The sequence below is a fragment of the Nycticebus coucang genome, chromosome X, assembly GCF_027406575.1.
Source record: "Nycticebus coucang isolate mNycCou1 chromosome X, mNycCou1.pri, whole genome shotgun sequence".
In the NCBI taxonomy this organism is placed as follows: domain Eukaryota; kingdom Metazoa; phylum Chordata; class Mammalia; order Primates; family Lorisidae; genus Nycticebus; species Nycticebus coucang.
Window position 1 is genome coordinate 149,815,913 of NC_069804.1, and position 72,089 is coordinate 149,888,001.

The 72,089-nt window shown below is 37.9% G+C and overlaps 3 protein-coding genes across 3 annotated transcripts in view; 2 read left to right on the plus strand and 1 right to left on the minus strand.

Annotated features, from left to right (window-relative positions):
* The window catches only part of LOC128577040 (testis-expressed protein 13D), a 2,148-nt gene extending 1,199 nt beyond the window's left edge, over positions 1-949 (plus strand). The window contains exon 1 of the mRNA XM_053579089.1: positions 1-949. This exon is cut by the window's left edge and continues 1,199 nt beyond it. Within this exon, the coding sequence (XP_053435064.1) occupies positions 1-949 (949 nt within the window).
* A 13,835-nt stretch (positions 950-14,784) lies between these two features.
* On the plus strand, positions 14,785-42,840 carry SH2D1A (SH2 domain containing 1A). The gene is made up of 4 exons (XM_053580320.1): positions 14,785-15,022; positions 35,110-35,173; positions 40,016-40,151; positions 41,184-42,840. The coding sequence occupies exons 1-4, from the start codon at positions 14,886-14,888 to the stop codon at positions 41,222-41,224; spliced, it is 378 nt and encodes a 125-aa protein (XP_053436295.1). The 5' UTR covers positions 14,785-14,885; the 3' UTR covers positions 41,225-42,840.
* Positions 42,841-48,192: 5,352 nt separating this feature from the next.
* TENM1 (teneurin transmembrane protein 1) overlaps positions 48,193-72,089 on the minus strand; it is a 442,965-nt gene continuing 419,068 nt past the window's right edge. Inside the window, exons 24-28 of the mRNA XM_053580321.1 lie at positions 64,729-65,025; positions 58,725-59,112; positions 56,707-57,927; positions 55,997-56,139; positions 48,193-53,573 (exon numbers count right to left, since the gene is read on the minus strand). Coding sequence (XP_053436296.1) covers positions 52,815-53,573; positions 55,997-56,139; positions 56,707-57,927; positions 58,725-59,112; positions 64,729-65,025 — 2,808 coding nt within the window. The 3' untranslated portion in view covers positions 48,193-52,814. The remainder of the gene's footprint in view (positions 53,574-55,996; positions 56,140-56,706; positions 57,928-58,724; positions 59,113-64,728; positions 65,026-72,089) is intronic.

Here is a 72,089-nt window from a genome sequence, read left to right on the forward strand (position 1 = left end):
CAGAAGCTGCAGCCAGGAGGAAGATCCTCAGGAACTCCAAGAGATGGATCCCATGGGAGACAAAGGGAGCCCAAACCAGGAAGAAGATCTAGAGAGTCCCCAGGAGAGTATTACCTTGGAGGACAGAAGCTCTAACCAGGAAGAAGTTTCAGAGCATCCTCAGGGGACTGTCCCCCTGGGAGACAGCAGAAGTTACATCCAGGAAGACAATTCAGAGAGTGACGAGGAAGGCGGTACAGAGAGTGGCCAGGAAGGCGATACAGAGAGTGGCCAGGAAGGCGATACAGAGAGTGGCCAGGAAGGCGATACAGAGAGTGGCCAGGAAGGCGATGCAGAGAGTGGCCAGGAAGGCGAGGCAGAGAGTGGCCAGGAAGGCGATGCAGAGAGTGGCCAGGAAGGCGAGGCAGAGAGTGGCCAGGAAGGCGATGCAGAGAGTGGCCAGGAAGGCGAGGCAGAGAGTGGCCAGGAAGGTGATGCAGAGAGTGGCCAGGAAGGCGAGGCAGAGAGTGGCCAGGAAGGTGATGCAGAGAGTGGCCAGGAAGGTGATGCAGAGAGTAGCCAGGCAAACGATACAGAGAGTGGTCAGGAAGAGAATCCAGGCCATGCCCAGGAAATGGTCCCCCTTGAGTTTTACAGGAGCTACAACCCAGAAGAAAGATCAGAGAGGCTCCAGGAGACTCCCCTTGGGGATAGCTGGAGTGATGGTGTAAGAGCAAGTCCAAAGAAGCAGAAGCCTCAGGGGCAGAAGGCCAAACAACCAAAAGGAAATAGAGGCTCAGAATCCCAGCAACAGGAGACGCCTGTCCCAGGCTGCAGTCCAGTGAATTGGGACTGTCCCTGGTGTAAAGCCGTGAATTTTTCACGGCACACATCTTGCTATAAATGCAAGAAATTCTGTATGCCAATTAAGAGGGGAGGCAGTGACCTAAGACGCAGTCATTCATTTTAGGAAGGTAAGTAAGAATGGAAACACCCCAAAGAGAAAATTTCCTAAGACCCCCTTCTGATCAAAAAGTAACTTAGTTATTTCACAGAAAATTTGGCCCAAAATTATCATAGAGAAAATTAAGCAATCCATTATCCTATTTCTCAAATTAACAACTTTTTATGATTTAAATATGATATATTTACTGTTTTATTCATTTAATTGAATAAAGAGGGACTACTTTTGAGTATAACAATCACTCTTTAGGGGATTTCTAATTGCTTTTCAGTTTTGCAGATGGTGGATTACGGATGGCTGATGCTGATTGATTGACACCCAGGAGAAGCTGAAGTCATGAAGCCTCTTCCTGACTCCCTTTGGTTTTCTTTTTCTTTTTTTAATTTTAATTTTTTCCATAGAAATTAAAAATTTTATTTTATTTTTTAAATTAAATCATAACTATATACATTAATGTATTTATGGGGTCCAATGTGCTGGTTTTATATACAATTTGGAATGCTTACATCAAATTAGTTGACATAACCTTTACTTCACTTACTTAATTACTGTGTTAAGACATTTATTAACCTTCTTTTCCTAAAAATGCCATGTATTTGGCTGAGACCAGCCATATTATTTTAGAGTTACAAGCTGTGTTAAATTTTAGGAATACATTTTTCATTGAAAATGCTGCTCTTTGGAAACTACTGCAGTATTCATGTTTGCTTTCCGTAAGTTTTCTAGGTAAGGTTTTGTTTTTGTGTCTTGGCCCCACCAAAACTGGCTGGTTGCTGAAGTTGAACTTGTCCCACTAGAAGATCTCCCAAGACCCAAAAGAAATAACACCTTAATTCCAGAGGACCTGCACTCAACAAGACCCCCACCAGCTGAAGCAAAGAAGAACAAGAGGAAGTCAGGGAAGAAAAGATGCTTTGGGACTCCTTAAGGCAGCGGTTCTCAACCTGTGGGTTGCGACCTCTTTGGGGGTCAAATGACCCTTTCACAGGGGTCGCCTAAGACCATCAGAACATACATTATGATTCGTAACAGTAGCAAACTACAGTTATGAAGTAGCAATGAAAATAATTTTATGGTTGGGGGGTCACCACAACATGAGGAACTGTATTAAAGGATTGCAGCATTAGGAAGGTTGAGAACCACTGCCTTAGCGGGAAAGGGCAGGGTAAAATAGTTTTGTTAGGATTGAATTTTTTCATTAAGACAACTTGGAAGAATTGGGGGATTGTAATGTTAAATCCTATAGATGATAGCGACTTTGATAAATTTCATGTAACTCATTAGATAAATAGTCTTGTAATTAGATAAATATTCATGTAATTCATTAGGTAAATATTATATGTGTTACGTTATCTGGTGCACACACAATCCTTTTTTGTGAGTTGTTTTTTTCTTCTTTTTTTGTTTTCATTGAATTTGAAATCTTAAAGGGAGTTGCTAGAGAATATGCTTCCCAAACTTGCATTTTAAAAACACATATAGCTGTAAGAATTGCACTTTTGGTATTAGACACTATTTCATTTCATTGTGAATACCCAAGTATACTGAATTTTATTTATTTTTTTATGTTTTTTATTTTATTTTATTTTTTAAACATTCATATTTATTAATAATTTACATGTATATGTGCATTATTCATATATTACCTTAAAACATATACATGTGCATTTAGCTTAAAACATGTACATATATATACATTTATTTACTAACCTTTTATTTTTATTAAATTATAGTTATATACATGAATGCATTTATGGAGTATAATGTGCGGATTTTATATACAATTTGGAATGCTTATATCAAAGTGGATAACATAGTCTTCACCTCACTTACTTATTATACTCTGTACTTAATAGATTTGACATGTACCCTTGCAATAGATGTGGTCTCACTGGTTACCCTCCCTCCGTCCAACCTCCCCTATTTTTTTATTTTTTATTTTTGGTGAGTTTGGTTAGAAAACAGGAGGAAGCATAATTTGGGATACAGATAAGGTCAGAGGCATCCTCTTTGCCTTGCATGTGTTGTGGCCTTGGGTAATTTAGTTAAGTAACATCCATTTTTACATTTTTTTTTGGTGGGGGCAACATGAGAGACTTTTTTGAAAGGTCTTAGGTAACCAAACTGCTCATCCCATTCATCCTAGGTGAGATAAATGAGCAGTGGCAAAGTTCAGCAAAGCACCCTCATATAATACAGGCAGGGTTGTTCTGATACTCTGCTGATTTCCTCCCTTGAGAGGGACAGCTATTTTCCTGGGTTCCCATCAGCCTGCCTGAAAGACCTCTGCGGTGCCTTGAGAAGAGACAGCGCTTGGAGGAGTGTTAGATAATATGCTCCAGGCCTCAGCCTTGGGTTTCCCCTATCCCATGTCCCTTTCTAGTCAACAGTTGAGGGAACAAAATGGATTCCAAGGATAGACATCTGGCCCACTGAGCTATGAATAATGTTTCTCTTGGGAGGGTTAAATGGGTTAAAAATAGAATTGGATGGAGTTAGAGCTCTCAAGGATGCCTCAGATCCCTTCTTTTCCTCGTGGTATGTTCTCTGCAGGCTCTGCTTCCCCAAAGCAGCTGTTGCAAGGCAAAGAGGGAGCCAGAGTGGAGCCTAGGGGTGGGAAGTTAGATCCACTTCCAGTCTGAGTTAAACTTGTCCTTGAGTTCTCCCAGGAAATCCCACCCAGTTCACCAAGCTCAACCTTTGTCAGGGGCTTTCTGTTCCTTACTTACAATAAAGAGTGTGCACTTTACTGCTGTGTCTTCTGTGTATTGTGTAACTCAGGGCAGGTTTGCTCAGGACGGCAACCTAAATCTGTATCTCCCCCCATCCCACTAAGAGGAAGGAACATTCCATGTCATTCACTGTTGGAGGGTCCCTCCTTGTCTGATGAGTTACCCAAGAATTAGGGGCACCTCTGTGGGGGCCTTCAATCCATGGCGATTGTTGCTTCTACCCTTACTGTGCAAGTGTATGTGGTGGTCCCTTGAAGGTGGGTACATCTTCTGCTCTAGGGCTAGTGGGGCATGAGGGGTGAGGAGGTGGAGGCTAGGAGCCTTAATGCCCGGGGTCCAGCTTCCCTCTGTGTATAAAGAAGCCATTTTGCTGAGACCCTCTGTCCTTGAGGTCCCCTGATGTCCCATGAGCAGAAATTTCCCTCCTGCATTTCTGCCTTCCAAGGCACTGTCCCCTCCCCCGTTATATATAATACTATCAAGGTCCTCAGGGAATCTGGAAAGCAGCCAGGCTCTGGACTGTCTTCTCACAATATAAATGTTCCACAGGGTGGAGGGGAATGGATGCCAGCCACCTGCTTGGTGTAGGGTCAGCAATAAAAGTGACCCTGCCCGCTAGCATTTTCACTGCCCTCAGAGTCATGATTTCTGGGAGAGCCTTGATTACTTAGGAAGGGAGCCCTAGAGAGGAAGGGGTCCATCAGGGATGTCAAACCCAAAGCTAGTTTTCTGGATTAGGGACTGGGTTTGTGATAATGTGTGCTGATAACTCCTTGGAACATTGGGAAGATGGGGCCCAGATGGTACTTCAGAATTTTCCATCATAATCCATTTTCAGATACTGGCAGGTAATTCTAGATCTTACTATTGTTGCTGCTTTTATGGCTGCAAAATGAACGCTGCTGTTCATTGCATGCTTTTATTTTATCTTTTTGAGAGAGTCTCACTTTGTCACCCTTGGTAGAGGGCCATGGCATCATAGCTCACAGCAACCTCAAATTCTTAGGCTCAAGTGATCCTCTTGCCTCAGTCTCCCAAGTAGCTGGGACTACTAACACCGGCCACAACACCTGGCTATTTTTAGAGACGGGGTCCTGTTCTGGCTCAGGCTTGTCTCTGGCTCAGGCTGTCCTCCAACTCCTGATCTCAGGCGATCCACATGCCTTGGCCTCCCAGAGTGCTGAGATTACAGGTGTGAGCCACTGTTCCCAGCCTGTTGGCGTGCTTTTAGGCCTTTATGAAAGCAGACTCACCCTGCACATAGCTTTTACATGCTTTGATATGATTATACAGACTTTTAGAGATAATCTTTTTCAAAGTAACCTGAATCATTGAGGCTGTCAAATCACCACCTTTTACTAGACGGGGTACATGCATGAAAAGTCAGCAGGTTTCTGTGGCATGAATCTGGGCACTGATGCCAGAGAAACTTGTGTTCAGATAATTCCTCTATTACTAGCTGCATGATCTCGAGCAAGTTACTGAACTCTGAACCCCAGCAAATGTTAGTTCCCTTTCCCTCCCCTCAGGTGCTGCTATGGATGTTGTGAGAATGAGTGTAAGGGATTAGTAATGATAGCAAAAGGTACCATTGAGTACTTACTATGTGCCAAGTACTCTAAACACCTTACTTCTTTTTGTGACTTTTAAGGTGTGATAGGTACTCATATTAATAATTCTTTCGAAGTGGGTACTTTTGCTCCCGTTTTACAGATGTGGTAATACCCATATTTGGGAATTGACGAAGTCTAACTTCAAAATGAAATTTTACTGGTTCCAACATTTGTACTCTTTTCATAATATAACAATGCCCTAATCTTTTACTGGTACTAAATAATATAAAAATATAGTATTTGCATGTTAACAGGGTTCATCATTCTTAAGCCTAATGAAGTAAATGACTTGTGATAGACTTTGAGGCATGGTGGCAGTCTGGTGGTCATGGAGCTGCTGCTCTTTTAGAATCATAACTTGCAGAGTTTGTGACCACCTAGGCTACCAATGAGTATGGCCATTTATTATCTTAGTCACCAAAACTGGGGGAAAAAAAAAGCCAATAATTTAGCCAGTGGGACTAACTTGTGTTTGATTCAACAGACTGGCCTTGGGGAAATTTATATCTGGGTTTCATATTAAGGTAAAATATATCTTGGCTGTTTATCTAAAGTCTTTCTGAATTATTCAGTTTTTTGTTTTATGTGGATAAGGTGCTAGCTGTAAAAGTCCAATATATGGTACGTATATATATTTTTCCGTGAGGAAAGAGGGAAAAAGTAGCCTTCAGAAACTTCAGGCTCACATTGCAAAACAGAAAAGAGAATTATGTTTTTTTTCCTTTTTTTTTTTTTTTGCAGTTTTTGGCCAGGGCTGGGTTTGAACCCACCAACTCTGGCCTATGGGGTCGGTGCCCTACTCCTTTGAGCCACAGGTGCTGCCCCAAGAGAATTATGTTTTTAAAATCTTTGTGCTGGGCAGCGCCTGTAGCTCAGTGGGTAGGGCATCGGCCACATACACCAAGGCTGGCAGGTTCGAACCCAGCCTGGGCCAGCTAAAATCAACAATGACAACCTCAATAAAAAAATAGCCAGGCGTTGTGGTGGGAGCCTGTAGTCCCAGCTACTTGGGAGGCTGAGGCAAGACAATCGCTTAAGCCCAAGAGTTTGAGGTTGCTGTGAGCTGTGACGCCACAGTACTCTACCAAGGACAACATAGTGACACCCTGTCTTAAAAAAAAAACCCAAATCTTTATGCTAAATCTATGACAGAGTGGTAAAGAAGTACATAATTTCTTTATGTACTTTATGAAGTCTTCAACGCCCAAAGGTAGTGGCTTCTTATGTGGTATAGGCACTAAATAGCACTCTTGTGTGGTTTCCTAGCTTCTGGCACATGATAGATGTGTATATCCACTGGACTAGGCCTTGTAGATACTTAAAGATACTAAAACAGCCCCACCCTATGACCTTACGAGGTTGCTGTTGAACAGATTTTCTTGTTGACTATACTGTTTATTTTTTGGCATTTAAGCAAAGTGTTCAGAAACACAGTGAAATAGGCATAAGAAGTATTGCTGTACTGGATGTCATTAACCCCAGGAGATCTAGTAGAACGCTTTAATTACAGCCCCCTTTTTGGTTCACTGTTGGAAACACTCTCGTCAATGGACCTAAGAATTACTCTACTCAGTAGGTCATATTCTGGCCCATCTAGCCTAACTTCTTTGGGGCATAAAGAAATTGTGGAGAAGCACCATATCATCCTGAGTGTCAATTTTAGAGATAAGCAATGCTACTAGGAATCTCTTGCTTCTTTTGTTACTTTATAGATAAATAAACAGCATGCATTCAGAATAGAGTTGTTAGTGCTTCTCAGCCTTTTGGCTAAGATCAAGTGCAGAACAGAATTGTGAGTTGAGTGACTTGTCCTACTCTGTGGAAGTGATTGTTATTATCCTCAATGGCCTCCTATACTATTAGAAGAAATAAGGTAAATGTTTACCAAACTGTACTCAGCCTTTTCTCTTGCCTCAGCCTTCCAAGTAGCTGGGACTACAGGTGCCCGCTACAACGCCCGGCTATTTCTTTATTGCAGTTTAGCCAGGGCTGGGTTCGAACCTGCCACCCTCGGTATATGGGGTCGGCACCCTACTCACTGAGCCATAGGTGCTGCCCTGTACTCAGCCTTTTCATTGATTGTTCCATTGTATTTTTGGCCTTTAAATGTCAATTTTTGAAAGATTCTCTCTATATAGCAAACTATATCACTTAATAAATATTTGTTCATTTAAAAGTAAGAAACCTATGTAACTACAGAGTTCCTTCATACTAAGTTGATATAATTCAAATTAAAGGCAATCACTTGCTGTTACCATTAAGGATTTTTGTGAGTATTCAATGAATTCTATTATTATTGCTATTATTATTATTACATGTAGCCCAATCATAGGCAAATGGGCCATTTTATTAGGCTCTTTGTAATACAACCCCTCAGGATCAATCAATACTACCTTCTTAAAATTCTATGAACTTTGGAAATATAATTTAGGAACAAGCTCTGTAGAAAGCTAGTAGTTTTTATACATGTTAAATGCAAGTAAATGCTGAAGGATTTTAGAGATTTCCAAGTTCAGTATGGACCATTTGAGTTTGTAAAGCTCCCATAATATCGACACAGTTTCAAATTGTACCTCCAGTCAATGAAAAAGTTGCTAGGAAAATAAACTTTTTTTTAACTTCAAAACTACATGTAATATTACAGCTTCACGTGAAACATTCTCTAGCTCTTTGTTTTTTATGTCTATATCTACTATTTTAGGTTTTATTCTTTATTCTGTAGTAAATTTACAAAAATAATTGCACACAAGGCAGAAACTTATGATTACTTTTGTGGTAGGCAGAATTAAACCATACCCTAGTGTTTATAAAATGCTGACAAAAAGTTCTCTGAGGATTTTGTCTGTAAGTAAAAGTTTTAGATATAATCTCATTTATTTTTTGCTTGATATATATTTATTTTGATAATTTTGGTGAACCATATTGGTTCTAGGAAAGAAAAAGATGGAGAAAGTATTGAAAATTTCAAACCTTTATCACTATAATTCCTGATAGTGTCTAGACAGTTTTGAAATTTCAGAACATTTATGACCTGCTTTGTAAAAGACTCATACTATTGAACTCCCTGCTGATCAATGATTCTAGCATTTTCATCATGAAATATTTATCACTGAGATGGGAGAGAAAAATAATGCCAAATGTTGTATATGTAACTACTAAATGCATTTAGAAATCTACCATTAGCTGTTTTGTTTGCTGGGTTACAATTTTGTATTTACAGAGTTGCATACGGACATGTTTATAGTACACTTTGTTTTGTACATTTACCAAATTTTGGTGTTTGTGATGTATAGATCAAAGTGGTCATCTATGCTTCAAAACATCTAAAGTTTCTTTTTTTTTCCCCAGAGTCTCACTATATTGCTCCCAGTAGAGTGCTGTGGCATCACAGCTCACAGCAACCTCAAACTCTTGGGTTTACGCAATTCTCCTGCCTCAGCCTCCCAAGTAGCTGGGACTACAGGTGCCCGCCACAACGCCCGGCCATTTTTTTGTTGTTGTTATTGCAGTTGTCATTGTTTTAGCAGGCCCAGGCTGGGTTCGAACCCACCAGCCTCAGTGTATGTGGCTGACACCATAATCACTGTGCTACGGGTGCTGAGCCACATCAGAGGTTTCTTAGAAAATGTTCAGGCAAAAATATATAGACAAAATAACAGTCCCTTGGGCTTTAATCTTTTCAATTAAGCTCCAGTGGTGGAATTTTATTATTGAGCTTTCAACAAATAGAATTTTTTTTGTTCTGATATCATACCCTGAGAGCCCCCCCTTCTAGGGTAAAGGGAGGAAGAAAGAAGATTCAGTCACGATCCAAAGGCAACTGGTTGATGAGGCCAAAAGAGCTACATGATGATTTATTTGTCTGTCAGGTGCCAAGTTGTGGGATGTGAAGTGTTGTTTCTATAAACCAAAGTGAGGCAGACCACAAGGTAGACATTGGTAAATGATGAATGTGAAAGAAGTCAATGTCAGAAATGATATACTCCTTGAGCCAAACTAGAGGCTATGTTCTCTGTGGAGGCTTCCCTCTATAAAAGGAAAAAGAAGAGAAGAAAAGGGGAGCTAATTAGGGGCCAGGTGCTATATTAAGATTTGAGTATAATAAGAAAAATACGATATCATTCCTGTCTTCAGGAGTTCACAGGCTAAGAGGGGAAAAATCTTAAGTATCTGTTAGATTTCAGAAACACTGCACATATGCCATCCTATTTATCCTCATAAGAAAAGGTAAAAACTGATGTGGAATGGCCTCCATTTGGTCTAGAAAAGGGACAAAGGAGAATTGGGCAATAAGACTGTATCTGGGTACCCATGTCTTTTTAGCATAGAAATGCCCAGATCAGGATAGTGCCTGTAGCTCAGTGGGCAGGGCACTGGCCACGTACATCCAGGCTGGCGGGTTCGAACCTGGCCCGGGCCTGCTAAACAACTATGACAACTGCAATGAAAAAAAAATAGCCAGATATTGTGGCGGGTGCCTGTGGTCCCAGCTACTTGGGAGGCTGAGGCAGAAGAATCGCTTAAGCCTAAGAGTTTGAGGTTGTTGTGAGCTGTGACGCCACAGCACTCTACTGAAGGTGATATAGTGAGACTCTGTCTCAAAAAAAAAAAAAAGCCCAGATCACTTTTAAAATGAAACAAAACAAACGAACTCCAAACTACACACTGTTCTGTTACTTTATATGAGTAAGTTGATGATCTAGATTCCAGACCTGCAAGCCTAGGAAACAGATCTTCACTCTGAAGATGCTTCAAAGATATAGTAGGCAAAGATGCCCAGGCTACAACAGTGTATTTGATTTGACAAGGCATATAGCTAGAAATAAACATGCTGTGAGTCAGGGTGTGGGGCCAGTTGACACTTGAAGTATAGGAAGAACATTCTAGAAGTCCAATTACTGTTGCTAGTAGGAGACTGAATTCTGAGCAGTCCAGGGCAGTGACCTTACAATTTTGGGAGGCAGAAGAGGATAGTTGGTGAAATGTACAGGCTCTGCAATCAGCGGCCTCTGTTAAAATCCTGGGCCTGACATTGAACACTTGTGCCACCTTGAGTTGGCTTCTTTGTTGGTAAAATGGGGATAAAAGTATTTGCATCATAGGGCTGTTGATACAAAAAAATGAGATAATATATTCAACGTGCTTAGCAGGATGCGTGGAATGTAGTATACAGTTAACAAGTATTAGCTACTGCTATCATTCCAAGAATAAAATCTCAGAACCAGGCAGAATTTCAACTAGAAGTAGGGGGCTTCCTTTGAGTCATGAAGGAAGTAAAATTAGGACAAGTAAAGCAATTGTACATAGAAGACAGAAAGATAAAGAACTTGCCATGTTGAATAGATTGTGCCAGTTTAGCATATAAGTTGAGTTAGATGTGCCACTATTATGCCCCTAAAGCCCCATCCTTTCCTCTATCTCAGCTCTTATCAAGTAAATTGCAATTGTTTGCTAGTCTGTCTGCTTCACTAGACTATGAGCTTTTTTCTTTCTAAACTAAGAACTATAGTGCCTGGCATACTGTAGATGCTCATAAATGTTGGTTGAAATAATAAATATATTTAAAACAGGCTTAAATAAGCACAATGACTCATTTCACTTACAAAAGGGCATTTAGAAAAATTAGCTACCTAGGTAAATGCAGATATTATCAAAAAGAGGTGCTCCTTTAAAAAAAAAAACAGACATTTTAATTTTTTTCTTTTCTCATTTTTGTAAAGGAAGTGAATTTTAGTAAGTGCTGAGAGAATGTGTAAACTCACCGCAGGTGACAATATTATAACACTGTCACAGGAGAATTCACACCTATAGATGAGCTAGTGGAAGAACAAAGTTTTGAAAGGTTAGAGAAAAAGATTTTGAAATGTCAGATCTGCTCTATAAAACTGACCACCCTTGGCATAATTCTTTTAATCTACCTCGGTTTGAGAATAGCTAGGGAATTTGAAATGAAGACAATTAGCACCTCAGACAGGGTGTCCATATGCAAAATTCTGTTACCTCTCAGAGACCTTAAGAGGTGATAAGTTTATTTTTATATTTTTTAATATATATATTATTTTTCATCATTATGGGTACATCATAGTTGTTTATCTTTATAGGATACATGTGATATTTTGATACAGGCATAGAATGTGAATCAAATCAGGGTGATCCATCACCTCAGACATTTATCATTTCATTGTGTTAGGAACATTCCAATTCTATTCTTCTAGTTATTTTTAGTGTCCCCTAACGTGTTTATAGTCACTTTGTTGTGCTATCAAATATTGCTCGTCCTATCTAATTATCTAACTATATTTTTGCACCCATTAACTATCCTCAATTTATTTCTCCCCACCCCTACAATCTTTCCCAGCCTCTGGTAACCGTCATTTTGCTCTTTGAGGAGGTGACAAGTTTAGATAAGAAGACACTTTCAACCCTGGGTGACAGTTTTTCTGACTTTCAATGGTTTTATATTTGATTTGAATGACATCTATATCCTAACATGTCGAAGTTTTCTTTAAACAGAGAAGTTCTCTTCCTTCATCCTGTGATTTTTACTTCTTGGGTTATTTTAAAACAAGAACAAAAATTTTCCCCCTATTGAGTGCGACGTGAGAAAACTGATCTTGCTTTTTACACATAAATGAGTTCAATCCATTTCCCCTCTGTTTTTTTCTAAAATGCATTTGGCTTTTGTTTTATAGCACAGAAAGTTAAAGCTAGAAGTGACCTCGTGGATCATCTTCTTCAACTTCATTTGACATATGGAAAAAATGAGGTCCAGAGAGAGGAAGTGATTTGGTGGCAAAACATGGTGTATAGTTTGACTCTCATAATTACTGGACTAGTGGTCTTTCCAACTCATCTTGCTACTTCAAAGATGAGCCAGAAGCATGCAAAACCAATACTGTATGTGTGTGTGTGTGTAAAAGACCATTTCAGTATTTTTTCTTTTGTTTTCTTGAAAGCATGAATTTCATTTATTCATTCAAACTCTAAACAAACATATGTAGTGTGTACTGCATGCCATGCACTGAGAATATGATGATACAGTGGTGAAGAAAGGACACAAATCCTGCCATCATAGATCTTACATCCTAGCAGAGGGAGATAATAAACAATCAAATAATTCTCCTAAGTGGATTAAACTTGTACTTGGGGGCCCATTCTCCTTAGCTCTTTCTCTATTGGCGCCTCCATTATCTCCATTACTCTCTTCTTTAGTTTTTTTCTCCTTTCTTCTCTTGTGTTTATGGGAAGAAAGATGAAAAAGAACCATTTCAGTTCTTCTGTTCTGTATGCCTCAAGCTCAGTGTCAAGATTTGAATTTGCTAAAATCAGGTTTAGTACTGGTATGGCACTAGAGTGAAGATGTCAGTATTTTTCATCAACATTGCACTAGTGGGCTGGCTCAGCTGTCAGCTTGCTTGTGAGATGACAATGAGGTACTGGATGTGAGAGTTGTACTATTACCTGATAATTTATCTGTTCCTTTTTTCTAATGTGATTTTAGTTGTACTGAACCCTGTCATACCTGGCTGCTTTGACAGGTGTGCTATTTTAGCAACACAGAACAAAACAGAAATAAAAGAAGAATGCATGGTACGCTTGTGCTGTCAGATCCAGGCTGCTCTGTTCTGAAGCTTGTGGATGATTTGTTCAGAGTTGTTCAGAGACAAAAAAAAAGGTTAGGTTTGGTTTTTACTAATGTGATACTGAATGTTCTCACAGTTTACCTCATTGGCGGGCTGTTGCCCATGTGGACTGATGTAGAGGGATCCCCTTTGCCTCTCTGCTCCTTTCATATTTGAGATTTTGTGATTAATTTCTGTGGGCTAACCATTTGCCTGCTCAAAATACAGAAAGTTCAGGACAGGCTAGGATCCTTCTGAAGGTCTTAATGATGGAGTAGGCATTCATGTATCAGATTAATTTGTTTCTTCATCTAAAGCGTGAAAAGGAGTGGGAGATGGAGTTGATCAAAAATATGCGAGCTAGGAAGATGATGACAGAATCTTGCCTCCCCACCCCCAAATCCATTCCCAAATGTCAACTCGAATATTTAAAAATTTTTTTTTCTAGTGTTGAAAATGATAGGAAGAGGCTTACGTTTACACTTTAGCTGCTAAAGCTGGTCACTCTTCAATAAAGAAAGAGAGGCGCTACCACCTGCCACTGAAATCTTAGAGGCTTGTTATTAACCCTAGTAGATGGAGAACAAATATCTGCCTTTGGCGCAAGGCAGCTCCATGCATCCCATCCATTTGGAGGACATGTGAGAATTTAAATATTGTTCTCCCTGTTGAGCTCTCAGCCTTGCCATATTCTCAGGCATCTAGGCACTGAAGCTGTGGAGAGATACAACAAACAACATAGCTTCAGCTATTAAATTCCAATTTAATTTACATAATCCAAAAGTACATGTATACGATTGCTCAGCTTCAGGCATTAAACAAAGTCTTACTGTAGTGAAAATGAAGGAAGCTTTGGGGGAAATGTTACCTACCTAGCACTTTTTGAAAAAGAAGCAGTGATTTATTTCAGAGAAGGAAATGATGGTTGAAAGGTTTAAAAAAATTAGTGACAGTTTTTTTTTTTAATGGCTGTTTAGCATCAATTGAAGAAAAACATTTGCTAGAAACAGCAGAGAATAAAACTTACAGAACAATTATCAACATTTGCAAAATGATTTAAAATGGGTATCATAGCCAAAATGCCTAAAAGGGGGCCCTGTACACCAAAGGGAGCATAGAAATCCATATAAACACAGAGCACCAATTAAATGATTCATTCTCTCATCAAAGGCCCATTAAATAGATAAATCTGGGACCTCTTTAGACATACATTGTGATTTTTGTACCTCAACCGGCACTTTTATATCTTGGATATGGTGTTAGGGGGGAAAAAACAGTATTTGCTTAGGACCAAGATTGCTTAAGATGATTACATGAGGTAGGAGGAGGAGGGAGAAGAAAAACTTTCTTAAAATTTGTTGTTCACCTAGTATGTCCGACTCTGGAGGAGACTCACGGCCATGTTCTGTGGCAATTGCACAGACAGTATTGATAGTTTCAGTGTTCTCAGAGCTTTTGATCCTTTCATTTTGCCAGTACGTTTCTGCCCCACATGATGGGCCGAAATACTGACAGTCTGCCGTACAACTTGCCTCTATCATCAACCCCTTTGGGGACTAGTAAAGCTAAGTCATCCCTGGTGGCCCCTGAGAAAACTACAAGAACAGAAGCATTAGCAAGCATTCTTGTCTATGTGCAAGGGTCTGTGCTGGCAGTACAGCCCAAATCCTGCGAGGTCCTCCTTCCAACGCTTCTCCCCTCTCCATAATGAACCCTTGTGTTGGGGAACAGGAGATCGAACCCTGTGGCAAGTTCAGTAGAATCAAGCTGCTAAATTGCTGAGCTGGTTTTAATTGAAGTGTGAACAGGAGGTTTTAAGGCAGGTAGACAACATCCTGTTGTTCGGCTGCTTCTTTCTATTTTGCACATCTGCCTGTGTTGCGAGTCAGGTGGCTGTCTGGTGCCGGGCTGCCGCAGCTGCGTTGTTTCCCTGTTGCCACCCTTAGCCTCAGCCCACCCAGGAGTCCATCTGGCCATGGACGCAGTGACTGTGTATCACGGCAAAATCAGCAGGGAGACTGGGGAGAAGCTCCTGCTTGCCACCGGGCTGGATGGCAGCTATCTGCTGAGGGACAGCGAGAGCGTCCCGGGCGTGTACTGCCTGTGTGTGCTGTGAGTACGTTGCGGCCGGTCGCCCAGCTCCGCGCTGAACCTGGGCCTGCTGAGGGTGCAGGCAGTGTGCTCCGGTGGCTTGGGCTGGGGCCAGAGCCAAGATGAGCAGGGCTTGTTGGGGAGGGGGACAGGAGCTCACTGAGGTCTCCTCCATGGGTCACTCCACGGCCACAAGCTTTCCTCAGGCCCAGCCCATGATGGACCACATTTTGGCCTACATCTCTCACTGGGGATTTTATTCCCTGGGCCTCCTGCTTTCCAGAAGGGCTTCGCCAGGGCCTATTTTTGGCAGCTGCAGGGAATGCTGTCTAGGTTGGGGAAACACAAACTAGAATTGACCTCAGTTCCAAGAGAGACCCAAGCTCTGTACTTTTGTTTTGACCCCTACTACAGGCCAGAAAGGTGGAGTCCTGGAATAGTGGATTGGCCAGACTTGACACTGTCAGCTCCTGAGAGAAGGAAAAACCTCTCTTTAAACAGGTTTGCAAGTGTCATCCCAAAGGAAGAACATCAAATTCAGTGAGAGGAGGCAGGTTAAGAAACAAAGTTCATTACTTTAAGAATGCAACACCAGTTAGGTCAGGATGCTGAGCCGTGGATGTGTGTGAGTGAAAACCTCTCTGGATCTGCTTATTTAGCTTGTATTAGAGAAGTAGCATTGAGGGGATGAGTGGCTCAGAAATAGAACTCTTTTTTTTTTTTTTTTTTTGAACTGGGGTCTTGCTCTGTTGCGCAGGCTAGAGAGCAGTGACATCATCATAGCTTACAGCATCCCCAAACTCCTGGACTCAAGCCATCCTACCACCTTTGCTTCCCAAAGTACTAGGTGGGATTACAGGTGTCAGCCACTGTGCCTGGCTGGAGGCTTCTTCATAAAAGCTAGGACTACAGTATTCATAAAGTGCATGGAGGGAAAAGACCTTTGTGATGATTCAGCTTTGCCCTAGGCATGTCTCAGTCTAGGGTTCCATTTTGAATAAGATGCATTTGCATCTTTGCCCCGGAACTCCAGAGTCAGGCAGATCTGCAACCTCATTCTGTGTCAGTCAGATGCTAGGCTTATGACCTTGGCAAGTTAATCTCTCAGGCCCTCAGTTTTCTCATCCATTAAATGAATATCATATTATTGCCTACTTCATGGGATTATAAGATTAAATGCTATAATGCATGTAAAAAATTAGCACTGGACTCGATACGGAGTAAATGTTCAGTAAATTTAAGTCATTGGTATTATTATTATATTCTCTTTTCAGTTGATTTATTTTAGTATTCCTGGGGGTGGTTTTTAGAGAAGGACCTAGCTCAAGCATTGCCATCAACAGAATAAAAACACCTATGAAAATACCAGCCCTGCACATTAAGTTCTAGACAGAAACCAAATGAAAGAAAATGTTTGATAGTAAGTTTAGCACCTGATGATACACTGCAAGATTTTGAAGTAAAGTTGAACTTTCTGGGTCAGTGAAGAAAGATTATACTGTGGCTGGTGTTAGAGGATTTTTCATTGTATATCGGCTTTTAAAAATGGTCAAGCCTTATTTGTGGTGGCTCTCAGGTCATGCTAAATACATTTTTCATAAAGGCTTCAAGGGAAATACATGGAAGCTATTGAATCTGTTGAGCTCAGATCTTTGTATTTTGCTTATATTATTGTTTTTCCCTAGTGGAACCTAGGAAATGACAATGAAAGGCAGCTAGGATTCTTAGGCTCTTTTCTTATCAAAAAAAAAAAAAAAAGTGAGGGAGGGTAGAGGGGGAGTTGTTTCTTTAGGGAAGCTTAAAGGAGCTTAACCTAGCGTAAAATGAAGGTACAAAAGAAGCCTGGCCCAGGAAGGGAGAAAAGAGAACAGTGAGTGGCAAAATATACCTAAGACTTCAGCCTTGTTGGTGTCTGGGCTGTTTCTCAAACTTGCAAAGTATTCTTTCCATTTAGGGTTTTTGCATTTATTGTTCTTTCTGCCAAAAATATATCAATTCACATATTTCTTCAATTGTCTCCTCCTTAAGAGAAGACATCCTTGACCACTACATCTCAAATAAGTGCCCCTTCTCTGTCCCTGTTACATTCTGTCTCTATTTTTCTTCACGGACCTTTAAATTATCTGACATTTGCTTGTTGATTTACTTATTGAGAGCCTGGTATATAATAGGCACTTAACAGGTATTTCTGAATTAATGAATAAACTGTCAAGACAGGTCCTTTTTTTTACTACAGAGAGCTCTGGATTGTTATCAGGAGGCCAGGGTGTGCCTATCGGGAAGTGACTCAAATTCTCTGGGCCTCAGTGTTTGTATTTATAAAAACAAGAATAGTGATTTGTACCTTACCTTCTGCAAAAGACTGCCGTAAATAAAATATAGGAGATGGAAGAACAGCTTTAGCCTTCTGCCCATGCAGGTTAAAACCACATAAAGAATTAACTTAGGTTGGTGGGGAATTCACCGCAAATGAAACTTGAATAAAGGCAGCTTTTGTAACTCTTGATTCTACAAGAAAACTTGTGAAGTAGTAGAAAATACTAGGCAAATTGGGAGTGCCACTACTGTGGAATTTGAATGGTACATTGGGGCCTCAAAGTCTTATGAAACTGCTATGGTGATAGCCTGACTGTGCTGCAGAGGCAAGACCCCAGGGGATATTAACTTTTATTAGAGTTTCTCAGCCTTTTTAAGTCGAGTGTCCCTTTTGATAAACATAAACATTTCATTCCCTCTTTTTGGTACTACAGTGTAATTATAAAATCAAATTTTATTTTGAAATAAACCTTGTACTCATTTTAAAACAAAGCACTTATGCTTAAGATAGGCAGTAGAAAGAACAATCCACGTAAGTGGTGTCATATACACACGAACAACAAGGTATAGCTAACAAACATGCCTTGATTGCAGGGTTGACTCACAATGGTTTCTCATTTTATCTTTTGTTTACTCCTATTAACCAAGAAGATTTGGTTAGGCTTTGGCTTCTGTATTTTATTGTAGAAATAACACATTTCATATGCCTTTCAAACTACACCTGCCCTTTTCCCCAGTTCTAAACCCTCTAATCATAGCTTCCAGATACGGCCTTTTCTTCTGTTCAGTTTTGGAAAATGGAATCTTACAAAGCACTAAAGGATTTTTCCATTTACAGGATTGCTCACTTTCACTAAAAATGAGAATTTTTTTTTTAATTATTTTCTCTGAATAAGTCTAGAGTTTTGTATCATAACTATTAAAATAGCTCCTTGTACTTGTCATTAGAGAGGATTTAAAAATATAATGGAAATAAGGGGATAATCATCTATAGTTTCAAACCTAAACACAACTATTGTTGAAAATTAAGTAAATTTTTTTCTATATTTTAACGAGATGAATTACTTTGTGAACACACATACTCTCTTACAATATTGTATTCTACTGCATTTCCCACTTGATATGCAAAACCCCACTCATGTATAATGTTCTTACAAACAACTTTAAGGCATCATTTTTAATGGCTGCATGATAGTCCAGCTACCTAACAAACATACTATATTTTTCTTAATGAGTCACGTGCTTTTAGGCATTTGAATCATTCCATTTTTATTATAAATTCTATCAGGATTCACCTTTTAATACATTAAGATTTCCTTGTATTTATGATTGTTTCCTTATAATGGATTTCCAAATGTGGAATTTCTAGGTCAGAAAATACAAACATCTTAGGATTCTTGATAGATACATGACCATCAATTTTTTTTCTAAATGATTATTCCAGTTTATATTCTCATCAGTAATGCATGACACTATCCGTTTCACTATACCCTCCCTACAAAAGGGAATTCTTGTTATTTGTCTTTATTTTATATTTACATTCTGTCTCTTTACTTTTCACTTTTTATGTTTCATTGGTTAGTGACTTTTTTATGTTATTGTTAGCTGTTTTGTTTTTTATGAGTTGGCTATCAGTGTATTGTTCTCATTTAACCATTTGGATCTTTCTTAACACATTGCAAGTTTGTGTATATATTCTAATCTTTGATCTGTTGCAGGTACCTTTTGTCAGTTTGGTGTTTGCCATTACTTTTTTGACACACACAAAAATTAATGGTTTTAGTAGCCCAAACTATCGTTCATTTTCTTTGAGTTTTGTTTCTTCCTTTGCCAGAAAGTCCTATCTCCTGCCAGAGGTGTCATAAAACTTCACTTTGGCTTTTGTTTTAAATTTACGGTTTTGTTAGTTTACATGTAACTCCTTAATTTCATTTGGAATTTTCTTTAGAAGTAGATAAAGGATATAATTTGATTTTGTTTCCTGATACCTACCCCAATCCAATATAATTTATAAATAGAATTTCCGTTCTTCATCGATTTGTTCACCTACTTTACCATATATTAAATTCTTACCTACAACAGTTACTGTTTCTGGACTGTTTGGCTCAACTGATCTATTTGTTCTTATACCAATAACACATAACAATAATTTTTTTATTTGTTTTTTCTTTTTTGTTTTTTTTTAGACAGAGTTTCACTTTGTTGCCCTCAGTAGAGTGCTATGGCCTCATAGCTCACAGCAACTTCAAACTCTTGGGCTTAAGCAATCCTCTTGCCTCAGCCTCCCAAGTAGCTTGGGACTACAGGTACCCACCACAGTGCTTGGCTTATTTTTACAGGTGGGGTCTTACTCTTGCTCAGGCTGGTCTCGAACTCCTGGACTCAGGTAATCCACCTGCCCTGGTCTCCCAGAGTGCTAGGATTACAGGTGTGAGCCACTGCGCCTGGCCTTTACAATAATGCTTTAATATAGTTTAAATTTTTTTGGACATTCTTCCCTATTGGTTCTTTGAGATGAAACATAGAATCATTTTGTTAAGTTAAAAGAATCCTATGGGAGTGAGAACATATTATATTTGACTTTCTGTGCATGGCTTATTTCACTGAACATAATGACCTCTGGTGCTATCTATGTCCCTGCAGATGAGAGGATTTTGTTCTTTTTTGTAGCTGGATAGTATTCCATGTGTATACAACACCACATTTTTTTCTTTATCCATTCTTCTGTTGATGAATGCTTAGCTTGATTACATATCTTGGCTATTGTGAATAGTAGTGCCATAAACATGGGGATGCAGGTATCCTTTTGATATACTGATTTCCTTTTCTTTAGATATATGCCCAGTAGTGCGATTCCTGGGTTGTGTGGAGGGAAGGGAGTAGAATGATAGTTACTGGAAGGCTGGGAAGGATGAAGGGGATGAAGATAGGTTAATTAATGGTTACAAATATACTCTTAGGTAGAAGGAATAAGTTCTGATGTTCAATAGCACATTAGAGTGACTAAAGTTAACAATCATTTATTGTGTATTTCAAAATAGCCAGAAGAGATTTGAAATGTTTCCAACACATGCAAATGACCAGTGTTTCAGATAATGGATAGCTTACATAACCTGATTTGATCATTACACATTGTATGCGTGTATCAAAATATCATATGTACCCTATAAATATGTACAACTGTTATATATCAATACAAACTTTTAAAAATTCCCATTGGGATTACATTCAATTTATTAATGTAGGAAGAATTGTCATCTCTAAAGAATTTAGTTTTTCCTTTCAAAACTGTGGTCTGTTTCTCCATTTACAACTTTTTCTTTTATACCTAGCAATCAATTATGTAGATTTTTGTAGGTCTTGCACATTTTTAAAGTTAGTTTTTAGTTGTGTGTGAATATATGTATTAATTTTTTTGTTTTTGTCACAAATGGAATCCGTTTTCATTATATTTTCAGGTTTATAGGTGAGCTATTGATTTTATGTACTTGTCTTATATTCATCCAGTGTACTAAATGCTCTTATTAATAAAAACAGTTTTTTCTTTGTTACTTTATTCTCTTTGGTTCTGGTACCTTAACTTTCTTTTTACTGAAGTATATATGTGCTCTCACATTTCTTCCCTTCTCACCCTCAATGTAGCTAGTTCTGATTGCCCACTAGGATTGATTGATGTTAAAAAGAGAAAAATGAAAATATTTTCAAATAATTAGTTTGTAAAAATAGTTGATTTCCATAGTTGCCATCCTTCCGTACATATCTGATGTTGTTTGCTACTTACCTGATAGAAGATTTGGAAGGAGAAACACTTATATTTTGTTAGCCCCCAAGGACACATAATAAATTCATTTGACATATATGTCTTTAGATAAAGGACTTTTTTGTCCTTTAAGATTTAAAGGAATGACTGAAAATAAGGCTCCTATCAAACGATTTAACTGTGGAAATAGGAGAGGAGCAGTGATGAAATAAAATCCCAATTTATCAGTTGTAATAGAGGGAAACAGGGTGTCAAAGGACTTGAAATTGTCCCTTAAATTCATTTAGTGAAACATTACAAGTTAACTCACATTTATAATTTGAATTCAATTAGATATGTGCATTGGTGATATATTTATCATCATGATAACTTAGATCACCAAAATTATTTTGGATTTTCTAAATACAATCCATTCATGGCAGAATGAGCTTAGAGGCCAATTTAGGATTTAATTGGCCACACATAAATCACCAAATGGATAATTCACAGGCAAACAAACCAAGTGTTGACTCTGGTTGACAAAGTAAAATTAAAGTTGCAAGCTCTGTCTGAAGATGTCTTTTAGGTTAAGTGAAGAGAGAGCCTGGGTTAATCTCTTCTGGCCTCTTCCCTACAGCTTCCTCCTCTCTAATGTTATGTTCAAGCATACTCCATCTCTTTTTTGAGATCTGTATTTTTGAAATTGTCTTAAGGGGCAATATTTCCATTCATTCCTTCTTTTTTTTTTTTTTTTTTGGTCACCCTTGGTAGAGTGCTGTGGCATCACAGCTCACATCAACTTCAAACTCTTGAGCTTAAGTGATTCTGTTGCCTCAGCCTCCCAAGTAGCTGGGACTACAGGCACATGCCACAATGCCTGGCTATTTTTTTGTTGCAGTTGTCATTGTTGTTTAGCTGGTGTGGGCCGGGCTTGAACCTGCCAGGCTTGGTGTATGTGACTGGCGCTGTAACCACTGTGCTACGGGCACCGAGCCATTCCTTCTAATATAAGAGAGGGGCAGCATAAAATGGTGGTTAAGAGCCTAGATCTTCCAGCCAAACCCATAACTAGGTATTATTTTACTTTGGGTGTTTTCCTTACATTTAAGTGTGCCTCAAATTTCTTATCTGTAAAAAGGGCACTGGTGTTGATGATAGTACTTACTTCCTAGGGTTGTTATGAGGATTATTACATGATTAATGTTTATAAAGATAACATGTAATATGTGTTTGTTAATATGAATCAAAGATCTATAAATAATTGCATACAAAGTTAGATTATCATAGGATGCATAAATAAAACTTGATGTGGTAGTGCAGGGGAAGAAGAGATTATATTTATTGTTATGACTCACCGAAACTGGAATTACATAGTTTTACCAACAGACTTGAAGTTGAATGAATTATGACTGCTCTGAAAATTAAAATTCACTCTGAGAGAATGACGTTTGGGCCACAGGAAATTCGGAAACCTCTTGAATCAGAGTATCGATGGCTTTGTATAGGATACTATTTCTGTGGATTATAAGGTTATGAAATATTTGTTTAAAAAGTTAATCACATTGTAACCATGTCTTGAATTTTGCACATAGCATTGCTTTGTATAGACATAGAGGGCCTGAGCCCCAAGGTGCTTTATTTGCAGCGTCATGAAGAAATTAGCTATAACTAAACCTTTTCTTTTATACAGTCCTTGAAGTTGTATAAAGAAGGACTTGATGTGGTTTTTTCAGTTCAGAACCATGATCTGTCTCTAACACTGACCTGTTTGAAAAAATAATAAGTCAGATTGCTTTCTTCTTGTCCATTTATAACCCGAATACATGTTTAGTGGTTACAGCTAGCTTTTGATAAAATAAAGACAAATTTCATTATCAGCAGACTAGATTAACACATGCTTTGTAGTTATTAAAATGCAAAATATTACTTACAAAAATAAATGGATAACAACAATAAGAAACTTCCACTCTTTTTACCAATTATTCAATTTCTGTATATTTTGGTGATAAACCTTAAATTCTAAGTCCTCAAAAAGTTTTACTGAAGGAAGTAAGTTCAAATTACATGGCTTTCTTGGTTTGCTGTATTAGTGGAGAGAGTCAGGGGATATATAAGCTGAAAGGGAATGTAACAATTTTCTTTTTTTTTTTCTTTGAGACAGAGTTTCACTATGTCGCCCTTGGTAGAGTGCCGTGGCATCACAGCGCATAGCAACCTCATATTCTTGGGCTTAAGTGATTCTCTTGCCTCAGTCTCCCGAATAGCTGGGACTACAGGCACCTGCCACAACACCTGGCAATTTTTTGTTGCAGTTGTCATTGTTGTCTTGCAGGCCTGGGCTGGTTCGAACCTGCCAGCCTCCGTGTATGTGGCTGCTGTAACAACTGTGCTGCGGCTGCTGAGCTGGGAATCTAACAATTTTTAAAAATAAATTATATTTTTAAAATTTATAATTTGCTTAGGCTAGGTTCATAAAGCTACAAATTGTAATTCTGCTTCTTTTCTTTTAAAAAATGTTATTATTCACTATGGGAGAAATTAATATGTGAGAATGCATTTATATTAAAATTTACTTGTTTAGGTACGTACAGGGACAGTTTTAAACAGTTGTAATCAGAGTGGCATTTCCTGTGTCTACTTTTTACAGATACTATCATTTTATATCAGCATAGTCCATGTAAATTTTTTTGGAAAACAAGGGACTCTAATACCTTTGAATTTTGGTATAATTTTGGACTGTTGTTTTTTTCTGTGATTCCCTTGTATTTGTCTAGTTTATTTATTTTTTAAATTAACAAATAAAAATTATATATTTTGGAACAAAAGGGAGGCTTTATAAAAACTGCATATATTTGTCATGTACAGCATGATGTTTTGAAATATATATACATTACATAAGGGCTGAAATTGAGCTAATTAACACATATGTATTTTCTCACATACTTATCGTTTTTTGTGGTAAGAACACTTAAAATCTACTTTCAGCAATTTTCAAGAATATAATACATTGTTATTAACTGTATTTACCACCTTATGTAATAGATCTCTTGAATTTATTTCTCCTAACTGAAAATGAATACCCTTTGACCAATAGCTCCCAATCCTCATTCTGTTCTCCCACTATAGCCCTGTTAACCTACCATACTACTTCCTGCTTCAATGAATTCAGCTTTTTTATAGATCCCACATGTAAGTGAGACTATGTGGTATTTGTCTTTGTGTGCCCGGTTTATTGCACTTAACATAATGTCCTTCATCCAAGTTGTTGCCAATGGCAGGATTTCCTTCTTGTTTAAGGCTAAATAGCATTCCACTGTATGTATATGACATATCAACCATTGATGGACACAAGTTGATTGTATATCTTGGCTAGTGTGAATAATGCTACAGTGAACCCAGGAGTGAAAATTTCTTTTTGGCATACTGATTTCGTTTCCTTTGGCTGTATGCCTAAGAGCGGAGTTGCTGCATCTATGGTAGTTCCATATTTAAATTTTTGAGGAACCTCCACACTGTTTTCTATAATGGCTATACTAATTTACTTTCTCACCATGAGTGTGCAAGGGTTCCCTTCTCTCAACATCCTTGCCAACATTTGTTGTTTTTCATCTTTTTGATAATAGCCATTCTAACAAGTGTGAAGTGATATTTCATTCTGGTTTTAATTTATATTTCCCTGACAATTAGTGATACTGAGTATTTTCTCACATACCTTTTTGCCATTTGTATGTCTTCTTTTGAGAAATGTCTATTCAGGTTCTTTGATTTTTTTTTTTTTTTTTTTTTGAGACAAGGTCTCCCTTTATTGCCCAGGCTGGAATGCAGTGGCATCATCATAGCTCACTGCAACCTCAAACTCATGGGCTCAAATGATCCTCCTGCCCCAAGAGTAGCTAAGACCTTAGACATGTGCCACCACACCCACCTTTGCCCATTTTTTAATTTGGATTATTTGTTTTCATACCATTGAGTAGTTTGAGTTCTTTATATATTTCCAATATCAATTCCTTATTGGATATTTGCTTTGTAATATTTTCTCCCATTCTGTAGATTGTCACTTCACTCTGCTGACTGTATCCTTGGCTGTGCAGAAGCTTTTTAGTTTGATGTAATCCCATCTATCTATTTTTGCTCTTATTGTCTGTGCTTTTGGTGTCATATCCAGAATTCTTTATTTAGAGGTGCTTAGATTAGTTCCATTTTTCCTCTGCTCTCTTCTCTTCTCTTTTCTTCTTTTTCTCCTCTCCTCTCCTCCCCTCCCCACCCCTTCTCACCCCTCCTCTGTTCCTTTTTTCTTTTCTTTTCTGACAGACTCTAGCTCTGTTGCTTCAGTTAGAGTGCAGTAGTATCATCATAGCTCATTTGCAACTACAAACTCCTGGGCTCAAAGCAATCTTCCTGCCTCAGCCTTCCCAGTAGCTCATATTATAACAGGCCTGCACTACAAACCTGGTTAGTTTTTCTATTCTTGGTAGAGATGGAGTCTCATTATTGCTCAGGGCTTAGGCTGATCTTAAACTTCTGAGCTCAAGAGAACCTTCCATCTTGACCTCCCTGAGTGCTAGGATTACAGGCGTGAGCAACTCCACCTGGCCTCACATATTTTCACTCTTAAAAGTGCACTACTATGGAAATCTTTGTAAAAGTGCTTTTTCTTTTTGACTTGTTTCCTTGGGGTATATGAAGATAAGCAATGTTATTTGGTCAAAAATATGCATGGTTTTATAGCTCTTGTTTTAAATTTTCAGTTTGTTTCCGAGAACAGTGATTTTCCATGGACAGGGAGAGATGGCATGTGTAGTTTGAAAAAGTATATTTAATATTTTAGTTTAATTTTGAAATCACTATTTATATTATAAATTATACAAAATAAAGCTATGAAATCTTATTGGGGAAGAAGGGGCAAAATGGTTCAGAAACACTGTCCTATGAGGACTGAAATGATTGATGAAACTTCAGCTTATATTAAAATAAAATTGCATTTTTAAAGCATAGACTGAGTGACTATGGCACATGTGGCACAGAAGTGTGCTGGATGGATGGGAAAAGCCAGTTTGACAACAGGGAGGTTGCCTACAAAAGTCCCAATGAGGGGTAGGCAGTCTCTTTGCATTACAATCAGTTCTTCCATAACTTTAAAGTTCATACAAATCATCTGGGTATCTTTTTTAAAAAATATTTTATTATTTTATTTTTATTTATTCATTTAATTTTTGCAGTTTTTGGACAGGTCCGGGTTTGAACCCACCATCCCTGGTATATGGGGCCAGGGCCCTACTCCTTGAGCCACAAGCACCGCCCTGGGCATCTTTTTAAACCACAGGTTCTGATTCAGTAGGTCTCGGGTGGGGCTTGAGAGTCTATATTTCTAACAAGCTCCCTGGGAATACAATTTGAGTTTCATCTATGACATATTATAACGAGAGTTGACTACAGGGGATCCTTGGTCAGTTACTTCAGCAACTTGAAAGTGGAAGACATGAACTGCTGCCTTATTTGAGGGATAAAACAATTTTGCTCATTCAGAAATTTAAGGGTCTTGGGGAAAAAAGGAAATTGTTAATATTAGATGAGTTAATCATGAGATATATATGCCATTGACAGCAGGTTGTTCAGAGACTGAAGGAGGTAAGAACTTTTGAAGTGGTACTCAGGTTCCTGCTGCTTAACTGAAAGTGAGATAAGATCAGATTCGTTAGGAAACAATTCTCAAAACAGACTCATTTATTTTGACTAAATGAGACTGAATGATAGTAGGGAGATAGGTTCATTGTATATTTTTTTTTTTTTTAGAGACTCACTGAGAAAGTAGAAAACTGGTTGCTTACCATTTTGCTTGCAGTTTTGCTGAGACTTTTAATAATGTATTTCCACCTCAACCTTAATGATACTGAATTGCCATTAATTGCTTACCATGGGGAAAATGGAACTAAAGACCTATGATGTTTCCCTGCTTCCATCTCCATTTTGCTATGTGGCTTTAAGAAAATCACTTAAAGGCTTATGTTTCGAGTTCCCATGGTGAAAAATGGAAATCAAAGCTCTTACCTTGTTCCCCGTAGAGTACTTACTGAAATCAGGGGGCTTTGAGTTAGATTTCAATTGCTTAAAAAGACAAAAGCTTTTAACACTGTAATATTTTGTATTTATTCAGCATATTGTGTAAAGGCATATATCAAGTTGTTTTATAAGTATAAGCTCTAAATAATCTAGCAATTCTTCATAACAAAAATGAAACATTTCGTGTGATCACACCAACAGTTAAATTGACCATTTTTGAGTGTCACAAACCTGATAAAAGTGTTTTAGATCTGTTTGGTCTCTTAGGTAATCAGTACTTACGGATACTGATTAAAGATATATCAATTTAATCCACATATTTAAAGACTTTAAATTCCAAAGGGGGTTAATGGTAAATGTAGTCAATGACTTGAGTATGACCCTCTGTAAACAGATTGATTTTAACTAATGTTTAGGGTGTGTCTTAACCAAAGATCGCTATTGACCCAAATGTGTACTCAAGAATAGCAATCAGAAATGCATTAAATACAGTTCTTAGTAACAAAAATAAAGCTGGGGGCATCAGCATACCAGATTTTAGTCTGTACTACAAAGCCATAGTGCTCAAGACAGCATGGTACTGGCACAAAAACAGAGACATAGACACTTGGAATCGAATTGAACACCAAAAAATGAAACTAACATCTTACAACCACCTAATCTTCGATAAACCAAACAAGAACTTACCTTGGGGGAAAGACTCCCTATTCAATAAATGGTGTTGGGAGAACTGGATGTCTACATGTAAAAGACTGAAACTGGACCCACACCTTTCCCCACTCACAAAAATTGATTCAAGATGGATAAAGGACTTAAATTTAAGGCATGAAACTATAAAAATCCTCAAAGAAAGCATAGGAAAAACACTGGAAGATATTGGCCTGGGGGAAGACTTCATGAAGAAGACTGCCATGGCAATTGCAACAACAACAAAAATAAACAAATGGGACTTCATTAAACTGAAAAGCTTCTGTACAGCTAAGGAGACAATAACCAAAGCAAAGAGACAACCCACACAATGGGAAAGGATATTTGCATATTTTCAATCAGACAAAAACTTGATAACCATGATCTATAGAGAACTCAAATTAATCCACATGAAAAAAGCCAACAATCCCATATATCAATGGGCAAGAGACATGAATAGAACTTTCTCTAAAGACGACAGACGAATGGCTAACAAACACATGAAAAAATGTTCATCATCTCTATATATTAGAGAAATGCAAATCAAAACATCCCTGAGATATCATCTAACCCCAGTGAGAATGGCCCACATCACAAAATCTCAAAACTGCAGATGCTGGCGTGGATGTGGAGAGAAGGGAACACTTTTACACTGCTGGTGGGACTGCAAACTAGTACAACCTTTCTGGAAGGAAGTATGGAGAAACCTCAAAGCACTCAACCTAGACCTCCCATTCGATCCTGCAATCCCATTACTGGGCATCTACCCAGAAGGAAAAAAATCCTTTTATCATAAGGACACTTGTACTAGACTGTTTATTGCAGCTCAATTTACAATCGCCAAAATGTGGAAACAGCCCAAATGCCCACCAACCCAGGAATGGATTAACAAGCTGTGGTATATGTATACCATGGAATACTATTCAGCCATTAAAAAAAATGGAGACTTTACATCCTTCGTATTAACCTGGATGGAAGTGGAAGACATTATTCTTAGTAAAGCATCACAAGAATGGAGAAGCATGAATCCTATGTACTCAATCTTGATATGAGGACAATTAATGACAATTAAGGTTATGGGGGGGAGCAGAAAGAGGGATGGAGGGAGGGGGGTGGGGCCTTAGTGTGTGTCACACTTTATGGGGGCAAGACATGATTGCAAGAGGGACTTTACCTAACAATTGCAATCAGTGTAACTGGCTTATTGTACCTTCAATGAATCCCCAACAATAAAAAAAAAAAAAAGAAAAAAAAAAAAAGAAACGCATTAAATAAAACCACGTGATTTGGATTTAAAATATGAAATAACTTATTGTAAAGTTTACCTGTTCTATAAAGTAAAGGTTTATTAGGCAAGTTAAATAACATTACCACATATACTAAAATGTAATAAATAATCAGTATCCATTACAGTGTGGTGATAAGAGCTAGAGCGTTAGAGTCAAATGGGCCTGATTCAAATCCTATCTTGGCTGCTTCATCTCTAGTCTGGCTTTAATTACTTCTCAAAGTCTCAGCTTCCTTATCTATAAAGTGAATTTCATAATATAAAATTCATAGCATTTTTGTGGGGTCCAATGGAGATGACGCATGTGCTATGGACTAGATTTTTTTTTTTTGTGCAGTTTTTGGATGGGGCTGGGTTGAACCCACCACCTCTAGCGTATAGGGCCGACGCCCTACTACTTTGAGCCACAGGCACTACCCAGGACTAGATTTTATTCTACCAAAATTCAGTGTTTAAATCCTTGCCCCCAATGTTTCTGTATTTGGAGATAGGACCTCTAGGAGGTAGCTAAAGTCAAATGAGCTCAGAAGGATGGGACCCTAATTTAATAGGATTGGTGACCTTATGAGAAGAAGAAGAATGCATGCATAAAGAAGAGGTCATGTGAGCACACAGCAAGAAGGTGGCTGCCTACAAGCCAAAAAAAGATGCCTCAGAATGAAACCTACTTTGTTGGCACCTTGATCTTGGACTTCCCAGCCTCCACAAATGTGACAAATAAATTTCTATTATTTAAGCCACCTAATCTATGGTATTTTGTTATGGCAGCTCAAGCACACTAATATAGATTTTGGTACTGACATAACAAATTCCCCCAAAAAGTGAAAGTGGCTTTGGAACTAGGTGAGGGAGGAGTTTTGAGCTACATGCTCAAAAATACTTAGATTACAGTGAATAGACTGATGGTAGAACTATGGAGGTTAAAGTTCATTCTGGTAAGGTCTTAGATGGATATAAGGAATGATTGGAAACTGAAACAAAGGTAATCCTTGTTGCAAAGTGACAAAGAACTTGGAAGAATTATGTTCTAGTATTTTGTGGAAGGTAGAATTTGAGAACAATGAAATTAGATATTTAGCTGAGGAAATTTCTTTTTTTATTGATGCATAATGTATATAGTTTTAGTTTGCATGTAATAATTTAATAATTCATGTAATTTGTAAAGATCAGATCATGTACTTAGGATACTCATCACCTTAAATTTTTATGTTTTCTCAATGGTAGAACAATTCACATTATTCTCTTTTTGCTATTTTGAAATATACAATGGAGTATTATAGACTGTTGTCACTCTACTGATCTAACACTGTCTTATTTCTTCTATGACACCATAAATTTGTACCCATTAATCAACTTCAGCAGAGGAAATTTCTAAGCAAAGTGTTTAAGGAATGGTTTGATTCGTCCTGATTGCTTAGAGTAAAATGCAAAAGAAGAGAGATGAATTGAAGGAATTATTAAGCAAAATGGAACCAGAACTTAAAGATTTAAAAAATTCCTAGTCTATCTATATTGCAAACAAATGGGGAGGGGTTTATGGGAGGGGAAGGAGGGAAGGTGATTGGTGGGATCTCACCTAATGTGCATAATGTGAGGGTGTTCAGCACGCTCCCTGGGTGAAGGGCTCAACTACAACTTGAACTTTACCTTGGAAATGAAAATAATGTAACCTAAACATTTGTACCCTCATATTAATCTGAAATTAAAAAATGAGCTTGTTCTAGAGAGAATACCAAGAGATTGTCTGGACTATCACTTAGAGAAACTACCCATGATGTTAACCAGCCATCTTAGCAGAAGCCAGGAGTACAATTTGGATCAAAGGGAATAAAACAATATGGTGGTGCAACTTGGCTACAAACATGCTTTATATTCAAGAAAAGGAAAGAATGACCCTGAAGGTGACTCAGAGATGGCCAGGGCATCCACTCCCACTACAGGTCTACAGTGCACAGACCTAGAGGGCAAGCCTGCCTCTACCTTGGTTTCAAAGGATGGGAGTGACACCCAACAGAAATGTATGGGTTGGGCTGGTAGCTCCCCCCAGTCAAAGAGTGAAGCTACCCCATGGAACTGTGGGGTTGCTGCTGCTCTCCCAGGTGGGCCTGAAGGGCAGAGTATTGAATCAAAGATGATTATTTATGAGCCTAAGATCTAATGGAATTTGCTTTGCTAGATTTTGGACTTGCTTAGGACTTGTCACCCCTTTATTCCTTCCAACTTCTCCAAACTGCCTGTACCATCATTGTGTTTTAGAAGCACATAACTTGTCTAGGTTCATAGGTTCACAAGAATTTTGCTTCAAGATAAATAATGGCCGGAGCTTCACCCACATATTTAAATGATATTTAAACGAGACTTTGGACTTTAGACTTTATAGTTGAGTTTAACTCTGCAATGAGTTAATTTCATTTGAGACTGTTAGGATGGAATGAATATATCTGGCATGTGAGAAGGGCAAGGATTTCAAGGGTCTGGAATGGAATGATATGGATGGAATTGTGTCCCCTCAAAATATGTTTAAGTCCTTATGCCCAAAGTGATAGTATTTGGAGGTAGGATCTCTGAGAGTAATTAAGGTTAAATGAGGTTATAAGCATAGAGCCCTAATATAGGGTTAGTAGTGTCCTTATTAGAAGAGAAGGGGTGGTGTGAGCACACAGCAAGAAGTCAGTCACTCACAAACCAAAAGAGGAGGCCTCAGATTGAAACCCACCTTGTTGGCACCTTGATCTTGAACATTCCACCCTCACGAACTGTGTGAAAATAAATTTCTTTTGTTTGAGCATTCAGTCTACGGTATTTTGTTATGGTAGCTAAGCGGACTAATACAGCATATAAAACTCTTGGCATGAAATAAGTTATACAGATATATAATATGCATACAAACTGAGTTATGGGAGAAAATGTTTACCACATCTAAAAGGACAGGTTGCTTTAGCAGCACAAGTACTTTAGCAGCACTAATTTTTAATTCAAATTACTGTTACCTCCCTATTATACAGAATAATATAGTAATACAATCATGTGTGATATAATGATGTTTCAGCTATCAATGAACTACATATAGAATGGTTGTCCCATAAAATTATAATGGAGCTGAAAAATTCCTACCACCCAGTGATGTCATGGCCATCATAATTTCATAGCCCAATGCATTATTTATGTGTTTGTGATGATTCTGGTATAAACATACCCACTGTGTTGCCAGTTGTATAAAAGTATAGCATATATGGCTGGGTGTGGTGGCTCACGTCTATAATCCTAGCACTCTGGGAGGCCCAGGCAAGGGAATTCCTCTAGCTCAGGAGTTTGAGACCAGCCTGAGCAAGAGTAAGACCCTCTGCAAGGAATCGAAAAATTACCTGGTGTGCTGTGGGCCCCTGTAGTCCCAGCTACTCAGGAGGCTGAGGCAGAGGATCACTTCAACCCAGGGGTTTGAGGTTGCAATGAGCTAGGCTAATGGCACAGCACTCTAGCCTGGGCAACAGAGTAAGACTCTGTCTCAAAAAAATGAAAGTATAGAACATACAATTACATATAGCACATGATACTTGATAATGATATTAAATGACAGTGTTACTAGCTTATATATTTACTGTACTATACTTTTTATCATTATTTTATTTTATTATTTTTTTAAAAAATTTTATGTTTTGGACAAGATCTCACTCTGTCACCCAAGCTGGAGCATAGTGGTGTCATCATAGTTCACTGCAACCTCAAACTTCAGGGCTTAAGCAATCCTCTTGCCTCAGCTTCCCAAGTAGCTGGTAGCTGGGACTACAGGTGTGCATCAGCAGGCCTGGTTAATTTTTAAAAGTTTTTTTTTGTGTGTGTGTGGAGATGTGAAAGGATTTGGGGTCACCAGATAAGGAGGTCTTGCGAGGAATGAAGAGGCTTGAAAAAAAAGACTGAGGAACTCTGGGAGGAGCCCTTCTGAGTAAACCTCAGGTTCTATTTATTATCACAAAGCAGGAAAAAGTAGTTGAAATTTACTACAGACATCAGCATTAAAAAAGGGGGAATATGGAAAGTGTCAGACAGAATGTCTCCAATTTGTTTTGCGAAATCTCAGACCTTAAGCAAGATTTCTGCCTTTAGCGTCAAGAGACCTTCGGAATCTACAGAATCTTTACCATAACCATTAGGTCTGGTACTGCCAGACCTCACATAGACATTCTCCCTTGGAGGCCAGTTTTCTCATCTCCTGCATGCACACAGCTCACATGTCATTCTCATGATTCTCCAGGTGTCTCAAGCAGGAAGTGAGTCTTAGGCTAAAGATCAGGGCTGAGTTTCCTCTACAGAGATGGGATCTTGCTATGTTGCTCAGGCTGCTCTTGAACTCTCAGCCTCAAGTGATTCTTCCACCTTAGCTTCCCAATGTGCTAAGATTACAGATGTCAGCCACCATGCCAGGCTTTTTATCATTGTTTTAGAGTGCACTCCTACTTATCAAAAAAAAAAAAAAAGTTAACTGTGAAACAGCCTCAGGCAGGTCTTTCAAGAGGTATTGCAGAAAAAAAGCATTGTTGTCATAGGAAATGTGTGTCCTTACCTCTGAAGAACTTACTTTGGCACAAGATGTGGAAATGGAATACAGTGACATTGTTGATCCTGACCCTGTGTAGGCTAATGTGTGTGTTTGTATCAAAGTCTTTTAAAACCAGAAAAAGCTTATAGAATAAGGATATAAAGAAAGGAAATATTTTTGTATAGCTGTACAAGGTGTTTGTGTTTTAAGCTAAGTGTTATTATAAAATAGTCAAAATGTTTTATAAAATTAAGTTTACAAAGTAAAAAGGTCACAGTAAGCTAAGGTTAAATTTATTATGCAAGAAAGCAAAAAAGCTTTTAAAATAAATTTAATGTCACCTAAGTGTATGGTGTTTATGAAATCCATAGTAGTATGCAGTAGTGTCCTGGGCCTTCACATTCACTCACCACTCACTCACTGACTCACCCAGAGCAACTTCCAGGCCTGCAAGCTCTGTTCTTGGTAAGTGCCTTCAGCAGGTGTATCGTTCTTTATCTTTTATACCATATTTTTACTGTGCCCCTTCTATATGTTGATATGTTTAGATGCACAAATACTTACCATCGTGTTACAGGTGCCTGCAATATTCAGTACACTAGCATGCTAAGCATATAAGTTTATACACTAAGAGCCATAGGCTACACCATATAGCCTAGGTTTATAATAGGCTGTACCATCTGGGTTTGTATAGGTGTGTCCAACCTGTGGTCTGCAGGCTGCATGCAGATTATTTGAGGACTGATTTTGCTTATCTGTTGTGTCGCATATTGTGAAAAGTATGCACAGATTTTTTTCTTTTGCAGACAACTCTTATTCTTCCAATGTTCAGCAGAAAAGAAAAATGGGTGGACACCCCTGCATGATGTTTCCATGATGAAATCACCTAACAACACATTTCTCAGAAGCTATCTCTGGCATTAAGTGACATGTCACTATAGTAATATTATATTGCTATACATTAATAATATAATAGTAATAGAAGGATATAGTTATTATAGTCTTATAGTATTATATACTTATAATATTACTATTATATTATTTTATAATTAATATTATGTTACTAATTATCTCAATGTGTCTGATTGTGTCTTGTCCCAGTGAGGTATTTTTACCTTAAGGTTTTATATGTACTTAAAAATAACGAGTTTACAGTTTGTTCAAACTATTTAATAATTCATGGCTTTTACCAATTACAACAGATCCCTAGTTTCTATCCTAGCAGATTCTCCACTAGATAAATCCCTAGGAGTGTGAGCTCCCACATTAAAAAGATAAAGAGGTCTCACTGGAAACTGTGATTGGACAAATGTAATAAAGCTAACAAGTTAAATTTGCTGGTCTTTGTTTCCTATGAATGCAATGGTACTGTATACATGTGTTCCAGTCTATGCAACAGTTATATGTAATAGTAGACTGAAATTTAGTACATTCATTCTTCTTTTGGAATCTTTCAGTAATGGAAGTTTATTCTTTCACAGGTATCAAGGTTACATTTATACATACCGAGTGTCCCAGACAGAAACAGGTTCTTGGAGTGCTGAGGTACATAGCTCTTTTATTTATTTTTATTTCTGTTGGTTTCAAGGAGTTGTTCAAAATTTTAGGCTGGTTTTATAAAAGAGCAATCAGATCATACATTACTAAAATGGTCATCAAATTTAAATCACTAAAGCTCTAATCCAAAATTGTTCGTAGATCATTAAGAAGCTTTTAGATATTTTGGTTCTAGTACTGTCCAGCCACCATTGTGGAAAGTGGTATTGCTTAGGGGACAGATAAGAAAGTTGGAAGATTGTGTCAAACTTTTAGTGCTTATATGAAATCTTAGAAAGAATGTAAAAAAAAAATAGGTGAAATAATTAAATCAGCAATTATTTACCAAATGATGATGATATGAATGCTGGTGCTATGGAGGATTAAAAAACATGATGCCTGTTTTCTGAGAGATGGTAAGATCCTTGGGGAGATGGAATGTGAAATTAAACAGCAGTGGAAGAACCTGGGCTTTGTTCCGGTCTTGTCCCACCTCCTCCCTGATAGGTCTACAATCATGGGAAGGTTACTTAACTTTCTATCAACCAGTTTCATCTGTAAACTTAACCTACAAATAATCCCTCAGTCACAGGGCTTATTTGGAGGCATAAAAGAGATAATACATGTACAGAAGCTCTTAGCCACAGTGCCTGGCACATAGTGAGCACTCAAAAATATGAACTCTTGAAACGTGCTCAACAATGTGATTGTATATAGTGAAGTGCTAAGTTATCTCGCCCAGGGGTTCAAAGAAGGGAGGGCTTCCCAAGCATGATGGTGATCAATGTTGCTCTATGTGAGGAGGCAGGAGTCTCATCTGAGCCCTGTGGGAAGGTCATGGGTAGGTGGAATGGAGAAGAGGAAGTGTAACAGTGTTTTTAAAGCTGTGATCTGCAGATTCTGAGGGTTCTTCTACCTGGGGACCTTGGAGTTGCCTGGGGGTTGCAGAGGAAGAGGAGAAGCAAGTGGATATATTTCTGGGTACCTACCTTAAATCTGAGCAGAGTTTCCTTTATTTTACTTATAAACTGGGACTCAATACGATTTTATTAGGAAAAAAGGGTTCTATGGCTTTGAAAACTTTTTTTTTTTTGAGACAGTCTCGTTATGTTACCCTTGGTAGAGTGCCATGGCGTCATAGCTCACAGCAACCTCCAACTCTTGGGCTTAAGCGATTCTCTTGCCTCAGCCGCCCAAGTAGCTGGGACTACAGGTGCCCGCCACAAGGCCTGGCTTTTTTTTTTCTTTGGTTGTAGTTGTCATTGTTGTTTCACAGGCTGGGTTCGAATCCACCAGCTCTGGTATATGTGGCTGGCACTCTAGCTGCTGAGCTACAGGTGCCGAGCCTGGCTTTGAAAACTTTTGAAAGCCACTGTACCACTGCAAGAAATGCCTGTAGAATGAATCTGTACCAGGATAATATTATCATGTCTTATCAATTGTAGAGGTCTCTATGACTGAAACTTTTAACCTCAAATGCTCTTTCTGGTCTTTGACTCTTTCAAACAGTCTCTCTTTATAATGAAAATATTTCATTATGGGCTTTTGAAAACATAAATATTAATATTAGCTTCTATTAACAATTAATCTATGCATTTAAGAAACTCTAAAGTTGGGCAGCACCTGTGGCTCAAAGGAGTAGGGTGCCGGCCCCATATACTGAAGGTGGCGGGTTCAAACCTGGCCCCAGCCAAAAACTGCAAAAAAAAAGAAACTCTAAAGTCTAGACTAAAAAAATGAAAATAGTTCTAAACTTTACTGATTCAGCAGTAAATTGGAAAGTACAAATTACAGACTACAAACATTGTGAAGTACTAAGATGAAGTAGAGCAAATTTTCAAATTCATTGTTACTTTATTATCAGGATAATTAAAACTGTAGAATTAACTAAAGAAAACACAGTGCCTTTCTAATCAAACTATTTAAAATTTTTTTCTTTATCACTGCAAATACGATTGAATAAGAAATTAAACTTATCATGAGGAATAGTTGTGTTTTATACACACACACACCTGTATATAATTTCACCAGAAATAGTCCTTCTCCCTAGAGAAATATCCTTCAGTTGCTGAAGAGTATTCATTATGGAAAGAATATAAAATTCTTAGGGTTTAGCAACCTTGGTTTTCAACTTGCTTTTCTCTGTTTCAAGTATAACATCATATGCAGATTGTTATTTGTGGTCATGTTCAGGAGGGGAAGGCTTATTGAACATAGATGTCCCCTCATCCTGTTGTCTGATATGACCCTGTTTATGTAACAATATTGTAATTATTTGCACCAAGAGAGCAGAAGAATAGAAAACAGTTCAAAAATTCTTTAATTTTTAAAATGCATATCGCATTTTTTCTATCTACCTACTTAAGCTTTGCTAAAGTGAATATTAAACTAGTCTGTATCTCAGAGTTTATGTCACCTCACTGGAAGAAATTTCTCTAGAGCATTTGAAGACCAGCTGTGATCTAAAACCTTTCCATGAATAACTAAGAGATAATAGTAGGGGAAATGTGCAAATTTGAACAATAGCTAAGTTCAGCAATAGGATGGGAGTTGTGATGTTCAGTGATACCATTTTTGTGGTAAATGTGTTTTCAAAATTGGGTAAATGAAGGTGTTTATACTGCCTTTTGGAACAACATTTTAGTTTGCCAGGCTGCAGGAAAAATCAGGGTGGTAGCACAGCACACCATCCTCTGTGCAAAGACTGTGCTAGAAATTTATGTAAGTCTGAGATTTGTTTTAAAAACTGGAATGAAATTGAACCTGGACCCACAGGAATTATGAAAGAAAAATATCATGGGTACTTGTAGTTTCGGATAGACTTTTAGATTAGATCATAGTGTATTAACTTAATTTGTGTGGCTCAGGTTAAAATTTTGCTAAATCATTAATTCAGAGAATTCTCCATATGTTCAGCTATCATTTATGATATGTGTATTGCTGGCAGTGCATTAAAGACATGTACTGACCTCCCCTGCTGACTTTAGTGCCTTGGGGCTTTTCTGGGTATTTGATCATCAGCAGATCAGCAGATGTTAAATAATTTTATGTATTAACCTAAGCAAAATCATTTGCTAATGAAACATGGCATCCTAAATTCAAATTGTTTCTATACATCCAGTGTTATTTTTCCTCTCTGTTAGCTTGGATAGTCAAGTGTTAACTGCATCAGTCTCCATAAAAATGATGCTTCTGCTGATGAATGGTTTCACAAGCCACGGAAACAACTAAAAAGATGTGTGGTCTGAAAACCTTCTGCACTGGGGGAATGTATAATTTCTCTTTTGGTTGGTCACACTAGCTTCACTAGAGCCTGTTTGCTTCCGTCATCATCTGAAAGGCAATGAACACTGGGTCTTGGAATCCAAAGCCAATTCTGCCTCTGGTTGTCTGTGTGACCTTGGGCAAGCTGATGGATGTTTTCTTTTCGTTTACATACTCTTATCTGTCAAATAGAAAAACTAAAGCAGCCAGTAATTGCTAATATGTGAGGAAATAGTGGGGGCAAGAGAGGGGAAAGGGCTTTGAAAATGAAAAAGTACTTGAAGGAAGGTATGAGGAGATAATTTGTGCATATTGTCTGCCTTTGCAATGTGGAAATTCTATCCTGGAGCCAAAGAACTGTTTGGACCTCTAAAAGAATGTTACTTTGAATGAGGTATCAACAGAGCTTTAGGAAGGTGTTTTAGCCATAGGGGAGGAGCTGTGTGGGGGCATGTTCTATATAGATAATTTAGATTTAAAAAGAACGTTTGCAGTATTTTCAATGAAAAATTACTCAACCCAGCAAAGGAAAGACTGAGAGTAACTATGGACAGTATGTTAGCTCCAGCACACTGTCTAGTTGACAGAAGTTGGCATGACAGTCTTCACGTTTTCTCTTAAATGCTAAAAAACAAACAGCTCCCACCTCAGAAATCTTCCAAATGGAATAGGTGAAAAACAACTTTCTGAAAAATACTTGTCGTTGTTCAGTTGCTGATAGCATTACTATTATATTTTATGTAAAATGACAGTTTGGGGCTGATGCCTTAACCTTGGCTCATAGCTTTTGCAGGAAATTGTTGTTGATTTCAGGCAATGTCTTTGTAAGATAACTGATGTTAGGAAAGGAGCGCATTTTAATAATCACCTGCAAATAACGATCTCTATTAAAAACACACACATAAGTAAATAAAGGTGACCTTATATAGTCTTTCATTTTCATATCACAGAGGAAATCTTGTCACAGTGAAGGACTGATGGAGTGATTTGGGGGAGAATAGGGAAGTTTCCCAAGAAGGAAAACATTTAATGTGAAGGATGAGACAGGAAATGATTGTGAGATGAAAAAGCACGAAGACTAACTAGCCATGCACTGTGTGTATCATAACAGCCAATTAACAGCCCATTTTTAATTTCCTGCATAGCATTTTGTATTGGGGAATGATGACAGGAAGGATTTTTTTTTTTTTGGTTCCTCAGGCTTTGTATTAATGACCTGTAGGATCTGTGTTGTTCCTGTGTTTAACTGCATCCCGTCTGTTGGTGAATTCATTGTGGGTAATGGCCTGTATACCCTCCGAGGTTTGGGATGTCTGATGCGTAGCAGGAAGGAAGGGCAGGGCGATGAGCAAGAGCTTGTACAAATGAATACCACCCTTGGGAGAACTGAAATGACAGCTTATTAGCTCCTCTTGCTGGGAAATTCAGCCAACCAAAATAAGCTCTTCTGGAATGTTGTTTTTCCTTCTTCCTTATGTTTTCAAATATTTGAACAAGTTACACAAATGTTACCTCTCTAAGCATCCCTTGCCCTTTTTGTACCATTATGAGATAGGCAAATAATTTACTTGAACTTTTATTTTCCAGACAGCACCTGGGGTACATAAAAGGTTTTTCCGGAAAATAAAAAATCTCATTTCAGCATTTCAAAAGCCAGATCAAGGCATTGTAATACCTCTGCAGTATCCTGTTGAGAAGAAGTCCTCAGCTAGAAGTACACAAGGTACTATAGGACGATTTATTCTTAATTTTTCAAAGGTTTTGAAACCTCAGAGTTAGGAATCAACCTATTCATGACCATATAATCAAATGGAAGTTGTGTAAGAAAAATGCAGTGAGAAAGTAGATGTAGCCAGCAAATCAAGTGAGAGGTGACTACATGCTATCATTTCAATCTGCTATACTATAAACTTTAAATAAAACTATGCAAACATATCAAACATCCTATAAAGCCGTAACACTTTTTAATCCTTTTGTCTGGATCAGCTTGTCCTCTCTGGTCCCATTTATAGACAGCTAAATACCATTTCACTTCACTAATTCGGACTCAAATAATTTGAAGGATGGTACAATTCAGAGAACATATAGGCTATCTTTTTACCTCTGCTTAGTAAACTTTTTTTTCCTTCGGGGATGCAAAGGTTAACAGTAACCTGGCCCATGTGATTCTAATTTCCAAACCAGTGGCGTTTAAATTAATGAAAAAATTTGCTGTAACAAAGGAAATTAAATTCAGACTTTATTATTCACTGGCACAAATTGTTAACATCTCCTGAGCAAAGCTATTTTAGTGTATGTGTCTTGTTAAAGGCTGAATAGCAACCAGTGTCTACAGCTATCTGATATGTGACAGTTTACTCCTCTATTGAAAGGGGTTTATCGTTTGTTTGGAGTAAGAGGATAGGACTTGATTGAAACAATAGACATTTATGATAAAAGAAAATGCATTGTTATATATTTTTTGACAAGGACCCAGACTCAGGCATAAACTGACAATTAGACTCAAGTGGTGAATGAATGAATAGTTAGCCTTTATAATAGAAATATAAATACAGCTCTTATTTACAAGTTGGCTAATTGTTCTTTTCTGCCCAGTAGTCCACTCTCAGTTTTAAATAATAGTTACTTGAGGTCTATCATTGTGTTGTATCATTGGGAGTTTTATGCAGTTGGAAATGTTATGCTTGAGTTCATCTGTCATTTTAACAGTTTGTAAGTTTATCTGTTCTTGGTTTTTGTTATTATTTTCCTTTAGGGACAAGAGAAGATCATGATGCCCACCTGAAAGCACCATGAAGAAAAGGAATACACCTTGTATTTTATTTTCAATAATTTAAATATATGCTAAGTTTTGTATAGTATAGATAATACAGTCAGTGAACCATAAATGCATTTCTAAAACCATTGTAGTCCTGTAATGGAAGCATCTAGCGTGATGTCAGAGTGGAAATGGACTTTGTAGATCATGAGGAACTTTGAAATGAGGATGAGGAAAAAATCATTCCATAGGTTACTTTTGGTTATTATATTTACACATGGTAAACAATTTAAAGCATAATGAATACTTTATAAAAGATTAATGTGAAGTCTTGCCAAACGTGAATAAAAATAATACTCATTTTTTTGTCAAAAGCTGTATTTTTACTGCAATATTATTTGGTGGTTACTGATTTTCAAATGGCTTGCTTGATTGTATGGTGGCAAGTTGGTTGGTGTCCCTCGTCTTTGTCACATGCAGTTCTCCACTAGTTAAGGTTCTTAGGGGATTTAGGAAACTGTGCATTGTGTGCTAAGACAAGTACTAGGTAAAGAATGAAGAAAGCAACCTTCTTGCCTACTGTTCTGATGTTGGGAAGTAAAATCCACAGACCAATCTGGAGTTTAAAATCCCATAATTTAAAATATGCTCTAAATGTTTACTGTATTTGATGATACAACCTTCAAAATACTATATTACAAAGCCAATGGAGCGGATTTTTATTTTTTTCATTTACCTCTGCCCTAGTTGTTTCCACAACATGTGAAACCTCATTTTGAATTTTCAGCAGCTGCAGCTCATGAATAACTGATTTGTAAACATTCTGCCTTTAGGGTAACCCTAGAAGACCATTTGAAAGCTTATGGTTACATTAATTTTTAACAATTCCAAGTGATCGAAACAAGTGAGAGTTAGAATTTTATGCAATATTTTCTTATTGCATTTATATTTTTATGACTTCTTTTGTGATCGTATGTCACAGTGCTTCAGGATTCACACAATTCATTCACTCAACAAGCAGGATTGGGACTAAGGGAAGAGAAGTAAAAACCCCTGGTCCCTGCCCTCAGCTGGCTCACCTGGTTTTGGACAAGAAAACAATAATGAAAGCTGATCAGTACTTATGTGATGTTCCCCAGGTATAGACAGATCTGTCTTTTCAGGCAGAATGAATCAACACAAATACTCTGGTCCATGGTCCATAGGAAAAGGCTAAGCTTCATTGTAAGCAAATACACTGGAAGTCTTGGTTGTACATAAGTGTTGGTGAGCTTGTTTAGTAATTAGGGAACTGCCAAGAGACAGAGCCTACTATGTCTGCTGGCAAGATCTGATTTTGAGCATTTATCATGGTTATTATACGAGTACAAGGATGGAGCATGGCCACAGTAACGCATTGTGGGTGGTTTACCATTTCTTGAAGTAAGAGTATCACTTTAAGGACTTGTAAAGGAATTCAGAAAGACTACTTTCAAAATTAAATGCCTGTTCGAATACTTTTTAATGATGTGTAGCTTGAGTTTAAATTTTTTAATAGGTATAACTAATTTTTGCTCATTCTAATATGTTCATTCTGGAAAAATCCTAAACATGTGAATTATGTTTGCACGTTCCTTTACAAGAGACTTTTTTTTGAAAAAGCTTTTTTGACTCATTCATGGTCTTTCACATTTAAATAAAGTGTTTGAAAATTTTATTTACCTAATTTGTCTTGAAATATTCCTTTTAAAACAGTCAGAGGTAGATGCTATTAATAAACCAAATAAAGCATTTATGAAGGCTATCTTACTTATTGGACGGATTCCCTGGAAAAAGGTAAGTACTTTTCTGATTTTGCTGCTGTCAAAGTTCCCAGTTGATGGGCCTACTCTATCTTTTTTGGCTTTCATTCATCATGTTTCTTTCTTTCTTTTTTTTTTTTTTTCGCTTTTTCTTCCACAACATGAGCATTTTTGCTATTTCCCATTATGTAATGGCTTACATTTTATTTATTTATTTTTTTAGAGATAGAGTCTCACTTTGTTGCCCTTGGTAGAGGGCTGTGGCGTCACAGCTCACAGCAACCTCCAGTTCTTGGGCTTAGACGGTTCTCTTGCCTCAGCCTCCCGAGTAGCTGGGACTACAGGCACCCACCACAATGCCCTGCTGTTTTTTTTTTGTTGTTGTTGTTGTTGCAGTTTGGCCGGGGCCAGGTTTGAACCCATCACCCTCGGTATATGGGGCTGGCACCCTACTCACTGAGCCACAGGTGCTGCCTCGGCTTACATTTTTATAGAAAGGCCATATCCTTGCCATATCTAAAATATTGCCATGCTTAACATATACCTGTAAGATGCTGAGTCAAGATAGAAAAATGCACATAGATTTCCAAGTATGCACTACTCCAGAAAAAAAAGTGTGTCAGCAAGCCCACAAAGAACATGACAGCTTGTCAAATACTTGTTCATTTTCTCTGAAATTTGTTCTTAAGAGATAACGTCAGTAGGGAGACAAGCTCATGTAACTGTCTGTTTTGCTGTTTCAGGCAGGGAATCTTTGTGGTCGTGCACAGGTAGAGTAAGTCTCCAAACCTCTAATTAAGTCCTCTGCTATAAATAAAGGGCCAGATTTAAGATATTCTTTGGGATAGAAGGGAGAATTAAAAATGTGAGAAGTAGGTTTCACATCCGTTAAGAATGTTTCGACATCAGCTTATGTTTTTATTTGATTCACTTCATTGAGCTCTGATTCCAAAGCGTACTAATAAAAAACCCCAGCTTTGCCCTTGAACATTATTTCTAGGTTACAGGATGCCTGCTCTTCCTGTTAGGGTGCCATACACTCAACTTTGACACCTATGGTTGCCCTTGCAGTCAATGGAATACCATTATTTTTGCAGTTTGCAGCTACAGGTGAAGTTAAACTACCCAGTTTGAATACGTTCATAATTGGGGGTTATGGGCCAAACTTGTAGTAAAAGGCTGAATTCTTATCATTAAGCCATTTGCTTCTTAAGTGAAGATTTTCTTTTTAAGTAGAAGGCTATAACAAACCTGACCAACCATCTGGGTAGAGCCCATCAACATAACATATATGGAATGAACAGATATATATCTTGATTATACACACACACACACACACACACACACACACGAGAAACGGAATTGTTTTCTCACAAGATGACAAAAGGCAACAGCACACTCAGAAGGAGTACATGAGGCCTGAGTTATTTTCCTGCTTTCATTAACTGTGTGACTTTAGGTAAGTCAGTCTGTTCCTGTTATTGCATTTGCCAGGTAGGAATGACTAAATCTCATTAACCTTACAGGATTATCATTGTACAAGGATTATGTAACTCCGAGGTAGTCATTTTACTAAATGTTTAAATAGAATTGATATCCGAAGATCTCTAAAAGTGAGGGTGAATAGGGGAGGAATATGGAGAAATCCCTTATGTCTTTTAATAATTCTCTCAATGTAGGAGTTCTTGCTCTCATTTGTTTAATACTTTGAGGGTGGGGTTGGGGTGCATATTTTGAAAAAAGTCCCCAGGTGATTGATTCTAATACCCTTGTCTCCTTTATTGATTTTTTTTTTCCTGAGAAGTTGAGCCAATCAAGGTTTTCTGCACTGTCTCTGTATATATATCATTGAATAAAAAAGCAGCAGAGAATTCTTTGAAGTAGTGTAAATTCCCGGGTTCCAAGCAAGTTTCATTATCAAATTGAATTTTTGAAGATCTCTTGGCCAGATTTCTGAGTGTCACTTGGAAATGTCTCTTGTGAAAATTAAGTGCCAAATGGCAGTGATTGTAATTGCTTAGGATGTAGGGCCTCAGAAGAGTTTTTTTTTCCAGTCTTTGATGATTGCTCCCTGCCCCCACCCCACTGCTACCACAACACCCATTTTCTGGGCAGTGCATTTGGATACACTGTTCTCCTAGCTCTCTCCTAATCCTTCCTTTTTTCCCAGTGATTTAAAGATTTTCTTTTTATTGCTAAGAAGTACACCAAAAGGAGAGCACAACCTTTATAAAAGTCAAATTACAGACTTAAATATACGGCATAAAACCATAAAAATTCTAAAAGAAAACATAGGAAAAACTCTTCTAGACATAGGCTTAGGCAAGAATTTATGCCTAAGACCCCAAAGGCAAATATGGCAACAACAAAAATAAACAAATCAGACTTAATTAAATTAAAAAGCTTCTGCACAGCAAAGAAAATAGAGTAAACAAGCAACCTGTGGAATGGGGGAAAATATTTGCAAACTATACATCTGACAAAGGGCTCATATCCAGAAGCTACAAAGAATTCAAACAAATCAGCAAGAAGAAAATAGGCAAAGGACATGAACAGGTGTTTTTCAAAAGATGACAGACAAATGGCCAATAAACATATGAAAAAATGTTCAATATCACTAATCATCAGGAAAATGCACTTTAAAACCAGAATGATTCATCACCTTACCCAGGTCGGAATTGCCATTATTATTACAAAAAGTAAAAAAAAAAAAAAAAAAACAGATGCTGACCTGGACGCAGAGAAAAGGGAACACTTACATACTGTTGGTGGGACTGCAAACTAGCACAACCTCTAAGGAAGGTAGAATAGAGATTTCTCAGAGAGCTAAAAGTAGACCTACCATTTGATCCAGCAATCCCACTACTGGGTATCCATCCAAAGGAAAAGAAATCATTTATCAAAGACAGCTGCACCCAAATGTTTACAGCAGCACAATTCATAATTGCAAAGATGTAGAATCAATCCAGGTGCCCATTAATTCATGAGTGGATAAAGAAAATGTCACACACACACACACACACACACACACACTGTAGAGTACTATTCATCCATAAAAATGAATGAAATAATGTCTTTTGTAGCAACTTGGATGGAACAGGAGACCATTATCCTAAATAAAAGTATCTCAGAAGTGAAAAAACAAATGCATGCTCTCACTATAAGCGAGAGCTAAAGGATGCGTACGCGTGGGCACAAAGAGACGTAAAGAACATTGAAAACTAAGGGGGAGGTTGACAGGGGTGTAAGGAATTAAAAGTTTTATAGGTACAAGGAACACTGTCATGGCAATGGAATCACTGAAAGCCCTGACTTCAGAATTACACAGCGTACCCACTGTGATAAAAACATTTGTACGGTCTCCATCTTTCTTTAAGGCTGCATAATATTCCATGGTGTACATATACCATAATTTATTAATCCATTCGTTGATGGATGGGCACTTGGGCTTTTTCCATGACTTAGCAATTATGAATTGGGCTGCAATAAACATTCTGGTACAAATATCTTTGTTATGATGTGATTTTTGGTCTTCTGGGTATATGCCTAGTAGAGGAATTATAGGATTGAATGGCAGATCTATTTTTAGATCTGTAAGTATTCTTCAAACATCTTTCCAAAAGGAATGTATTAATTTGCATTCCCACCAGCAGTGTAGAAGTGTTCCCTTTTCTCCACATCCATGCTGCTTTCATGTTTACATGGATGGAGCTGGAACATATTCTTCTTAGTAAAGTATCTCAAGAATGGAAGAAAACGTATCCAATGTACTCAGCCCTACTATGAAACTAATTTATGGCTTTCACATGAAAGCTATAACCCCGTTACAACCTAAGAATAGGGGGAAGGGAGAAAGGGAGGGGAGGGAGGGGGGAGGTGGACAGAGGGAGGGGGATTGGTGGGATTACATCTGTGGTGCATCTTACAAGGGTATATGTGAAACTTAGTAAATGTAGAATGTAAATGTCTTAACACAATAACTAAGAAAATGCCAGGAAGACTATGTTAACCAGTGTGATGAAAATGTGTCAAACGGTCTATAAAACCAGTGATGGTGCGCCATGATCGCATTAATGTACACAGCTATAACTTAATTAAAAAAAGAGAGAGAGATGAAAGATTAAAAAAAAAAAAAAAACGAAGATGCTCCCATCACCTGTGGGCATGAGTTCCCTAGATGCCAGCCACTTACAAAATCAGAGCCAACTACATCCTCAGTTTGCTCTTACGTGACTGGCTTATCTGTTTGATTGTAACTTTGTTTCACTTAATTTTATAAAGTTCCTTTTCTTCTAGCCCCGAGTTATATACATGTATATGTCATTGTATATTCTGTAACCACTTAGGAGCCTCAGAAACAATTTGTATAAGATTATCTACCATATTTTTTTTTTCATATGGATTTGGTATACGCTTTCATTATAGAAACAGAATGAGAACAAAGAAAAAGTCTGTATAGGTCTGAAAACAAAACAGAATAAAATCTCACCAGAGACTGACATCCAGCTAACAAGTCCCACCATGTCTGAAAATACCTCTGTCTTTTGCCTTCCTGATTAAGAATCTGTAAAACTGCATTCAGACACCGTGCCTGCTAACAAAATTATTTTGAGCATGAAGCCCACAGGAGCCAGAGGAACAATAAGGTTATTCTTATAACAAGGTTGACTGTCGAACCTGAAAGTGAAGTTGGAACTCTGAGTTAATACTGGGAAGAATCTTTCCACAATATTTGTGCTCTCTGTTGTCACCCAGATTTGTCCCCATGACCCCACTTGTTTTCTAAACACCAAGGTTATTGCCATCGTCCTGTCAGACCCTGAAGACTCTTTTTTGTTGTTTACTTTTCTGAGTGTTCATCTAGGCAAATTATAAACCTGTAAAACAAATTTATGTGCTTGAATATAATCAGTTCTACTTACCCTGCTTCTAAAAAACAACAACAAAAAAACATTTGTACCTTAATATTTTGAAATAAAATAGTCACAGCCTAGAGGCCTTTAAAATGTGCAGCACTTCTCTTTGTTTATTAGATGTTCATTTGTGTCAGAGATCCTATTCGTATGAAAATGAAAAATGAGATGTCGGCTTAGGATTCATGACCTTTGATTTCTTCACCTACATTTTTAAGATGAGGTGGTTTTATTTTTCTCAGGGAGCCACTTTTCCTATCTCTGGTCACCAGGCTGACTTGGGAGGCGCATGAATAAAATGAACACACGGTGTTCATTTGCAGTTTTATTTTTTAAAAATGAAATATTCAAAGTACTTTTCTTTCAAATATCGACACATAGGTTTAACTTTAAATATTTACAGCATGTTGTTGTGATGCTCTTGTAGAAAAATGCATGCTTCTGGCCTGAAAGCCAGAGCAAAATGCAAAAGACCAGTTAACTGCAGCCAGAGAACACGAACCTGTACAGTGTCCAGTCACTTTTCAGCACAGGAGAGCAGGAATACAAAATTGGAACCTATTGTTTCCTAGCAACATGGCTCAGGCCATTATAACACAATTTTCAGTATGATTAGAACCTCTAACTGTTGTTATATAGAAACTGAACATCTTGGCATACACTGTAAACATCTTTACTTTTCATGAGAAAGTAAGCAGCTAAAAAGAATGATTTTTTTCTGACGTAAAGGCTATACTTCTCTTTTTTGCCTTCTTTCTTACTGATGCTTTTGCCAGAAGAATAGTAAAGATTGAGACATTGTCATGATTCATACAAATAAAATACTTTTCAAGGACACACTCTGATATACTAACATTTATTTAAGAGGTTAAAGTCCACCACTAAATCTAAGGAAAGATATTTTACTGCCAAACACATTTCCTTTGACAAATAATGTAAGATGACAACTGCCAAGACAAAATCCACAGCAAGTTTAACTCTAAGTATTTTCAGTTACTGTTAGAAGTAATTTCTTCTTATACACAGTAGTAGATTTGGTCCTTAATAGCTTTCACATGACACACTGAAGTAGTAGTCACTATTTTGTGGTTTAATTCTTTGTGTGGTTTTTTTCTTTGCTTTTTTTTGTTTTTTTTTTTCTTTTTCTTTTTTCTGTTTTTCTTTCTTTTTTCTTTTTTTTCTTTGCAGAATAAAGAACCTTTACAGAAGGCTGTGGAAGAGCTGAAGTACTAGTCAGGTCAGCTATGTGTATGTGAGTTCCCCCAAGAAAACAAGAATGTTGTATCCAATCTGTAGCCTTATATCTTTCCACAAGTTATAATACACTGCCATCTCCCCCATGTTTCTTTTCGGTACTTGGATTACTGTACTTTTGCTTCCATTACCACTGAACTCCATTGCAACTGCCCTTATATGAACACGTCTTTATAAATGCAAAAACTTTGCCCTGACTCTCAGGCAATCTTACAGAGGGGCCTTGTCTAGTTAAAAATATATTTAAAAAGAAAAAGAAAGAAAAAATGGAAAAGAATAGCAATAACATGATGGAATGTTTGAAACTGTGTCAAGCGTGATGAAAAAGTCTTATGATAGTTATAACTCAATTTTATACCTCTTTATGTAGGTAGCACATGAATGCCAAATAATACATTGTCAAGTTTTCATATATTTGGCTAGGTTGTATATATTATATATCATATATAGTCTCTATATTATAGATCTTTTAGATAAATGGACGGTAAAGGACACGCTTATTTTATACATTTTGGGGAGTTAAAAATAAAACATATATTCATTTATATGGAGTTTTGTTGAAAGTTAGTATGAATTGAACTTTAGTTCCCTTTCCTTCAGAGTCCATACTTCTATTTTTATTTATTTATTTATTTTTCAGAGTCATACTTCTAATCAATAATGATTAGAATGACAACTACGAATAAACATATTTAAATGTCTGTTGCACTTTTTAGTTCCTTTGCATCTCCAGACTGTAGTGCAAGAGCCGAAACAAAACAGAAAAACACAAACTAAATGGGCTTAACTAGGGAAAAGAAACAATCATGGAGTACTCCCTGCCTGTAGCCCAGAATGTTCTTCATAGGAGAGTCTGACTTCTCTGTGCTCTCACTTGAACTTACTTGAATGTGTGACCGTGCAGTGTCAGCCACCTGTATGGCTAGGTATGAGAATTCATATATTTCACTGAAAATGCTTTTACTTTCATCAGGAAATGCAAATGAATGGTCCTTTCATTAATCAAAACTTCAGAACTGCAAGTCCATGGAGGCATTCTTTCTATTCGGTTAAATAGGAAGCAGTGTACTCAGTATCTCCACGTTCTTATTAAGAAATGCCAGAAGTGTTTCTCTTAGATTTACTACTCATTAGTGCTAACCTTTTAGTTTTTCTCCTTCTTCCCTCAAACTTTGGGAGTTATACAAAGAACAGTAATAGTTCTAGGCAGTATTAAAACCACAGCTGTAAGTGATAAAAAAGTGCATTTCCTGATTATAATACAAATGTAACTTCAAGAAACTAAAGGCACGAACTAACTAAATATGTATTACAAACTAGAAATGCACAGTTCAAGGTAATTACTGTTAAGAAAAAGCTTTGAATATTTGTTTCTAATGGATATTTAAAACAGTTTGAAAATGTTACCTCATCAGTGAGTTGCAAAAAAGCATAATTGCTTAAAATATATGCAAAATAGACTCTACTGTTGACATTTTGAATTAGTGATAAAATACATCATCACGTTTGTGAATGCACTCTCTATATACAGTTCACAAATTACTTTTCCATTAATTTAAGAGAGTATCAGAGGTTCTAGGAACTTAAGGTCCATTTTCAGGTTAGTGTGGAGGTATTGAAATTTTCAACGAATTCCATCCTGAATAAATACCATACCATTAACACAGGCTTGATTCAGGAAAAACCAGTATGATTTGAGTCTAGATTAGCAATATCTTGACCAGTTACAAAGAGAGACAAATTCATCATGCGCTCTGCCTGTCTCCCCCCCCCCAGAAGACATGTGTAAGAATGTGGTAATTCAACCTGAAGGTTTTGAAAGTGAAATGTTTGACCTTCCCACACTGTCTGTCAGGATCCTTTCCTTTCCTTACTCCTTTTTGTGGAGTAGGAGGCAGACTCTTTAAAAACCTTAACACAGCCTGGATTCTGACTTTGCATATTTTCAAAGAAACTGTCATCACAAAGCAAGGCAATGGCCCCACTCTGCATTTAGGTGGTAGCTGGAAAGAATCCAAACTAACATTCCATCATAAATTCTTCTTCAGACATAGCAAGTGTTCAGACTTGGTGATGAAAGTGCAAAAGCTGGCTCAGGGGAATTTTCTACAGGCCACATTGTGCTGTCATGTTTTTCCATTTGTGGTAACTTACAATTACACAGCATTTTATAAACTGTCTCTTTGTCACTGGGCACAAATCTTCCAGCTCACCAAGGGACTTCTTTTATTGCAGGACTCTTAGAAATTGAGAAACTGCAGCTGATATTAACACTAATCCTGACCTTTCTCCGAATTTTTAATGATCACAGAGCAAATAACCTGTCCTGGAAAATAGTTATTTCCCTAGGCAGGAGAGATGATTAAATGAAAATAAATGGGTAAAGATGGAAAACTAAAATAATTAACCATAAAAATTATGTTAGTAAAAAAGAGTCTGCCTCTCTACTACCAGTTGAAATGTTTTAAGTTGGAAGGATTCATTTGGTTCAAGTTCCTGAATATTGGCTAGGAGATGTTCAATACAGAATTATACATTTGAAAGATAAATCTAAGTGGGCTGAAACAACATGGCAGCAACCGTTGTGATGTTTGTTCTGGTTTTCCCTTTGGTATTTTCATTTTAGTACTAGGTCTGTTTTTTTAAGGTTTGGGATCTTATGCATTTCTGCAGTAGTAGTTAACATATTTATTGGCATCCCAGGCACGTATGCCTGCGCCGTAGTAGTAAAGCCTCTTTTCTTTGTACCAGAATTATACTTTTTAGTAAATTACCTTTCATGTGCACAAAACCATTGGATTAGCGTATAAATACTGAATCACTAATGTGAAACTATGAGCAAAACACACCCTATATATAAATGAGAAATTCCTACCCAGCTTAATAAAAGCTATGTTTACATGATGCCAGTACAGCTGGACAATTTGGTAAAAAAAAAAGTTAGGCCAAACAGGTTGTACGAGAGAGGTCACATTGGCCAGCTGCTTTGCTATCATGTCCACACCAAGCAAATAGTGGCTATTCAGTCTGGTTACCATATCCACAGAGATGCATGGCAGACAGATCCCAGCCACCACACGCCAAAACACAGCACAACGACATGGCATTTACTTTAACAAGCAAGGAGGAATAATCAGGGAGGAAGGGCAAATGGGTCCTGACTCCAGGAGATGGTGGCTGAAAACATGTTACCCTTCTTTTTAAATTTCCTATAACAGATCTGGAAAATGCAAAAGGGCTGGCAGTCTGATGTAATGCAAGGTTCAGATACTATTGCACCACCTTTTCAAAAAGCCCGCAAGTTCTGCCAACAGTTACGTATGAAACTTCATATTGCAAAAGAGATAAGAGAAACCTTGTATTCTTTCTGGATATTGGAACACAGGCGTGGCTCAACAAATTTAAAGTGGTGCTTTCTGAAAAATGTTTTTAGCTGTTTAAGTTTTACTTGGGTTATTTTGAATACTGCCACACAAGAACTAAAAATTTCTGTCATTTCTTAAAGAGTTTAAACAAACAATATTAAAATACCATCTTCCGTCACATTGAAAGGCAGTTGGATATGTTTTTCCTCCATATTTACATGTACAGAGTTCTGATCTAGAAAACCAATACAATAAACCATTTTATGTTTTAAAAACAGGCAGTCTTTGGTGACGCAAAGGCAGAGATTTTTTTTGTTACCTCCTGCCTATTTCGCTCTGTCTCATAAAGTGAATATTGTTGGCACTGTCAGAAAGTTCTAAATACTGCTCCACAGACAAAACAAAATACCCATCGTAACCTTGTACCCTCCCGGTGCTCAAAAGCTGCTGCTTCTCCCCCTCTGTCCATGCCCGGATCCCTTCCTCCCCTTCTTGCATCCTTCTTTGTTCCTTAGTCCAGGCCTGGGTCACAGCACGTTGTCTGGCAATCTCCAACACGTGATTCTTTTCTTCTTCGACAGTTGTCCCATACCGAATGTTGAAGCACAGGGCCCCATGCTGGAGCTGGATATCTGCAAACCGTCTAGTCCTCCCATTCAACACAGAAGTCATCTGGGACACAGTGACATTGACACCGTTCTCCAGAATCCGCCTTCCCCCAGTGTTACCAATGAGCACCAGGTCTTCCTCCAGGGACCCAAGCTTAATAAAGTAGTGAGTGTCCCTCCCATCTATGGTAAAATGTAGGTTTTCCAGGTAATGAGCATTATTGAGAATGGCAGCAAGCCGCCTGCTATCTTCATTGGCGACTCCTATAATATCAGCTGTTACTAGGCCATCTTTGATGGCAAATTTTATACCTTTTCCAAAAACAGAAGGGACAGCAGCAAACCTCGGTTGCTTCCCTCCCTCAAGGCACCGTCCATCATTATATCGGGGAGTCATAGGAAGCTGGTCCAAAGAAATGAAATTCCTAAGCTGTTTCTGGAGCTCACACTGAATACCCAGGATTGTCTAGGAAAGAAGAAAAACACATGCAAACGCAACACAGTGTTAGACGCCTGTCCTATGCTTGGTGGCTGTGGAAAGGACAGGCTTGTAAAGTTGCTTCCTCTCTAATTTGTTGGGGAGCAAATTGAAAAACAATCCACATTTGGAATCTTTTCAACAGGGATTTTGAAAAGAAAGACTAGCAGGTGACTGATTTCCTAGCATTCTTTTTTTTTTTTTTTAATATGGTGCATGTGATGTTTTGATACATGCATACAATGTATCATAATCAAATCTGGGTAACTGGGGTATCTATCACCTCAGGCATTTATCATTTCTTTGCCTATCATTCTTATATCTTAGTGGAGTTCAGTGTAAGAAAGTATGTTCAAACTTGGTATCATAGAATTTCAGAGCTAGAAGGAACTTTAAGTGGGTCCACCCCTCTCAAAACACAGGCATTTTATTTTCACCAGTTTCACTGGCACTGACATTTGTACAGTAATAACATCTAGGGTCACATGTAAGGCATAGGCTTAAAAATAACTATAGCAAATCAGAAGAAGTTCATGGACCTTTTTGCATGAACTTTAGAAAACCCTTTTTATTTTGGCAATTTTCAAACATATTAAGAAAGAAACAGAAAAGACTAATTAACTTCCAAGTATCTATTATGAAGCTTCAGCAATTTTCAACATTTTGCTTAGCTTTTCTTAGTAGTATTTTAAATTATAAAAATCATATATGTATCATTTGTGTTTATAGAAAGGGAAAAGCTTAGAGTACCTATTTAGAATTTCCCTTCCATTATAATTTTTAGACTTAAATTTCAAGCCCTCTAGCCCAAATTTCAGTTTATTTATTTTTTATATGGAAATATCTTTATTTTGGCTTTATTCTTTTTTTTTAAATTAAATCATAGCTGTGTACAATAATGCAATCATGAGGTACAATGTGCTGATTTCATATACAGTTTGAAATATTTTCATCCAACTGGTTAACATAGCCTTCCTGGCATTTTCTCAATTATTGTATTAATGTCATTTTTTTTGGCAAACATAGATATTCCTCTTTCTTTCAATTCAAAGTTTCTTTTTGTTTTCATTTGTACTTCATACTTCTGATGAAATCATCTGCTAAATGTTGAATATTTTAGTGTTTCCATTTTTTTTTGGAGGCAGGTTCTCATTCTGTTGCCCAGGCTAGAGTGCAGCGGCATCATCACGGCTCACTGGGGTCAAGTGGTTCTTGAGGCCTTGGCCTCTTAAGTACCTGTGACTGCAGACATGTACTACCATGCCTAATTTTTCTGTTTTTGGTAGAGACAGGGTCTTACTCTTGTTCAGGCTGGTCTCGAACTCCTGGCCTATCTCAGCCTCCCAAAGTGCTAGGAGTACAGACCTGACCTACCACACCTAGCCTGGTGTTTCTATTTTTCAAGAGACTATCCCTGTAATATTTACTATTTTTGCTTAAAGGTGATTGTATGCTTTTTATCAGAATAATTTTATTCTGCTATTCCTATGCTCTTAAGGCACCATATCCTAAATCGTTTTTCAGTTCAAAAGTTGGTGTTTCTCTATCTCCTAGTGAACAATTTTCTCTATATAGAATCTATACTTGCTCCTGATGGCCTGTTTCAGAAACTTATTTATTTGAGACTGAGTCTTATTGCCCTGGGTAGAGTGCCGTGGCAGCATAACTCACAGCAACCTCAAACTCTTGGGCTTGAGCAATCCTCCTGCCTCAGCCTCCAGTAGCTGGGACTATAGATGCCTATCTCAATGTCCAGCTAGTTTTTCTATTTTTAGTAGTTATGGGGTCTCAGTCTTTCTCAGGATGGTCTTGAACTCCTGAGCTCAAGCAATCCACCTGCCTTGGCCTCCCAGAGTGCTATGATTATAGGCATGAGCCACCATGTCTGGACTAATTTCAGAATTTTAAAAGTTCAGTTCCTGGGGTGGCACCTGTGGCTCACTGGGTAGGGCGCCAGCCCCATATACTGAGGGTGGTGGGTTCAAACATGGCCCCGGCCAAACTGCAACAAAAAAATAGCCGGGCGTTGTGGCGGGCACCTGTAGTCCCAGCTACTCAGGAGGCTGAGGCAAGAGAATTGCTTAAACCCAGGAGTTGGAGGTTGCTATGAGCTGTGATGCCATAGCACTCTACCGAGGGTGAAAAAAAAAAAAAGTTCAGTTCCTCTTTCCTCTTGTTTATCTACTGCAGCAGTTATCAAGTAACCTGTTAGTCTTTTCTTTCCCAAAGGCTCCAATTCCCTTATCTTTTCCTCATGGAGCTTTTTTTCTGCCTCCTCATTAATCATGCACATTTTAGTACGTATCTAAAAAATATATGTAAACACCATTTTATAGTGTTGAATGCTTTTCTGTTTTTTTTTTTTTCTTTTTTTTTCCCAGTTAAATAGAGATGGTAAAACTTTTACTAACCTTTCCAGGATCCCACTCTTGAGTTTTCATCTGTAGCTGTAGAAGTTCATAAGTTAATTCCAAATTTTCTAATTCTGGTTTGGGAAATCCAGGTAGTACGTTGTGTAACTGGAAACCAAATAGCTCCAACCAACTTCTGATATCTGTGAGACACAAATTTTAAAAGAAAAAAAAATTAAGTGCCTACTTTACAACCTTTGCTGAGAACTTGAATGATACCCTTCCTGTCTTTAATACAGTTAAGGGATGGGAAGTTAAGGATAACCCTCGCCCTTATATGATCCACCCTAAAACACACGATCCTCTCCATATAGGGAAAACTTATGACTTGTGGATAATCCCAGAGATGGGCTCAGTTTACTAGATTGAAACTCTTAATGTGGTGGTAGTATTAAGGCCACATGGACCGCATGTACATTTCCAACATAATTCTGAAGTTTTTTGATGAAATGATTCTTATAAGCTTCTGAGAGTGAAATATAGAAACAGAGACAGCTTAAAAGGAAAGAAAAACTATACTGGGATCCAAAAGCATCACCTTTTATGTTAATGTACATGTTTTGTTCACTCTAGAAAACTAAGAAAGAAAGCAAATGCACAATAACTTGTGGGCTAACTGGCAGGAAGTGGAAGCATATTTACAAAGGCATTGAAGTTATGTGATAAACAGCACTGAGTTATCTCAAGTTTATCTTACACCATTTAAATACCTGTGGTATACTTTGCGACATCTTGAATTGTGCCAACCGGGTAGTTATTTTCAAAGGAGTAGAGGTTGAATGGTTTAGGAAGGAGGTTCAACTGTTTCCATATGTGGTGATTAGGTGTTGTCCATCTGCCGGCAACAACATCATAATCCCTTTGCCCCAAGTGCACTAATTTGGTAAGGAAATCATAGAGTCCTCCATGAAAACCAATGATGACCTGAAAGTCAGGGTAAGTGTCATGATAGATATCGCCATAAGGTGTGTATAGTATCTCTTTTATGACCTGACCTCTACTACTGAACACAGCTAGTGGGGTACCTGTATTATCACAGGCTACGTAATATTCTTCACCACTGCTTAACTCCATGGCAATAAGGTGACCTTGGAGATCATAATACAGAGATGTAATCTCTGAGCTTGTGTGGTTGTACAAATGAGTCACCCTTATGGGGTTGGCAAGGTCTGCATAAAAGAACTGGAGGTGCTGCCCTAGGCTGGACTTACTGGCAACGCGTCGCCCAAGCCCATCATAGTAATACTGCATAGTCCAGCCAGAAACCTTATTATAGGCTTTCTGCAGCAGACCATTAGAATTATATTCAAATATGTCATTCCCCCTCTGCCTCAGAAAGCCATCTTCATCCATTTTATACTGAATTTCTCCTAGTCTGGTGATACGGTCACGGAGGTCATATCGGAGAGGAGTAAGACGAGCACTATTCCCATGGCTTAAGAGGTTGATATTTCCATTCAGGTCATAACTATAACGCCACTGGGTTTTGTCATTTACGGAAACTGTCTGAAGTTGCCCATCAGCATCGTATTCGTAGAAGTACCTTGTTATATTGGCATCTACTCCTACCCTTATGTCACATATTACCATACGGCCCATATTATCATATTGAATAGTCATCCAGTAGGCAATAGCCTTTAAGATTTCATACTGGACTTCAATGACTTGTCCATTGGCACTGAAGATCTTAGTGTGCTTCATCACTGTAGTAGTTATGACCTGATTTAAATCATAATTAATCACACTGAATTTTCCAAACTGCTCTGTTCTACCAGAGACATCAACATATCGGTACAGATCTATAGGCAAAGGGGTTTCATTGATCACAGCTTGCATGCTGGTGACTCGGAAGTTGTTGTAGCTGTAGTCAAATCGTGCATTCACAAGACCTTCTTCACTGAATCTGAAAATCTGGCGTCCAATAAGAGGTCCTGTAAGAAACAAAATAAAAATGAGAAAAAAGCTTAAGTGATTGATCAGTGTGGAAGAGTCAGAAAGGTTTAGTGTTTGATGCTTTTACATTCAAAATAAAAAATTAGAGATTGACCTTTGATGCCTAGGTCTATCATCTCATAAATACATATGTTCTCATAGTGGTAGTTACCAAATATGAAAAAAAGTTAAAGATACAGTACAGTATTAGTTATAGAATAATTTCATTATAGAAATTACATTAGTAATAACCCATCCAGTTGCCCGAGGTGATGAAACTGATTTATGAACATGCTTTCCTGCTATGATCACTGGCAAAAAATGCTTTCCTTTCATTTAACCTTTGATACAAAGTCATAGGGTCAGATTCTGGTAAAGACTCACATTAAAGTAACTGGATTTGGGCATTTTATAACCCAAAGGAAATAAGTTCTAAAGTCCTGATTTGTGAAGATATTTTGTCATCAGTTGAGGATTATAGAGGTACCACAGGGCTTGAACTAGTTTCACTGAGACTCATATCTTGCAGCTGCATCTTTGGGAAGATTTAGTGGTGAGTTGGAATGAGTATACAGTTACACTAAGCACTGAGATCTCAACTTTCTTGAGAGCTGAGAGAAAGAAAAAGGCACTATATGTTTCGAAGAAATCAACCTTCATCAGATAATGGCAGATAATTTGATAAGTAAAGTGAAAGTTTGCTGGATCACATGTGCTTCCATTTTAAACTGTGGTCAGTGAAAATTTCACCAGAAAATACGGATGTTGCATGCATTGTCACTCTTTCATAACAAACCTGTTTGCCTGTATCTGATTGTACAGATGAATCCATCATGCATTAGGTGTATTGTCTTAATCACTCCAGAAGACTCTTCATATGTTAATGTGACCTGGGTGGTATCATAGAGAATCTCAGATAGCCTTGCTTGCTTGGTGTACTTGTATAAAACTCTGCGCCCTGTCCCCAGATGCAGGGTCTGTAGCAGGCGGCCATCTCGACTATAGTCTTGGATAAAAGAAGTGCTACTATCTGGTGGTGTGTAGATGTTCCGGTAGTAGCCTACTGAAAGCATGGTTTGTAAGCTATGGCGCACCATACTAGGCATGGTGACTGAGAGCAGACAATCCGATTGGTCATACTCAAAGATGTAACGCCGCTGGCTGTGTAAGAGAAGCATCACAGACTGAAACGAGACAAAGGCACAATAGCATAATATGGACCATTCAAGTTGAAGCGATTAAAGAAAATACATACTATTCCATTCAATACAAATTTATTAAGCACTTATTATGTGTCAGGCACCATGGCAGACCCTAGTGCATACAGTAGTGTACAATAATGGTGTCTATTTGCATGAAACTTATAGTTCAATGGGAGGAGAAAAACAAGTAACCAAACAATCACAATATAGTGTGAAATGAGTTATGTACACAAGAAGTACAGAGGGCCTCTGAGAGTTGAAGGAAGAGCATCTAATCTTAACTAAAGAGGCCATGGAAGGCTTCTTAAAGTTGAGTCCTAAAGAATGACCAGGGGTTGGCCAGGTAAAGGCAGGGAGGCTGGTGTGGCAGAAGTAGAAAGGAAATACTGGCAGACAGCATAGTGTTGTGAGCGTCTGGATGTGAAAGAGAACATGGCTTTTTCAGAGAATGAAGGGCATTTTGAGCGGCCAGAGATGGGTGTATTGGAAGTAGGGGGAGGGGTGGTGAAGGGCAAGAGTTGAGGCCAGCTAGGCAGACTGGGTCTAGATCATCCCAGGCTTTCTAAGCCATGCTAAAGAGTTTGAAATCAAACTCCCTCAGCATGTTGGCAATAGGTAGCCATAGAAGGGTTTTAAGCAAGTTAAGGGACGAGGTGCTTGCAGAGGTGGGAGAAATGATCAAGTTGGTATTTTAGGAATGTTATTGCGGTTTCAATGTAGAGACGGTAAATAGAGGGCAGAGAATGTGATATATTAACTTATGGTTACTAAAAAGTATTTGTTGACTTCACATAGTAGATGTCTTCCTAAAAAAGTTGTATATACAATATTACAGTATTACTATTTTACCATTATTATTTCAACTTCACTCTTCAATTCATGTTTTAATTCAAATCATGCCATTAAAAATGAATAATTCTCTGGTCATGCAACCTCTCTCCTCCAAACTGATCTGCATTTCAGAAACAGTTATTTGTTGAGGTTTAATGCCTAGCATATAACAGGTGCTTCATAAATATTGGTTGCTCTTAATTCTACATGTAGACATAAAAGTAGCACCGTTTAGGGAGGATTCTAATTTACTCACATGTAAATCTCATTGATGAATGAAAGTAAAGTAAAATCCACCCCCTAGAGATTCTGATACAACTCACTAGGGAAGCTTCACCCCTACCCTTTTGAGAATTACCTTATGAAGCAGAGGGATTTAGTTGAGCTTTGTTTTCTGAACTCTGTGCTATGAAAACAATAGGTTTTTTTCATTTTCCACTCACAAATTACATATTTATGAATGTGAATTATATATGTAATGTACATTTAAATCTTCTACATATGAAATTATATTCTAGTATTGAATGTGCTTTTTGAAACTGAATATCCTTCCTACCCTTCCGAGAATCATTGATTTTGAATTTTATGTCAGTTCTGTGAAGTCAAAGTCAGTGGCTGTTCGCTCATTTGTTTCTTCTTCCTTTTCCATCAACACTATCCCTGGAGAGCCAGAGGTGAGTGTAGAAATCCTGTCAACTTGTCACCTGTGGACAACCTGCAGCCTGCCATAGCCTGCAGTTGTTTTACCATTGTGACCTCGAAAACTCTCCTGAACACTTGGAAATCCTGAGTGGGCTTGGGGACAGGAAGGGAGAACTGTCTCCTTTGACCAAGGCAGAACTCAATACTTCCTATGAATGGGGCAGCAGGTGGCAGGGTTGGGGACAAAGAGGCTTTATATAGTATTTGGTGGAAAATGCCTTTGCAATTTGTCTCTTTGCTAAAAGTCATATTTCTTGTCTCTTTTCCATTCTTTTCTGTCAATTTTCCATGAAAAAGTGACATATGTCACCTATGACATGGCAAGGGACAATTGCCATACGGGCTCCGTCGGCCCTGCCATACATTATCTAGTACCAGCCTGCCTAGGCCATGCCTTTTCCAGTTGCTGTAATGGCCTTTCCAAGTATTTCTAGCATGTAGTTATTATATTCTCTCCCCCAGACTCATCCTCCAGCCTGAAGTAAACCACTGCCTGAACCTTGTTGCTAGGAGGTGCTGATGCTGTGCTGTCTCAAAAGCCCCTTGGTCTCTTCGAGAGCTTTCTGCCTATGGCAAGAATGTGGATGACGTGATTAGAAATAGTATGAATGCAACTGTTGTGTTGCCAGAATACCATTTAGCTTTCATTTGACTACTTTTTCACTTTGGGTGGGCATTATTATCAGTTTGTTCAAAAACAGTGCTTATGAGTCCGTCCAATGTCCACAGTGCTGCTACAGGATAAAAGGCCATTTCTTATTAGTGCAAATAATAGAGCGGGAAACTTTTATTCTTTTGATTGTGAGAGCCTAAAAGATATCATTGTAAAGATAAAAACAGAACAATCATGGCTATATACTTATTTGGCCAAGAATAGAAATGAGAGCAGGCATTTGAAAAGTTAAAGCATTCGAATAACCACCAGATGGCAATGTGGTACCACCTGGAAGCTCAAGCCAAAGCCTGCATTCTGTCCCCTGAGGCAGCCTTTGAAAACTTTAGCCCCAAGAAGCAATTTCTGTAAATGCACAAGACTAAAGTATCTTATTAAATAATTAAAAATATATTTAAATGCATTTTTAAAATGAAGTTCGTAAGAATAATTTTAGGAAACAGAAAGATTTACATTCACTGTAATACAAAATTTTAGCGCCACAAGTCTTCAAAAAATAATTAACTCAAGAGAAGTCTCATAAATCAAGACAGAGAATTAATGACCACGCAGAGAAAATTTAAGAAACAATAATTGATTTTTTTAATAGAGAAGAGATCATTAAGCAACCGTGGCCATTACCCAAATAATTATTTTTCTCCTAATGGCTACAAACCATTGTGCATGAAAATGATATGCATAATTCTCACTTACTCTAGAAGAAGTCAAACTGTTTTTACAAAATTTTTGCCTGTTAAGGTGAAAAATGTGCTGCTTTTTAATATATCATTGTATAGGTATGGCAAGTAAATTTATAGAGGTAATGCCAGAAGTATTTTGAGATATAAAGAGAGAAATTCATTTTAAAGCTTGAGAACTCTTAATTTAAAATATACTACAAGAATCAGCCTCTTTGTCCCCGTTCTGCCTTTGTCACAGTGAAATAATGTGCTAGCAAAGGCCATGTTAAAGAGAGGACTAGAAAGAACACAAGGAGGTGCAGAACCTCATTAAATCACTGAAGAAGTTACTTGTAAATGGGATTTTGGTAAATTCGACTTTCTTTTCCCCCTTTTTCCCCTAGAATGACAATTTCAAAGATGTTTTAATTTCCTTCCCTCCCTCTTTCCCTCTATTCTTCCCTGTTTTGATTTATTTTCACTAGCTAGCAGTTAAATTCTCTACTTGGGTGCTTTATATTAAGATATCTCATTTCATCATCATATTTATTTAGTGAATTAGTTATGATCGTTGGTAGTAATAATGTTAAAATAAATTTTATGACAAATGATTTTTGGAAAGTAAAGAATGATTCCATGATTATGCATTCTGTAGATTCTCAGTTTTGCATGATAAGATTGCTACCCTATAAGTCAGGGGCTACTCTTTTAGTTAAGAGAACAAATTAAACATGAAATCAAGAAAGGGACAAAAGTCAACTAAAAGGCACAAATGAGCTGGCTTATCTCATTGGTCAGGAAGTCATGGCGACTTATCATGATACCTTAGTCTGGGTCAGTAAGGTCTTATTTCTGTCCATTGTGGGCACTGATATTCTCACAGAGGTGTTTGTTTAAGAATTATTGCCAACTAAGATTCTATAGCAAAGAGAACTCCTGTGAACTTTGTTTCATGGGATTCAAGAAAATTCAATGAAATAATCAGCTAGCTCAGAAAAGTCGAACAATAAAACGTCCTCATTGTTGTCAGAGAAGAGGCTAAGTAATTGCATGCAGGGCTGAAATCTAAATTTTCGATAGCTTCTTTTGTTACTGTATGGACAGCCTGAAGGGAAAGTCTTATGAGACTTGGATGCAACTGTCTACAGGCAATTAGCTCAGTTGGTCAGATTCTGGTGCTAATGAGGTTGCAGTTACGAGTACAAACACGTGTATGCTCCTAAGGAATGCTGGCTACTTAACTAGTCACATGGAGGACCTGTGGAAGGATCAGTGCAAACCTGTCTTCATTCCTGGAAAACTAATTCAGCTAATATTCTGTTAATGACAAGTGGCATCTTCTTTTCCTATTAAGGTCATCTATATACACCTTAAGAAACACTTTGCCTATGTACACAACATACCTCCAAATATTTGGATTTAGTTAATATTGTTACAAGTTTGGTACTTTGTAGACACTACTCGTAGGATTTTGCCAATCATTCTTGATGTTGAATTTCAAAAGGGGAAAGATCTGCTCTGTAAGATTCAGATTTTCCAAGTGTAGAGGATAGATTATAGATGTGATCAATTTCTTCAGTAGGAAAGGGCATGGGATAGATATAGCAAAGGACTCTCTCCTTTGACCTTGGCTCCTAAGTGAACTCTGCTTTATCTCCTAGGCATTTCCAACTTGGTAAATTCTCCAGGAACTGACTCTTGGAAGTCATAAAATAGTTTTATAATGACTGGCACACTGACAATCATAGGCACACTATTAACTTTGTGGCATATCAATCAGAAAGGCTTGACGTTATTCAATGCAAAGAGTGAAATTAGCCACGTGAGCTATAACCTCTTATGACGTTTCTAAGAACTTCTAGGGGTTACTTTGCCCTGATTACCCTTGAATCCTCAAGAGAAAGCATTTTCCAATTTCCTCAGAACTTAATTTAGGTCTGGTAAGTTCCTAAATTCATTGAATGGATAGTTTGGGAAACAAGAGGCGTTATCTTAGGAGATGTGACATTGAGATGGCATGTAGATATCAATAGATTAGGTATTAATTAGATACCATATACTCTTACTGTCCTTTGGTACTGATCTGGCCAGAAACCAATTTCTGTGTAGGAGCTAAAGTTTGACAAATGGTTTCTGCGGTGGGATTAAAATCCTTTTCTATTTTTATAAGACAGAGGCTGCAAGCACCCATTATGGATGCAACTAACGACTCACTGCACACAAAAGATTATTACCAATGAGACCCGAGTGCCACCATTCCATCAGGCTGATGACTTTTGAAAATTGGTTCTCAAATGTATGTAAGGAAAATTTCACTGACTATTCTAACAAAATTAGAATTCCTTATCCTCTGGGTAAGAGGCCCTTTACCAGAGCTAAGCTACATTAATACCCACAATTTTATAATTTTCTAGCTATTTTTCTCTCAATATGAGTTTTCATAAGAATAAAGAGACCTTTTCAAGAACATGAACAAATACACTCAAATGATGAGAAAGCCAAGTTATTCTGACTTCAGTTTGAAGAGTACTTGGAAGAGTATGGGATTGAGTAAATTTTTCAAAATAGCTTATCCTTATAGGTTCAACATATTTCTTTTGTTACTTGTACACAATAGAAGAGCCAGAACACAGACTTTTCTCCTGTAGGTCCTTATCAAGGTGGGTAATTAGGGCCTCTTTGAATATTCTCATTTACAAACTTGAAACTAGTTTTGTTCCTGTACATACTTACCTTTTCTAAGTAGGTATAGCTCCAAATTTTTCCATCAGCCCAAGTCCGTGATATTATTTTTCCACTCTGGTCATATTCCATTTTTTCATTCCATGTCCCTCTTTGAATAAACGTCACCAATCCTGAAGGTGAATATGTGATATTCACTTCATTATATCTGCTTACGGGTGACCACAGAATGGGTCGCCCAGTCTGGTCATAAAGAATCCGAAGGGTGAATTTTCGATGGTCATCATAGATCTTTCCTGTGCGAGTTATATGATCAAAATCTATGGAGAGCAGGTTTCTGTTATGGGCCTATGAAAAAGAGATATGAAATACATTTTAAGAAATGCCTTGGTTCCCCTCATCTAGTATATTCACCATCATAACTCCTCTGCTGATTATCCAGCCATGGGGCCACTCTTGTCTCCAAATCCTCATAACTTCACATTCCTCAGGTGCTACTTGTCTTTAATTCTTCCACCAGAGTGGACGGCTGAGATTATGACTCAATTCCTGGAACAGTACATGGTATATTCTAGACTTGTAATATATGGTTGTTGATTTTTTTCCCCCAGCTCAAGCTTCAAATGAATTGCCACAATTTTCAATAATTATGCGATCTTATTTTATGTGAGTCAGATGCCTACTAAAGGAGTTGGGCTTCCTTCTTCCTTCTCATCAGAGTGACTACAATATAAAATGATGAATTATTTATGTGATTTTCAGAAAAAAGGAATACAGCGAGCCCCCACTACCTAAAATAGGGAGTCTTCATTGGCTTCTTTGTTCAGCTAGGCTTAGAGTTAGTTATATGGCTTCTTACCTATTGTAGGAGAACTCAGGTTGCCCCCTGATGGAACTCCACTGAGCAATATTTTCAAGGTAATGTGGTATGTGTTGGTATGTCTCCCAGCATTTGCAAGGGTGGCCCACTAGCTGAGGTTGAAACATGGAGTTAAATTTGGACTCCAAGTTTAAAAACAATTCATAGTTTGGCTTGGTTTTGATTACAGGCTGTATGCTAGCATTCCCTCTAGGCACCTCAAAATCTTTCAGTTGGGTCCCATGAAAGATAGGACTCTGTGGTGCCTGACTCTGATGGAATTCAGTTGGGTCCATACAAGATAAGTAAATAATGTACTCAATTTTGATATGAGGACAATTAATGACAATTATGGTTATGGGGGGAAGCAGAAAAAGGGAAGGAGGGAGGGGGGTGGGGCCTTGGTGTGTGTCACACTTTATGGGGGCAAGACATGATTGCAAGAGGGACTTTACCTAACAATTGCAATCAGTGTAACCTGGCTTATTGTACCCTCAATGAATCCCCAACAATAAAAAAAAAAAAGAGAAAAAAAAGGAAAAAAAAAGTATAAAAAACATGGCTGGTTACTGCGGCTCACACTTAATTCTAGCTAAGGAGGGAGGATCGCTTGAGCTCAGGAGTTTAAGACTAGGCTGAGCAAGACTGAGATGCCATCTTTACTAAAAACAGAAAACTTAGCTGAGCATCGTGGTGGGTGCCTATACAATCCTTCTACAAATGATGCAGGAGGATTGCTTGAGCCCAGGAGTTTGATGTTGCTGTGAGCTATGACAATGCCATGGCACTCTAGCCTGGGCAACAGAGTGAGACTGTCTCAAAAAAAAAAAAAAAGTTTAAAAATCAGCAAAAACACTTTTACCAGGGTTTTGAATCAACTAGACAACTGACCTGATTTTTTTCTACTTTTCAGCTAGTAGTGTCAGTGTTTGGCAAAACCATGAGAAACTTCTTCTATAGCTAGCCAATTAAAACACTGACACTTAGAAAATGTAATACTCAACTGGTTATTTTGTGTTCCAGAAAAAAATAAAAAAAGTTGCTGCTGTTGATTTAGCCACTAAGGGGTTTAGTCCCTTCAGTGTACTGAAGAAGGCCCTGTGGAAGAGGGGACCTTTGGAGGAGAGGTAGGTGGAAAGCTCAGGGAAGGGCTTTTGAAATCTGTTTTATTTTAGTTTAGTTTAGTTTTAGTGGATTTTTTTGTTTTGTTTCATTATAACTTGTTGTTGCTGTTGCAGTTAGGCCGGGGCCAGGTTTGAACCCACCACCCTCCGGATATGGGGCCGGCACCCTACCCACTGAGCCACAGGTGACGCCCCTCGTTATAGCTTTTTACTTTAAAATACCCTGACTCATAAGAATTTGCAAAAATGATAGAGTTGCCATCTATCCTTTGCCCATCTTTTAGGGAACAGACTTTCGAGTTGAATGGAGGGATTCCAAGTGTATCTGGCATGAACAAAGGCAAGAATAAAAAAGGAAAGACTTTCAGAGGCATAAGTAGCAGTAAGCCAGAGTCATGAGACATTCAACTGGTTGCTTGTTTGTACACCAGTCATTTCATCATCTGGGCTTTAGTTTCCTTATCTGTGAAATGAGAGTGATGTTACCATTTTACATCACAAAGCTGTGCTACGATTAACTGAGATTACATATATAGGTACTTGAAAACTGTGAAACAACATTAGTAATCGTTATTTTTACAATATAATCATTACTTTTTTCATTTTATTTAGCCCTGTAAATAGGCCCATGTGTCAGATTCCGAGGTGATTGTAGCTTAGTGGATTACATTTATATCTGTAAGAACTGTCAACATGATTCCGAACAGAATGTTAAATATCTGGTTAATGAGGTAGGGAAATAAAACCAACATTAGGGTTGACTTTGTTAATTAAAATCAGACCAAACTGATTCACTAAATTTTGTTAATTTTTGACTTCTGTGGCTAAAGACCTCTTTAAATATCTGAAAGCCACGTAATATGTCCTCAGAAAAATGCACATAAGCTGCATATAAGCACATATATGAACATTTTTTGAATATAATCTCAGGGAAGCTCCAAACCTTCTCAAAACACAAACATAAAACCTCTAGGAGCTGAAATTCAACAACCTGCTTTGGAAAACGTTCTTCTTTTTAGTGGCCTAGATGACTGAAAAGCCAACATTCTCATATCAGACTCTGGCCTTTTCTTGCTCAGTTATCTTGTGTATTTAGCTTTTAAAAATAACTTCCATTTTCCTACCCTTGATTATGAAAGTGATAACTTTTTTGTTGCAGAAAAATAGGTAAATATAGAAATGTATGGAGAAACCACCATATTTTGCCATGTATAATGTGCACTTTTTTGCCCAAATTTTTGATGGAAAAGTAAGTATGCACATTATATATGGGTAGTATTTCTCAGGAGCTGCCTCATGCTCCTGCCTGGGCCAATTGGGTGGGCGGCACACGGGTGCCTGGGAGGATCTAGAATCTGATGGGAGAAGGTTGGAGTCGTTTCCATTGAGGGCCACAATCGGGGTGGGGGGTGGCAGTGGGGCTAGTGTGGTGGTTCAGGGCTATATGGAGTGAGGGCCGAAACCTGAGGCCTAAGGCCAAGCCACATGGAGGGGATCAGGAGCCCTGTGCAGGCCCCAGAAACCCTGTCCAGGCCCCAGGTAGCTGCCTGGCTGCCTACTGGCCAAGTAGTTTCAGAAGCTACCACTCTGCTGCCCATCACATGCATGGCCATCTCAGCCACAGCCCCTGATGTGGTAGGGAGGGAGGGGATCCTGGGAAAGAGAGTGGGTGGCTGTGGGAGGGCGGTGAGATCTGCAAGTTTATCAGGGGGGCATTAGCCCTCCCCAGATGTGTTTCTGCCAGCAGAGAGCTAAGGGGAGTTTTCCTGAAAGTTGTGGCTAAAACCATGGGTGCGCATTATACGTGGGAGCACATTTTACATGGCAAAATATAGTAATTATTTGTGCTCCCACCTTGCAATGAGAATCAATACTTCTTTGCATTTCATTCATCTTTTTTTTTTGCATAATCTCTATCCATGCATTTAAAACATACACCTAGAATTCTGCTTAAAGTTTTTTTTTTTCATTTTCACCAATACCCTTTTTTGGTTATTTTTAAAAATTTCATAGTAATATGAGAGTACAAATGATAGTTCCATTGTTTGCATTTGTTAAGTAAAGTTCAAGTTGCAGTTGAGCCCTTGACTCACTACTCAGTATAGGGGGTGTGCTATATTCCCATTCAGTGTGCTTATTATGGGAGAGTTTACCAATCCCCTCCCCTCTTCCCCCTTGAATTTGTGTTTCTCTCTTTTGTGGGCATATAGTTGTTTATCTATGGGTTTCATATTAGTATTGCAAACATTGGATGGCACTTAAAGTTTTGTGTCCTACTTTTTCAGCTAATGTTTTATCTTTAGGATTCCTCATGTTTTAAAATAGTCTTGAAGTATGGCTTTTAATGGTTGCATAATATCTTACTACATGATAAATGTTTATTTATCCTCTCATTTTTGGAAATTAGAGTTTTCTTTCCCATTTCTATCATATCCTATGTTTTGTTGAACATTTTAAAAAATAAATGTTTCCTTAATATAGAATCCTGTGAGTGAAATTACTGGTTAATTGAGAAGAGCATATTGAAAGACTCCTGATGCAACTTGAGAGATTACTTTATAGTGCATAAAAGTTATGCAAATTCATACTCCCATTAAATAGTACTAGGAAAGCCCATCTTATTCCATCCTTACCAGCATTAAGTATTATTATTGTTAGTAAACTTTTCCCGCTATGAAAGTGGGAAAATGGCAGGTTACTATGGCATACATTTAGTTATTTGATCCCTAGTAGGGGTGGGATTGACCACATGTATATCTTCTATGAACTGTCTGCGCATGACATTTGCCCATTTTTCTATTGAGTTGTGGCATTTTGTGTTTTAAACCACTTTTGTGTTCAGTTTCATCAGTCAGCTGGAGCTAAGGTATTTGCCCTTAATTTTGCACTTGTGCAAAAAAGGACCTTTTATTTTTTATTTTTTTATTAAATCATAGCTGTGTACATTGATATGATCATGGGGCATCATACACTCGATTCATAGACCATTTGACACATTTTCATCACAATGGTTAACATAGCCTTCCTGGCATTATCTCAGTTACTGTGCCAAGACATTTACATTCTACATTTACCAAGTTTCGCAAATAGCCTTGTAAGATGCACCACAGGTATAATCCCACCAATCCCCCTCCCTCTACCCACCCCCCCTCCCTTTCCCACTTCCCCCTATTCTTAGGTTGTAACTGGGTTATAGCTTTCATGTGAAAGCCCCAAATTAGTTTCATAGTAGGGCTGAGTACATTGGGTACTTTTTCTTCCATTCTTGAGATACTTTACTAAGAAGAATATGTTCCAGCTCCATCCATGTAAACATGAAAGAGGTAAAGTCTCCATCTTTCTTTAAGGCTGCATAATATTCCATGGTGTACATATACCACAATTTATTAATCCATTCGTGGATCTATGGGCAATTGGGCTTTTTCCATGACTTAGCAATTATGAATTGGGCTGCAATAAACATTCTGGTACAAATATCTTTGTTATGTTGTGATTTTTGGTCTTCTGGGTATATGCCCAGCAGAGGAATTACAGGATTGAATGGCAGATCTATTTTTAGATCTCTGAGTGTTCTCCATATATCTTTCCAAAAGGAATGTATTAATTTGCATTCCCACCAGCAGTGCAGAAGTGTTCCCTTTTCTCCACACCCACGCCAACATCTCTGGTCTTGAGATTTTGTGATATAGGCTAGTCTCATTGGAGTTAGATGATATCTCAAAGTAGTTTTGATTTGCATTTCTCTGATGATTAAAGATGATGAGCATTTTTTCATATGTCTGAAGGCCAGACGCCTGTCTTCTTCAGAGAAGTTTCTCTTCAAATCCCTTGCCCAGCCTGCGATGGGATCACTTGTTCTTTTCTTGCTTATACATTTTCTCTATGGATTCTGGTTATTAAACCTTTGTCGGAGACATAACCTGCAAATATCTTCTCCCTTCTGAGGGCTGTTTGCTTGCTTCACTTACTGTGTTCTTGGCTGTGCAGAAGCTTTTTAGTTTGATCAAGTCCCAGTAGTGTATTTTTGAAGCTGCTTCAATTGCCCGGGGGGTCCTCCTCATAAAATACTCGCCCAGACCGATTTCTTCAAGGGTTTTCCCTGCACTCTCCTCTAGTATTTTTATAGTTTCATTTCTTAAGTTTAAATCTTTAATCCAATGAGAGTCTATCTTAATTAATGGTGAAAGGTGTGGGTCCAATCCCAGTCTTCTGCAGGTTGCCAGCCAGTTCACCCAGCACCATTTGTTAAATAGGGAATCTTTTCCCCACTGAATGTTTTTAATTGGCTTGTCAAAGATCAAATAATGGTAAGTAGCTGGATTCATCTCTTGGTTCTCTATTCTGTTCCAGACGTCTACTTCTCTGTTTTTGTGCCAATACCATGCTGTTTTGATCACTATTGATTTGTAGTAAAGTCTGAGGTCTGGTAGTGTGATTCCTCCTGTTTTGTTTTTATTTCTGAGTAATGTCTTGGCTGTTCGAGGTTTTTTCTGATTCCATATAAAACGAAGTATTGTTTTTTCAAGATCTTTAAAGTATGGCAGCGGAGCTTTAATAGGGAGTGCATTGAAATTATATATTGCTTTGGGTAGTATGGACATTTTAATAATGTTGATTCTTCCCAGCCATGAGCATGGTATGTTTTTCCATTTGTTAACATTTTCAGCTATTTCTTTTCTTAGAGTTTCATAGTTCTCTTTATAGAGATCTTTCACGTCTTTTGTTAGGTAAATTCCCAAATATTTCATCTTCTTTGGCACTACTGTGAATGGGATAGAGTCAAAAGGACCTTTTAAATGTTCCATGCCATGAATTCTATCCAGGAGACTTGTGATTAGATACTGAAATTATTTGGGTAGGGAAGTGTTAGTCTCGGGGTAAGTTTAATTCAGGGAATAGAGCCACAGATTGGGGATCATGACTCTTTAAACCATCTGTAGCCAATGCGTGCAGGGCTGTCTTGCATAAATATATGGTAACCTGCTGTTATCACCTAAAAGGTGAAAGAGAAGCATATATTTCATGTCTTTTGCTACAATGGGCTTAGAAGTCAATAGGAAACCAGGTGTTCTTTCTTCAACTACCCTTCCCGTGGTTTTATAGCCACATATCTCCAACTGTAATACCGTTCATTTACAATAGCTGTAAAATATCCATGTACTCCCAGAGACGGTTGTAACTATTACAATTTATGCTATAATGATAGTTAAAGAGCCAAAGGAACAAGTGATTTCCAGTTCACCTAAATTTGTGGTTATATTTGTCTGATAGATTAAGTTTACTGCTCAAGAACACATTTCTTAATAAAGTCATTACAGCTAAAGAAGCAGGGATCACTGTTTAAAATCCAGCACAGAGCAAGCAGAGGACAACTCTGCCTGATGTTCTTTCTCGCCTGTGAAGACTTCTGCAACTGTGCTTTTGTGTTT

Coding starts and splice junctions, on each gene's coding strand:
- SH2D1A (XM_053580320.1), top strand. CDS start 14,886: ATGGACGCAGTGACTGTGTATCACGGCAAAATCAGCAGGGAGACTGGG. Junction 15,023..35,109: donor GTGTACTGCCTGTGTGTGCT/GTGAGTACGTTG, acceptor ATTCTTTCACAG/GTATCAAGGTTACATTTATA. Junction 40,152..41,183: donor CTCAGCTAGAAGTACACAAG/GTACTATAGGAC, acceptor ATTTTCCTTTAG/GGACAAGAGAAGATCATGAT.